Raw genomic sequence first — 72,089 nt, forward strand, 5'->3', positions numbered from 1 at the left:
AGTTAGATCCCATGCCAAGCCTTGCCCAAAGAGATAGGGACTATCCCTGAAGCCTTGGGGTAGGACTGTCCATGTCAGCTGATGATACCTTCCCATGTGAAGGCAAAGAGCTAATAAGAGTCAGGATGGAGGGACACTATAAAGAAGGCATCTTTAAGATCCAGGACCTTAAAGTGAGTGCTCAAAGGGGGGACATGAGAAAGAAGAGTGTCAGGGTTGGGAACCACCAGGTGGATGGGAATAACTGTCTCATTCATTAGGCGAAGATTCTGGACTAAGTGATAGGCTCCTGAGGGTTTGCATCCTGGCAATATGGGAGTGTTGCAGGGGGAGTCAGTAGGAAAGCGGGGTCCCTGGGCAAGGAAGCAGTCTATAATGGGTTTAAATTGCTCCCTATAGGTTTTGGAGATGGGAAAATGGGGACATAAAGGAAGTTTAGTTTGCAGTTTCAGCTAAATATGTACTGGCTTGTGGTGGGAGGCTATGACCGGCTTGAAGATGTCCCAGTCCTGGAGATCGACTAGATCAGGGGACGATGGCACAGTAGATACTGTCTGGTTATTAGAGAGGTAAAGATTAGAGGCAGAAGAAGGACATGGGTGGTAGTATTCTCTGGATGTGTTTTGGACCGTGGCTCTTAGTAATTTGAGAACATCTCTGCCTAGGAGAGGAATCGGACAGGATGGAATGACTAGAAAAGAGTTTGTGAATGGGTGTCCCTTCAGGGCACAGGTCAGCTGAGCAGTTCAGTTTGGGGAGGAGGGTTTGCCTTCAATCTCCATAACTGAGTCCTTGGAAGAAAACACAGGCCCAGAGTGGGCAGGCAAGACCGAATAGGTAGCCCCTGTGTCCACAAGGATGGTTGTGGACTTAACCACTACCTGAACTGTTATCCTGGGCTCCACCTAGCTGGTCATACTCCGATGTAGAGGCAACAAGGAAGGGCCAACCATGGGGCAGTCACTCTTCAAATGTTCTGTGTGCTTACAGATAGGGCATGGCCTGGAAGGAGGGTGTGGCTTTGGGCATTGGTGATTTCAGTGACCTTTGCATCCACATTTGAAGCAAGTACCTGGTGTAGAGGAATGATGGAACCTCCATGGAGCTCTTGCTTGAGCTGTAGGCCTCAGGGCTCTGGTAAGGCCTGGGTTTGAAGTGTTACCTTTTTCTGTAATTGAGCCTACCTAGCTAGTTCAGCTGACTCCTCCTGGACATTATAAACTTTAAAGGCCATTTACACCAGATATTGGATAGGGTTCTGAGGGCCCTCCTCAGCTTGTTTGAGCTTTTTTTCTGATATCATAGGCTGACTGAGTCTGCTAGATGTGGGCTCACTCATGGGGGTAAGGATGGAGGACAGAACAACTGAGATGTCATGCCAGATAAGATCATAAGTCTGGGAGAGGTATTGGCATTTTGAAATATAAGTAGAAATGTCAGCAGAGAAGGACCCAAGGTGCTCTTCAATCTGGGAAAGATCTTGAAGTGAGAATGGGACATGTACTTGGACAATCCCTTCAGCATGAGCCACTTCCCTGAAGGGACAAAGGTACTCTGGGTTATCTGGTAAGAGGGTCTGGTGGGAGTGGGTGTGGACACTGACAGGAGAAAAGAGGGGTGAGTGGGTGGAGGTAATCATGGCTTCAGGAGAGGAGAAAGGAGTGGGTGAGAGGGATGGAGGGGGAGGGGAAAGGTTGTGTCAGTAGAAGAGGTGGGCAGAGGAGCCTTGGCTGCAGGAGAAGAGGGAGTTGTATGGAGCGAGGGAGGAGGAGCTGTGGTGGCAGGAGGAGGGGTGGGAGGGGTAAGAGGGGTGGCAGGAGCAGATTGGTGTGTATTGGGAGGGGGAAGACAGGTAAGGTAGGGCTGAGAGCAGCTCGGGTGGTTCTGAGGATGTGGAAAGAGAGGTTGAAGAACAATGGGAAGGAGTTTGGGATTTTCCTAGCAAGGAAGACTGGATCAGGAGAACAGATAGAACAGAGAGGAGGACAGAGCAGAGAGTAGAGGGAAGGGGACAGGATCATATCTCAAAAAACCTGAATGTTTTTGCCCACTTTCCTGTCCAGCAAGAAAAATTGTCCAATTCAGTGAGGGTTTCAAATCAAAGTTCCTTCTGGCGGCCATTGTGACTCATTGTTTAAGTCTGGTTCTCTTTCTAACATTCTCTCTCTGGGTTCATGTTCTGCCTTAAACCCCTTCAATCTTTCAGCTGAATTCTCTCAGATTCCATTGATATTTTTAAAAGATTAATGTTTTGCATAGTTTGTCTGGCAAGTTCAAATATTTGGCATCAGTGCCAAGAAAGTTATAGAATGTAGGAGGTGTCAGGTTTCCTTGTATTGTGAAATTTCTTGTATTTGTGCTAAATTTGCCCTGCCGATGAGATGGATGTGTCTCTGCTATTTACTTCTTTATTTATATATTTTTAATCTAGGATGGAACACAGAGGAGCTTAAGCACTGAGCCAGCCACTTTTTTTCATTTTCATTTTGAGAGAAGCTATCACTAATTTGAATAGGGCATCACTATATTACAGAGGCTGGATTTGAAATTTCAATCCTCCTACCTCAGCCTCCCATCTTCTGGGATTAAAGGCAGGCACTGCCATGCCCAGTTGTGTCTCACATCTGTTTTGGATCCATTCTTATCATCTGCCTTCTCCTGGTGCAGTCGGCTAAGGATGGTTTGGTGTGTGATGTTGAGTTTCTTTAAGGGCTTCCTCCGATGTCATCAACCAAATATCTGGTGGCATTTTTTTCTATATTAAAGGGTAGGCTAATTGACAAGTCCCCTCTCTCCCCACCCCCCCCAAACAAGCAAACAGTGGTTTTATGTGAAATGAGATACCTCTCAGTTTTTGAGAGCTATTCCATTCCCTTAATGACTGGTTGTCTCAGTTGTTGGGGTTAGTATCAAGACTTCCTGGAAATCTTTATCATTTTCCCCATATTTTTACTGATGCAATATGGCTCAGTTCCCCTACCCCTACCGCTTGGTCCCTTTTCTCTACTCATCTTTCCCACATTCCTTTTCCTTTTTGTTCTTTATTTTTTGCATATCAGAGAAAACGTACATCCAATATTTGTGCATCTAAGTTCTTTGGGGATGTTGATGTGTAGGTTTATTTCCTTGATGTGTCCTTATCTGGTCTGGGTATGTGTGCAATGTTGGCTTTATAAATGTGGAATGTGTTCCATCCCTTTGTATTTCATGGAGTAATTTGAGGAGTTTGGGCATCACTTCTTCTTCAAAGATTTTTGGTGGACCTCAGCTGGGAGTCCATCCAGCCCTGAGTTTTTCTTTGTTAGAGACAGTAATGAAGAGCCTTCCATCTCATTACAAGTCATTAGTATGTTTGGGTTTTCTTTTGCTCTGGATTCAGTTTTGGGAGATCCTATTTATCTAGAAATGTATTCATTTCTTCTAGGTTTTCCAATGTATTGGAATACAAGTTTTCAAAATAGTCTCTAATGATCCGCTGGATTTCTGTGATATCTATGGTGATTTCACCTTTTTAATCTCTAATTTTATAAACTTGGCTTTTCTCTGCTTTTTTCTTGGTTATTTTAGCATGGGGGCTTTTCAATCTTGTTTACCTTTTTAAAGAAACAACTATTTCATTGGTCCTTAGTGTTGTTATGTTTGTCGTCAAGTTCATTAATGTTGGCTCCGATTTTATTTCCTTCCTTCCTTCAGTGTTTGCTCCTCCACCATAGCCTGGCTTTTACACCATTTCCCATTTACACAGTGCACGCTGTCGGCTTCCTCAGTAGAGGGCGCTGAAGTGACACCGCAGGAAGCAGAGGCCTCTTGTGGTTAAGCTACTGCACCATTGCTCTGTGATGCTGGTATGAGTCCATGTGAGGGCAGCGTGGATCAGGTGAGGAGATCCTCAGATCCTGAGGAAGGCTTTGGTCTCCAGGAAAATTTCCCAACACTTTCCAAGCTGATCTTAGGCGATGGTGCCCTCCTAGTGAATGGTCCAACTGTAGTGGGAGGCACTTGGCTCTGAGTTCAGAACTTGGCAGTCCCTGGCTCTACCCATGCCCACCTGAGTGGTAGCACACCAAACACACTGCCCTTACCAGGCACATATTCCCAAGGGTCCCCCATCCCTTTCTGTTCAGAGAACGCTGTGAGAGCCATGGCTACTGCTCCCTCAGGTAAGGAAGGTCAAGGTGGGCTGGGGAGTGGACAGCCCTGGATGCTCCTACCATGTGGTCACCCATGCCCACCGACTTGTCCCCTAGAGATGAAGACCTGGCATAAGGCAGAAGCTGCTGTAGAGTATTGAAGCTGCTGCTGACCTTGAGGAAGAAGGTAGGTGCAGGCCGCACATCTGGGAAGGCACAGCCAACTTGGGTGGGGGCCAATGGTTCTTAGAGGGGTGCTCCCTGGTGACAGGAGCTGCCACACTGTAGGCAGGCACACCCAGGATGAGCATCTACCTCTGGAGGCCTGGAGGGGTGACCCATGTGTTTAGGGTTCTAGGGCTGGAGGTATGGGGTACCTGTGGTGTCTTTAAGCTGTGTGCAGGGGTGGATGCAGTGTGAAGATCCTCCAGGTTGGGGGCATACCTTGACGTGTCTGGTTGGGACCCCCTGTTGTGCAGGAACAGTTGTGTGGGTCTCAGTGAGGGGGCCTTAAAGGAGAGACAAGCTCCTGGGGACAGGTAGGCCTGTTTGGGGAGGCCAAAGAGGGCCCAGCGTTCAGCAAAGGAGAGGTTCAGTTTGGGGACAAAAAGACTCCCTCCTGCACGCACACATTCGCAGTACCCAGGGCCACCACCACCAGGAGACAGAGGCCACTTCTTGGGGGTCTCAGGTCTGTGGACTGCTCCATTGGCAGGCAGCGTCCCATCATCTTAACCACCTTACACAGGAGAATGACAAACAGACTTCTGCTGCCCTGCTGCCCATTTACTGTCCCTTGGGCCACGGTGGAGATTAGTCCAGCCTCTGGATTTATAGCTAGTCACCTCTGAGGTCCCTGTAGAGGTAAGGAACATTTATAGTGGTGGGGCTGAGGATGGCATCTGCAGGTCTGGACTGAGTGTGCATGGGTATACACACGGCTCTGTGTGTGTGTGTGTGTGTGTGTGTGTGTGTGTGTGTGTGTGTGTGTGGTGTGCATATGTCCAAGTGCATTTCCAGATATTGCATGTGAATCGGTGTGAACTGTTTTTGTGAGTTTGTTTAGTGTAATGCATGAGTATATATGAATAAATAAGGCTATGATTTGTGTGTGTGTGTGTGAGAGAGAGAGAGAGAGAGATTTGCCCTTCTCTTGTCACCCCCCACCATTGCTCAGCTTGGCACCCCTTTGCAGCCATGTTTGCATCTTGTGAGCTGTCAGCTCGAGATCTTGCATGGTGTAGACATTTTGGGTCAGCCTGGTCTGTGTGTGTGTGTGTGTGTGTGTGTGTGTGTGTGTGTGTGTGTGTGCGTGTGTGTGTGTGTGTTAGGGGTAGCATCATGTGGTAGACGAACTGAGCACCACTGAGGCTCCCCTCCCCGTGCAGATGCAAATTGAGCACTTACTCACATGCTTTCATTGAGAGTACAATCCAGTCTGAGGACAGGTAGATAAATAGTAAGTTCCATGGCAGAAATAAAGGTCAGAAAGACAGGGAAAGGGCTCACCAGAGGTGGTGGTCAGCTTGGCCTCGCTGAGGGGATAATGATTGAGCAGAGCGTTGAAGGAAGGGAGGACATACACTTGTTCAGGAAGGGTGTTCCTGGCAGAATTATCAACACCTGCAAGATCTTGAGCTGGGAAGACAGAGTAGGAAGGTGGCCAATGAAACCAGAGCAGAGTGAAGGAGAGTGATGATGTGAACAGAGAAAGAACAGGGTCCACCTTGCAGAGTCTCGTGGCTGCTGAGGTGTTTGGCCCTTACCCTGGGTAAGATGGGAGCCCTGGGGGAGTTTGGACCAGAGGAGGAACATGGAAGTATCAGGGACCAGTAGGAAGGAAGCACGGTCACTAGGGTGTCAGGCCAAAGAGGAAACTTCGGCCTATTCTTTGCAGAATTTTGCCTCTGGGCTGGGAACCCCAGGCTCAGCCTCCACTTTTCAGCATTCAGAGTAGGGCTGGCAGAATCCTTGTTCATTGAATGGGCACAGAACTTCCAAGAAGGACATTTCTGGGTCCCTTGAGTCCTGTAGGATTGACTCAGTTGAGCCTGTGTGTAGGCTCATGGGGGCAGAACTTCTCATGAATAATGCAGTCCCACCCATATGATGTGTTTTGAGGCTGTTTCAGGACTCTGGCAGCACAGCTCCTGGGAGCTTTGGATAGTGTTGGGTGTCTGGTAGCCTTGATCTTCCTGGTTATCAATAGTGAGAGTGGCAAGAGGGGCCCGGCTTTCTTGTTTGCTTGTGTCTCCTGTGCCATGCTGTTGGGTCTCCCTGCAGAAGCCTCATGAGGTGCTGTAGTAGCTTGGGCGAGGATTTTGTCATGGGTTAACAAGTAGGAAAGGGCACTTTTGTCACCCCCCCCCAGGGGCCTGCAAAATTGCTAACGCTTCCGGCACCTGATGCAACAGGACATGGCCTGAGCCTTGTTCCCAGGCCTCTGTCCCTAACAACCATGTGATTCCTAAAAAGTCCCTGCTCACATCCCCCTGTTCCTGCTTTCTAAGCACAGGTGGTTCTAGAGCTGACCACCACCTCTGGTGAGCCCTAGGTTCTGGCCACCAGCTGGCACCACGCTCTGTGACCAGTCCTCCCTGGAATTTGCCAAGGCTGTACTTAAGATATAATAAAACAGCAGCTGATAAGGCTTGCTCCCCTCCAGGAAGCCCAGGATTCAGTTAAAGACATCCTGAGTAAATAAAGGCATAAAAACAAACAAAACAAAAAATTACCATATGATACCTAGCTGTTCAATAGACAATCTCATTTAACCACCCCCATGCTCTGTGGAGTGAACAACACACCTTCACTGGTGCATTAGAAAACTGGGACATGGACATGGCAGGTATCTTGCCTAAGGTCACAGAGATACTGAGTGGTTCACCCAGGGATCTGGCTGCAAACCGTGCTTTACATTGCTCTGCAGCTGCAACCAACAGCCCACAGGTGGTTGTGACCTATGCTGGGAGTGTGAGTTGGAGTTGGCAAAGGGCCAGAGTTTGGAATCAGACAGTCCTGGGTTCAAATTGTGGTCCTGCCCATTTAGTAGCACCTGACCCTCTGGAATGACAGTCTCTTTTTCCTTGTGCAGCAGTGTTGCTGACCTGTTCTCGTGGCACCATCTGTATGCAGGAAAGACTGCTTCGCTCACTCCAGTGGGAGCAAGATGGACTCAGCTGCAGGGAGTCAGTTTCTGCCCTCTGCTTACAGATGACTTTGCAGATGCTCTCAGAGCATGAGCTTGATCACCTGGATAAGCCCTTGGTAGGGGTGCTGCAGGCCCCAGAGCTGTGCTATATGTTGAATGCAAGGGGTATTTCTTGATGTCCAAAGGGACAAGCTCTTTGGGGGGAGCCTCCTGATCCTGCCATGGAGTTGTCCTGAGCCCTTGGGTGAGGGGTTTCAGAGTTGTAAATTCAGATGGGTCACTGTGTTTTTCTTTTAGTGATATGAGAAGATGGAAGATACATATTTTTATGCTTTTTCTGTTCCTGATATTTTAGGAGCTCAGATTGTGGGTGTTCTATGGAATGCAACAGTTGCTGCCATACTGAGGCCACATTGAAAAATCAGATAGCTGAGGCCCTAGGAGTCAGACACTCAGTGATACTGGGGTCTTTGAAAGCATTCCCTGTAGTTATTCTTCAGTCAATTATGCTTAATTAGTAGACTAGAATTATAGAATCTTCAGTTCATCAAACACCAATCCTAAGTGCTTTGCCTTGTCTCCTATAATCCCCAAGGCTGACTTCCTCTTGTGTAGGTGAAAGTAGCAACTCCTCTTTATTAGCAAGGAAGTTGAAGCTCTGAGGGTTTAAGGACTTGAGCCAAGGCCAGACAGCTATGAAGCAGCAAAGCGGTCCACATTTCAAATTGGATAAACCCTAACAATGTTAGCTAGATCAATAAGTAAACAAGCATAACTTTACAGGAGAAAGAAAGGCTGACAAGTGCGTTGCTTTGGTTCACATGTTTGGGAATTGTGGGCTGAACACAACAGATTCAGGCACAGCTTTATCCAGAGGTTGCAGTGTCATCATCAGGACACTGCCTCTCTCCATCTCCCGACACTGCCTTCTTTGCCCACCCTGTCTCTGGGGGTGGTGGCATGCTGCCAAGCAGCTTTAGAGACACAATCTTCTAGTTTGTCATTGGAGGAAAAGACAGTGTCCTAACGATGATAGTGAAAGTCATGGGCCAGCCTGGGTCACTGCTTCTATCTGCCCATCATGGTGGGATGGATTGATCTCAGTGGTCAAGCCTGGAGGGGCTGAATCATTGTGTGAGAGAAAGAAAGAGTCACCAAAAATATTTGAGGGTAAATGATGAGACAGGGAGATGAAAGCCAAGCAGGCAAGCCACAGATGTCCCCACTGAAGGGGTGAGAGCAGCTGCACATAGAGCACAGCCCCTTGCAGTAGAGGTGGCTGATTTTGCCCCTGTGACTGTCTTTGGTCTTAAGTGCTGCCTGCAGGCTTACTATTTGCCAGGTGTCCACTCCTGTTATAAGGAGTGGACACAAAATCCTCCCCCAAAATCCTGTTATAAGGGCTCCTGTTTCATGGGGAGCTCTTATAAATGATGGCTGGGCAAATCCCAATTTCCACCCTGTGTGATTTCCTGCAGAGGACTCAACTCTGGAGTTTACCTTGTAGAAAGAACATATGGTTGTGCATTGGATTCTGGGCACCAAAGGAACAGAGTAGTGGTTGGGGCCTCAGAGTCAAGCCCTGTGGGGATCCCTTTCCAACACAGCCAATCCAAACCCAGGTTGTCACTACTTTTCTGTACAGAGACCGGAGAGCAAGTGTGGGGAGCCCCTTCCCCACACATGTGCCTCACAGGTTGCCCTTCTGATCTGGTGCATGGACTTGCCTGGCTACTCTTTGGGAACCCATGATGCAGGGACCTTGAGAGGTTCCAGTTAAAAGAGAGGCCCTGTCCATCATGACTCCCTGTTTCACTCCACATTCCACAGCACCCTCTGCTCCATCATCAAAATGCAGCTGTACCTCTATCCAGAATATTTTTGAGGTCCCAAGACTTGGACAACCTGAAGTTTCTCAGGACCTTCCTATTGACCATTATGCCTGAATCAGAGGGGAACTTCCATGTGCTTCCCCAGCTGAAGAACACAGATCCTGTAAGTCTGAGCTCTCTGATGATGGGGTCTGGGGCGGATGACTGAAGGTGTGTGCAGAGGAATCCAAGCTGGTGACCCTGGGATCTGCCAAATGTTTCCAAGACACACAACTCTGACATCCTTCAGCTGGTGGAACCTAGTCTGGGAAGATGGCCAATTGTGGAGGAGGGCCAGGACTATTCTCAGAGGCAGGGTTCTAGTGTGAATTGGGAAAGGCCCAAGGAAAGTCAGTCATGTTGGGTGTTTTCTCCTGCAGCTCTAGCACCATATCAAGTGATATAATTGCCTCCAGCAGCTGTGGCCCAATTTACTTGCTTACATTTGGGGGAGCATATCATCACATTCCCTGTGAAGGAGGAGAAATAGCCCTCAAAATCAGAGGTTGGTCCGACACCAGCATTGACCACACAGGAAGATATGGAGCCACCAGTGGCCACTGAACCTTCAAGAAGAGGAGGAAGCTTAGCTGCCAATAAGCAAGTCAGTGGATATTGAACATTATCTTCCACTTGGTATATATGTATGGTACATATGGTGCTCCAAGCTGCCATCCCATCCTCTGAAAGAGAACCACCTTTCCTGGCAGCAATATAAATTCAGGGTCCAAAACAATACAGGCAGGAGGTCAAGAAACCATTAGAATGTATCCTAGAATGTATCCTAGAATGTATCCTCACTTCCCTAGTTCTAAACTTTTCAAAGGCATCTCCCACATGTGAGCTCCTGAGCATTACCCAGTGCCAGAACCCCCAGCACAGCTATCCTTTCCCTCCCCTCTGAGATTATCTATTTTATTTTACTTTTTAAATTTTTATTGTTGGTTGTTCAAAACATTACATAGTTCTTGATATATCATACTTCACATTTTGATTCAAGTGGGTTATGAACTCCCATTTTTACCCCATATACAGATTCCAGAATCACATTGGTTACACATCCATTGATTTACATATTGCCATACTAGTGTCTGTTGTATTCTGCTGCCTTTCCTATCCTCTACTATCCCCCCTCCCCTCCCCTCCCCTCTTCTTTCTCTACCCCCTCTACTGTAATTCATTTCTCCCCCTTGTGTTTTTTCCCCTTTCCCCTCACTTCCTCTTGTATGTAATGTTGTATAACCCTGAGGGTCTCCTTCCATTTCCATGCAATTTCCCTTCTCTCTCCCTTTCCCTCCCGCCTCTCATCCCTGTTCAATGTTAATCTTCTTCTCACGCTCTTCGTCCCTACTCTGTTCTTAGTTACTCTCCTTATATCAAAGAAGACATTTGGCATTTGTTTTTTAGGGATTGGCTAGCTTCACTTAGCATAATTGCTCTAATGCCATCCATTTCCCTGCAAATTCTATGATTTTGTCATTTTTTAATGCAGAGTAATACTCCATTGTGTATAAATGCCACATTGTTTTTTATCCATTCGTCTATTGAAGGGCATCTGGGTTGGTTCCACAGTCTTGCTATTGTGAATTGTGCTGCTATGAACATCGATGTAGCAGTGCCCCTGTAGTGTGCTCTTTTTAGGTTTTTAGGGAATAGACTGAGAAGGGGAATAGCTGGGTCAAATGGTGGTTCCATTCCAAGCTTTCCAAGGAATCTCCATACTGTTTTCCAAATTGGCCGCACCATCTATTTTATTTCTCTTCAGATCATATAAATCTTTCGCCTTTTCTATTTTATTTTTTGTGATGCTAATTCTTATGGCATTGTAAGTATTTTTAGTGGCATTCTTTTATGTTGACCTAAAAGTGCTTAATCCATTTCCCAGGCTGTGCCACCACCAGTACTGCGTAGCTGCTGATGGAGCCCATGTAGAGCTCATAGGTGCTGTGAGAGAGGATACAAACAGGCCATCCAGGAGGAGGTGAGATAGATGCCCCAGTTATGGAGCAGGAGGGACCGACTAATGAGTGTTGAAGATTTTAGGCCATTATAACTCATACTATGATCTATTTTAACTGTCATGTGGCACTACAAATCCCACTCATATAAGATAAAACCTTAATATGTACATTATTATTGCTCCACAGATCATGGCTCACCATCCTCTTATTCTTCAAGACACAATATTGAAGTTAGAACCGTTAATGACTCAGTAATGGTCTGTACTCTTTAAATAAAAGAAAGAGTCTTACGTTTTGCACTTCAAATAAAAAGCTGTGCATCTTACACTACTTTGTCACACTGAGAATGCAAAGGAAAAGTTCAAGAAGGAAAAGTGCTGCGACAAGGCATATGTAAATGACTAGAAGGCAAAAAATGCCTTATTCCTGATCTGGAAAAACTTTTTATAATCTGAAGAAAAGAAGAACACACCACGTTCTATGAAGATGAATCCAAATCCAGATAAGGCCATCACTTTAGATTGTTATACTGACAAGAGAAGTGAGAGAGCTGCAGAAGAAGTTTGAAGGTGCCAGAGTTTGGTCCATTATGTTTTTGGCAAGAGGCTCCTCTCCATAAAGTAAAAGTGCAAGGCAAAGAAACAAGTGCCAATGTAGAAGCTCTTGCAAGTCACCTAGAAAGTCTTTCTAAGCTATTCGATGAAGATGTGTTGTGCTTGGAGGTATTGGTGTCTGAAGTTCAGTTATGGCAGTGGTGGCAAAGGCAACTGAGGAGTCTGTAGGTGGCAACGTCAAGCCAGGCATCCAGAGAGTTGCATTCTCTTCCTCTGGCAGTGGCAGGAGTCTGGACCCAGTGCAGTGATGGTGGCTGCGGCATCACTGGTGGCACTGTGGGGACTCCAGTGGCTTCAGTGTGGAGCTCTGTTAGCGGTGATGGTGACAGCTTGGGACAGCAGGCCTCAGAGTCAGAGGGTGACTGGAGGCTGTGATGGCCTCTGCAGTGGATCCTCCAGGCAACTGGTATTGCTCCTTGTAGGGCCTGCCTGCCCACAAAGCAGGGCGCAGGAGCCGGTGCTACCCAGACACCTGCTGAGGACCTTATGCTGCCCATTCCAGCAATGCCTGGCATTGGCCTTGAGTCCACCAGGCTGCTCACCTAATCCTTGAGTTCACCCTACCCCTCCCTGAGTTTCACCCTCTGAGGGATGAGTAGGCCTGCTGCCAGCTGGGGCAGCCTTGGGAGAAGGCACCCGCCCTCCCCAGCTACATCTCCCCTGGGCTGTGGTAGCAGAGTGCAGAGGTGGGAGGTGGGGGGGCCTAGAAAATCCTCACTCGTCAAGTGCATCCCTGGGGTGGGACAAGGTGGAGGGCACAGTTGGCAGTGGGAGTCTAAGGGCAACGAGTTCTCTGTCTTGGTCTTCTGCCACTCCCAGCCACAGAAATGCACTTTTGGGGTGAAGATGTCCTAGGACCTCTGCTTTCTGCACCCACAGTCCACTCAGGAAGTGGCTGAGGATGGTGAGGTTCTCTCCCAAGACCGCCCCAACCTAGCAGACAACCTAGTTGCTCAGTAGAGAGGGTATATCAGGGGATGGGGTGAGCAGACACACAGTGGGCTCATGGACAGAGCTAGACATGGCAGCTGGGGGAAGCATAAGGTCCTGGGCAGCTGCCTGGGTACCACCGCCTCCCGCATTCTTCTTCCTGAGCAGGACAGTCGACCAGGGACAAGACCAGGGCCTGGAGCCTCCACCACAGATGACATCCCAGCTACTGGTTACCTTATCACTCTGACACCCACTATCCCATGCCCTTGCTGCCATGCCAGCCCGGAACTCTTCGCTGCAGCCAACCAGACTCCCCACATGGCCACTGGATGCCACTTTCACTGTCCTGCAGCTGGCCCCCACTTACTTCTGCAGGATGAAGATGCTCACTGCTGGACACTGCCTGTTCTTGCTGCCCCTGCTTCTGAACTCTTATGGTGCCACCACCATTGTGCAGCACTCAAATTTCCAAACTCCAGATGGACTCCAACAATGCCCACCAAAGCCCCAATGTCATTGTACTTTACACCACAACTGGTGCCCAACCCCTATACTGAGGCTGGACCCCTGATGCATCTGCATGTTGCTCCTGCACCTGCCACACTCTGGAGCTCCACCCTGCTGCCACCAGACTTTAACATGGATACTAGACAGTGACACTCAGTACTGGGGCCAACTTCACTGCAACTGCCAGAATTTGGTCCATTATGTTTTTGCCAAGAAGTCCCTCTGCATAAAATAAAAGTGCAAGGCAAAATAACAAGTGCTGATGTAGAAGCTCTTGCAAGTTATCTAGAAGGTCTTGGTAAGCTATTCGATGAAGATGTGTTGTGCTTGGAGGTATTGGTGTCTGAAGTTCAGTTATGGCAGTGGTGGCAAAGGCAACTGAGGAGTCTGTAGGTGGCAACGTCAACCCAGGCATCCAGAGAGCTGCATTCTCATCCTCTGGCAGTGTCAGGAGTCTGGTCCCAGTGCAGTGATGGTGGCTGCGACATCACTGGTGGCCCTGTGGGGACTCCAGTGGCTTCAGTGTGAAGCTCTGTTAGCGGTGATGGTGACAGCTTGGGACAGCAGGCCTCAGAGTCAGAGGGTGACTGGAGGCTGTGATGGCCTCTGCAGTGGCTCCTCCAGGCAACTGGTATTGCTCCTTGTAGGGCCTGCCTGCCCACAAAGCAGGGTGCAGGAGCCGGTGCTACCCAGACACCTGCTGAGAACCTTATGCTGCCCATTCCAGCAATGCCTGTCATTGGCCTTGAGTCCACCAGGCTGCTCACCTAATCTTTGAGTTCACCCTGCCACTCCCTGCATTGCAGCCTCTGAGGGATGAGTAGGCCTGCTGCCAGCTGGGGCAACCTTTGGAGTAAGCACCCACCCTCCCCAGGTACATCTCCTCTGTGCTGGGTAGCAGAGTGCAGAGGTGGGAGGTGGGGGGGCCTAGAAAATCCTCACCCTCCAAGTGCATTCCTTGGGCTGACAAGGGTATAGGGCACTGTGGCAGTTGGAGTCTAAGGGCAACGAGTTCTCTGTCTTGGTCTTCTGCCACTCCCAGCCCACAGAAATGCACTTTTGGGGTGAAGATGTCCAGGACCTCTGCTTTCTGCACCCACAGTCCACGCAGGAAGTGGCTGGGGATGGTGAGGTTTTCTCTCAAGGCCGCCTCAACCTAGCAGACAACCTAGTTCCTCAGTAGAGAGGCTATATCAGGCGATAGGGTGAGCAGACACACAGTTGCCTCATGGTTGAGCGAGACATGGCAGCTGTGGAAAGCATAAGGTCCTGGGTAGCTGCCGGGGTACGACTGCCTCCCGCATTCTTCTTCCTGAGCAGGCCAGCCGACCAGGGGCAAGACCAGGGCCTAGAGCCTCCACCACAGATGACATCCCAGCTTCTGGTTACCTTATCACTCTGACACCCACTATCCCATGCCCTTGATGCCATGCCAGCCCGGAACTCTTCGCTGCAGCCAACCAGACTCCCCACATGGCCACTTGATGCCACTTTCACTGTCCTGCAGCTGGACCTCAGTTACTTCTGCAGGATGAAGATGCTCCCTGCTGGACACTGCCTGTTGTTTCTGCCCCTGCTTCTGAACTCTTATGGTGCCACCACCATTGTGCAGCACTCAAACTTCCAAACTCCAGATGGACACCAACCATGCCCAATAAGGCCCCAATGTCATTGTACTTTACACCACACCTGCTGCCTGACCCCTATACTGAGGCTGGACCCTTGATGCATCTGCATGTTGCTCCTGCACCTACCAGAGTGTGGAGCTCTACCCTGCTGCCACCAGACTTTAACATGGATACTAGACAGTGACACTCAGTACTGGGGCCAACATCACTGCAACTGCCCGAGTTTGGTCCATTATGTTTTTTTCAAGAAGCCCCTCTACATAAAATAAAAGTGCAAGGCAAAAAAACAAGTGCTGATGTAGAAGCTCTTGCAAGTTATCTAGAAGGTCTTGCTAAGCTATTCGATGAAGATGAATTGGGCTTGTAGGTATTGGTGTCTGAAGTTCAATTGTGGCAGTGGTGGCAAAGGCAAGTGAGGAGTCTGTAGGTAACAACGTCAAGCCAGGCATCCAGAGAGTTGCATTCTCATCCTCTGGCAGTGGCAAAAGTCTGGTCCCAGTGCAGTTATGGTGGCTGCGACATCACTGGTGGCCCTGTGGGGACTCCAGTGGCTTCAGTGTGAAGCTCTGTTAGCGGTGATGCTGACAGCTTGGGACAGCAGGCCTCAGAGTCAGAGGGTGACTGGAGGCTGTGATGGCCTCTGCAGTGGCTCCTCCAGGCAACTGGTATTGCTCCTTGTAGGGCCTGCCTGCCCACAAAGCAGGGCGCAGGAGCTGGTGGTACCAAGACACCTGCTGAGGACCTTAAGCTGCCCATTCCAGCAATGCCTGTCATTGGCCTTGAGTCCACCAGGCTGCTCACCTAATCCTTGAGTTCACCCTGCCACTCCCTGCATTGCAGCCTCTGAGGGATGAGTAGGCCTGCTGCCAGCTGGGGCAACCTTTGGAGAAAGCGCCCACCCTCCCCAGGTACATCTCCTCTGTGCTGGGTAGCAGAGTGCAGAGGTGGGAGGTGGGGGGGCCTAGAAAATCCTCACCCTCCAAGTGCATTCCTTGGGCTGACAAGGGTATAGGGCACAGGTGGCAGTGGGAGTCTAAGGGCAACGAATTCTCTGTCTTGGTCTTCTGCCACTCCCAGCCACAGAAATGCACTTTTGGGGTGAAGATGTCCTAGGACCTCTGCTTTCTGCACCCACAGTCCACGCAGGAAGTGGCTGGGAATGGTGAGGTTCTCTCCCAAGACCGCCCCAACCTAGCAGACAACCTAGTTCCTCCGTAGAGAGGCTATATCAGGGGATGGCGTGAGCAGCCACACAGTGGCCTCATGGTTGAGCGAGACATGGCAGCTGGGGGAAGCATAAGGTCCTGGGCATCTGCCTGGGTACGACTGCCTCCCGCATTCTTCTTCCTGAGCAGGCCAGTCGACCAGGCGCAAGACCAGGGCCTGGAGCCTCCACCAGAGACGACATCCCAGCTACTGGTTACCTTATCACTCTGACACCCACTATCCCATGCCCTTGCTGCCATGCCAGCCCGGAACTCTTCGCTGCAGCCAACCAGACTCCCCACATGGCCACTGGATGCCACTTTCACTGTCCTGCAGCTGGCCCCCACTTACTTCTGCAGGATGAAGATGCTCACTGCTGGACACTGCCTGTTCTTGCTGCCCCTGCTTCTGAACTCTTATGGTGCCACCACCATTGTGCAGCACTCAAATTTCCAAACTCCAGATGGACTCCAACAATGCCCACCAAAGCCCCAATGTCATTGTACTTTACACCACAACTGGTGCCCAACCCCTATACTGAGGCTGGACCCCTGATGCATCTGCATGTTGCTCCTGCACCTGCCACACTCTGGAGCTCCACCCTGCTGCCACCAGACTTTAACATGGATACTAGACAGTGACACTCAGTACTGGGGCCAACTTCACTGCAACTGCCAGAATTTGGTCCATTATGTTTTTGCCAAGAAGACCCTCTCCATTAAGTAAAAGTGCAAGGCAAAAAAACAAGTGCTGATGTAGAAGCTCTTGCAAGTTATCTAGAAGGTCTTGGTAAGCTATTCGATGAAGATGTGTTGTGCTTGAAGGTATTATTGTCTAAATTTCAGTTATGGCAGTGGTGGCAAAGGCAACTGAGGAGTCTGTAGGTGGCAACGTCAAGCCAGGAATCCAGAGAGTTGCATTCTCATCCTCTGGCAGTGGCAGGAGTCTGGTCCCAGGGCAGTGATGGTGGCCGCACATCACTGGTGGCCCTGTGGGGACTCCAGTGGCTTCAGTGTGGAGCTCTTTTAGCAGTGATGGTGCAGCTTGGGACAGCAGGCCTCAGAGTCAGAGGGTGACTGGAGGCTGTGATGGCCTCTGCAGTGGCTCCTCCAGGCAACTGGTATTGCTCCTTGTAGGGCCTGCCTGCCCACAAAGCAGGGCGCAGGAGCCGGTGGTACCCAGACACCTGCTGAGGACCTTATGCTGCCCATTTCAGCAATGCCTGTCATTGGCCTTGAGTCCACCAGGCTGCTCACCTAATCTTTGAGTTCACCCTGCCACTCCCTGCATTGCAGCCTCTGAGGGATGAGTAGGCCTGCTGCCAGCTGGGGCAACCTTTGGAGAAAGCGCCCACCCTCCCCAGGTACATCTCCTCTGTGCTGGGTAGCAGAGTGCAGAGGTGGGAGGTGGGGGGGCCTAGAAAATCCTCACCCTCCAAGTGCATTCCTTGGGCTGACAAGGGTATAGGGCACAGGTGGCAGTGGGAGTCTAAGGGCAACGAGTTCTCTGTCTTGGTCTTCTGCCACTCCCAGCCACAGAAATGCACTTTTGGGGTGAAGATGTCCTAGGACCTCTGCTTTCTGCACCCACAGTCCACGCAGGAAGTGGCTGGGAATGGTGAGGTTCTCTCCCAAGACCGCCCCAACCTAGCAGACTACCTAGTTCCTCAGTAGAGAGGCTATATCAGGGGATGGCGTGAGCAGCCACACAGTGGCCTCATGGTTGAGCGAGACATGGCAGCTGGGGGAAGCATAAGGTCCTGGGCATCTGCCTGGGTACGACTGCCTCCCGCATTCTTCTTCCTGAGCAGGCCAGTCGGCCAGGCGCAAGACCACGGCCTGGAGCCTCCACCAGAGACGACATCCCAGCTACTGGTTACCTTATCACTCTGACACCCACTATTCCATGCCCTTGCTGCCATGCCAGCCTGGAACTCTTCGCTGCAGCCAAACAGACTCCCCACATGGCCACTGGATGCCACTTTCACTGTCCTGCAGCTGGCCCCCACTTACTTCTGCAGGATGAAGATGCTCACTGCTGGACACTGCCTGTTGTTGCTGCCCCTGCTTCTGAACTCTTATGGTGCCACCACCATTGTGCAGCACTCAAACTTCCAAACTCCAGATGGACACCAACCATGCCCAATAAGGCCCCAATGTCATTGTACTTTACACCACACCTGCTGCCCGACCCCTATACAGAGGCTGGACCCCTGATGCAGCTGTATGTTGCTTCCGCCCCTGCCAGACTCTGGAGCTCCACCCTGCTGCCACCAGACTTTAACGTGGATACTAGACAGTGACACTCAGTACTGGGGCCAACTTCATTGCAACTGCAGCCAAACCCTTGTCACTATGGCAGATGAAAACACTCATGGCTGGAAGCATCTGTTGTTACAACCACTGTTTCTGGATTCTTCCACGGTCACCGCCACCATGAGTAGGAAGCAAGGAACTCCCCTAAATCAGAGTTGCATGCTGACACCGCCACAGTCGCCCCCACCTCACACCAATACTCAACTCCTGACTTTCGACGCCTGATGCCCTATGCCCACAACAGCTGGATGCTGCTCTTGCCACCATATGCCACCATTTCATGATGGTGCCATTGCAGTGAATTGACCCCAACGATGCTTCTCTGCTCAAGATGTATAAGAGCTGGGAAACTGATCGTTCTCCATTACAGTCACCTCACCAAGTTCCACTGCATGCTGCCTGCCTTTTGTCACCCCAGGACCAGACACCAGTCCTCAGGACCCTAGAGGAGTTGTGGCTCTAACTCAGGGAACTCATCCAAATAAACAAGTGAGCACTCTCAATAAAGGCTGCAGTCCTCACAGCAGGCAGTGGGTGGGACTAGGTGGGTCCAGCTCACTGGTGAGAGGGTGGGGTTAGAGCCTGGGAGCTGCTGGCAAGGTCTAGACCTGATCCTGTAGGGCAAGATAGAGAGGGATCTTTGGCTGCTCTGGAAGTCTAGCCCTGGAAGAACCTTCTGGTTCTTTCTCCTGAACTTTCCATGGTGTCTCCTTCTCCTACTCCTCCACTCTTCCCTGAGGAGACTCTGTGTCCTGGACATAGGGTCATCTGGGCACAGGGTCTCTGGGCAGTGGAGTGAGGCCCCAGTACATTGCAGCAGGCTGGGGACAGCCAGACTGGCCATACCTGGACCTGTAGGAAAAATAGCCTATTGGGAAAATACCCTCCTAGATCTACCAAATTTAGCCTAACACTGGCTTCTTCCAAGAGATTATCAAGAAAGGAAAAACATAAGTAAGCAAGTTTGTCTGGCTAAGGGGTGGTTTGAGGAGAAGTAAAGACTTCAGATTGGGTAGAGCTGGATTTAAATCCCTCTTAACTGGGTGACCTTGACCAGGGTGCAGAACTAGGTACAACCTTGGGTTTGCATCTGGTAGAGTAAAGTTGGGTGAGGAGGATAAGCCAGGGGTAAAATTAAGCTGTTGAGCAGTACCTAAACTTTGGGAGCCAGGAAGGCATTTGACATGATTTCCATGCAGAAATATATTCTGAGATTAAAGTCAACCCACTTAGAGGTGCACCTTTGGAAGGCAACTGACCTGTGAGCAGGCGGTTGAATTTACTTCATTTTTTAGATGAAATAATAATATATGGAAGATCATAGGCCGATGTTGGGTCAGGCTTGTGAAATTATAGGCTGTTTTCAAATTTGTTAAATCTACATAGTTCAAGCCTCCTGGGATATCCCCCACCTCTTGTCACACCCCCACATAGAGCACTATCTACAATCCCTTACTCTAATTTTTAGAGTGTCACCAAATATGTCAACGCATGTATGTACATAGGCAGAGATATACATTATGTAATACTTTGTTCCTTTTAGCCTGCTTTGGGACCTCCTGAAAATAAAATCTCTTATTCTTACGTACATTCTTTTGCAGCTTTCCCTCCTTAATTGGTACCCCTTAAGCTGAGCATCAGGAAGAAGGAAACACCAGAGAAACTCAAAGATCCGAAGGACACCAACCCTGCTCAAGTCACTCTGGAAGCTGACTAGCCTGAATGTGCCCAAAGCTTGAGGAAACATCAGCCCTGCTTCAGCCACTCTGGGTTGGATGTACAAGGTGAAAGATACACTAACCAAAAGGAAAAATGGACTGTTTCACTCTTTAAGACAGCTCTCATACTGTCATTGCCACCCCTTACTTCTGCCATATACAGAGTCCTTTGTTTTTTCTTGACTCTAGGACTGATAACAATCAAACACATAGTTAATAATATCAGAAAACAAACGCATGTACCAGTTCAATCCTGAAAGGGCATTGCAGTTGAGATCCAAGCTCACTATTTGGAGGATGGTTTCCTTTTCTTGGTGGATTCAAAAGCTTAATTGACATAGCATGGATTGTGCTCTGAACTTGTGTATTGCTTCCATGTTTGTTTCCTCTTTTCATTAAAACTAGTGGTTCTACAATAGAAGCAGGTTTCCTTTTTAAAAAAGAGAAACAACAACTATGATATTACATTATATAAAGCTTTAAGCCAAGAAGATAATAATGCCCTTTGACTTAGAGGATTAAATAATGAGCATCAAAGGGGGTAATGCTGTAGTTTCCAAAAGACTCCCACCTTAATTGTAACACACAAGTCTCTCTCCTAATCAGGAAGAGATTATTTTAAGAAGTCAACAAAATTTCCAGAGCACTCATTGTGCTTTGAGCTCCTTTTTGTTGTAAAGGCCAGGTTTCTCTTTCTTGTAAGAGTTAGGCCTGCAGGGCTGGGGTTGTGGCTCAGTGATAGAGCACTTGCCTCGCACATGTGAGGCCCCTTGTTCAGTTCTCAGCACCACATAAAAATAAAGGTATTGTGCTCATCTACATCCTAAAAGAAAATAGTCTCCGACCAAGTTTTTTGATGTGCGAAAATTTCTGTTTTCTGTGTAAAACATTGTGAAACCTCTGTCCAACCTATGAATGTGGAACAAAGTTAAGTTATATTAAACATTGTGCTGTGTAACCACCCACTGCAATGTTAGAGAATTTCCAGACCTGGGGTCCAGAGCTTGTTTGGTGTTATCCCCTCTGGGTTGCTGCAGCTTAAATAAATCTGCTTCCTCCAAATTCCTCAGGTGTCGAGACTCATCTTTCCTGCATCAATGCCTGCTTGAAATGCTAGAATGTCCTAATTCTTGAAGGGCCTGAAGAGACAGTCTCTCAGACTCTGTCACAGTATGAATTCTAGGAATGAATTCACAGTATGAATTCATCACAATGAATCTAATTTCAGGTTTCATTATAGGGACTTCCTGGATGTAATATCAAAGTTGCGTGATAAAACTTGTATACGTCTATTGAGTTGCCATGATATACTCCATAAAGATATATAAATGACATATTTGAATAAAAATTTAATCTGGGGGAAAATATGCTTTGTGAGAAATCTAAAGCCATGCTTGCATTTTGCGTTATTTTAAATATTATGCTGTAATAATATTATATTTTATTATTACATTTTTAAATCTGAAAAAGACATCAGAATTTTGTACCATAATATTGTCAAAAAGGGAAAATTTTATTGATTAGAAATATGCTTTCCTGTTTTTAGAGCTAACAGTTGAATTAAAGTTTTGCACCAGACACCAAGTCCATCAGAACCTCAGTCTGGTGAAACCACATCTTGGTGCCTGCCCAGGCCAGTGCCCAAGAGCAGGTCCCAGAAGGAAATCAGGCTGGCTCTTCCCAGAGCCCTCTGGACAGAGGTTGGCCTCCTCCACTCTTTGTGTTATTTTTTCTCTGATTGCTTGGCTCCTCTCCATGCTCTTCAAGCTGTCCTCTCCCATCTTTGTTGTTCAGTGACATCACCTGTCATTCATGTTTTTATAGACCTCTGAGGAAGAGAAAATCCACATGGATTTCAGAATGGCTCAAGATGTAAATGACTGGTCATCATTGGACACCCTAAAAGGGGATGGTATTGATGGCACAGGGGTACAAATCTCATGACGGGCCAGAAAACTCATTTACAGAGCAGCCAAAGGTCTATGTAGATCCATAAAATGGCCACAAACAACCTGAAAATCTAGGTAGTAACTCATCTGGAGCAGTCATAACCTCTTTCGGCTGGAGAAATATCAGTGGCTTCTTTTGGAATTGAATTAGGTGCGAAAAATAGCTCCTATGCCATTTGGTTAGGAAAAATGGTAATGATGATGAAGGTGATAATGCAATAGCTTATATTCATAGACCACTTTGCATACATTATTTCATTGAATATTCACAAAGTCCTTTCACTGACTGTCCTAGTCAGTTCTAGCTGCTACAACAAAATACTCTAAGCTTAAGAAACATTTATTTCTCCCCATTTGGGAGGGTGGGAAGTTCATGGTCAAGGTACTGATAGATTGAATTCTTGGAAAGAGCCCTCTTTTTGCTCATAGCTGGCTGCCTCTCACTGTATTCTCAACTGGTGGAGAGCAAGTAAGCCCTGGTCTCTTTTTGAAATTCTGAGAAAACTAATCTCATCTTGGGAGACATGCCCCGCGCCTCCCCACCCCCACCCCCCACCGGCCTATGGAAATCTGATTACCTCCCAATGGCCCCACTTCTCTTGGCATTAGGGCTTCAACATGAATTTGGAGGAGACACAAACATTCAGTAGGAAATGCACTGTGGAGTGTTGGGCATATTCTGTATCTTCTCTGTGCTTCTGCTGCCTCATAAAAAAATAGGATGGTTCCTTGCTCTTCTCTCAATATGAACTTATCACAACAAAGGGTCGTCATACCTTGCCAGGCATTTTAATGGTGGTACCTGCCATGCTGTCTTGCAGGCATGTACCATAGCTGCCAGCCAGCAGTGCTTTTGGGGAAAACAATGGCATTTTCCACGAGACAATAAGGAAAATTAAACAATTAACATTTGACATCATTCTCTTCCAACTGCATTTTTCTGGGCTCAGTCTTCAGGGAAGGAGTAAAATGCTTATACACTGGACATTTTTTTCCTACTAAAATTGTCTTGGCTTTCCCTGGTTTGTTAAGACAAGGACTATAACCTACGAGATGGTGTAGCAGGGGTGAATTTTGTAGGCATCTGAAGACTTTGGAATTAGGTTAAGAGGGCCATGGAATGTCACCATTCAAACCAGAAGTTGAACATTTCAGAGACATGGTGAACCTAACATTGAGGAACCTCTAGAGGTTCAGGTGTAAGATGGGCAGATTGTGGAGAAACAAATATTTCCCTATAGCACTGTCACTGTATTCCTGATGGCCCTCTGTGGTAAAACAATAGTAGAAAAAAAAAAGTTGTCCGAACCCTTCAATTTTGCTAGACAGAAATATTGATATCTTTTTCTTTGTTGTTACCCCAATCCTTTAAAATGAAGATATATTCCAACTCAAAGGTTGTGACCTTGATTTTTAACCAGGCTTTTAATCGGAGCCATGTAATTTGGTCTTGAAGTGTTGAGTTTTAAGCTGGAAACCTTTTAGTGATCAATAAATTTAGAAGAAAGGACTGTATTCTTTTTCCATGTGGTCACCTTAGGCTAAGAGAAAGATGAAAGGCTAATGACAAAAACCATAGAGTTTAATTTCTGTTGCAGCAAAGAAGAAGACATTTAATGTAAATGAACTCAGAGTTGAAACTGCTAAGGCATTGACTTCATTCCTTCAGTTACATATATACTATTGTGCAGCCCTGTTTCTTAAGTATTGAAATTTAGAATTAGGTTGTCAGTGCTTTGATAAGGAGAGACAGTGAGGTGATGTAAAAAGAACAAATGGCTGATGCTGGAAACGGTCACCATGCAGTATTTCTGATGATTGCACGAGGGTGGGCCCCCAAGTCAGGCTGGCCGGCATTCAGGGTGGCCCTGCCCGTGGTGCATGTGTCTTAGGACATTGCTTCACCTCAGTCTTGTATCTCCACTTGTTGTGATGTGGATAAGAGTCCTACAGTGTGGAGAGACTAGATGAGATAATCAGCTTAGTTTCTCTTGGTGCATGGGCTTATAGTAATTGCTCTGCACATGGTGACTGTGACTAACAGCCACTCCTCTCTCAACCTTGAACAAGTCTCTTTGGTCCTCTGACCCTTGGCTTCTCTATTTGTAAATCAAGAAGAATGTCTGCACTACCTGCCTGCCTACCCCACAGTATTGTTGAATCAGTTGAAAACCTGTCTTGAAAGGACTTTTAAATATTAGTTAACAAACCAGTTGGTAAAGCAGAGTGGTACACGACATGACACAGGGGAAAAACATGATCAGGCCATGTGTAGGCAGGTGCTGGCCTTTGGGACTGAATAGGTTCAGGGAAAACCATTGTAGACATTCAAGGGAAGGAAAGAATATTATGGCCTGCCATCCAGCAGTGGGCCTTATAGAGCAGGGGTGCATTCTGCTGAGCCTTGGAGAAAAGAGAAGCGATGGCTGGAGGATGTGAATTCTCCTCCTCACTTTGACTGCTGCTGGTGATGTTCGCTGTCTCTTTGTCATTACAGGCTGAGCTTATTGAAAGCCTCACCCACATTCTGGAGATGCTCCAGGAAGCCAAGGGGAGTCTGCTCATGGACATCAAGCTTAATAATGCCTTGGGAGAAGAGGTGGAGGCTGTGATCAGTGAGCTCTGCAAGCCCAATGAGTTTGACAAGTACAAGATGTTCATAGGGGACCTGGACAAGGTGGTGAACCTGCCCCTCTCGGGGCACCTGGCCCGTGTAGAGAACGTCCTTAGCGGCCTTAGTGAAGATGCTAGTAATGAAGAAAGGGTACGTGGCCTGGCAACTCAGTTCAGCAAGTTTTCCCTCTGAGCACACAAACGTAAAAGCGGTGCTATTAGACGGGATCCCTTCTCTCAAGAAGATAAAATAGAACCAGGTGCACCAGCACACACCTGTAATCCCAGTGGCTTCGGAGGATGAGGCAGGAGGATTGCAGGTTCAAAGCCAGCCTCCGAACTTAGCAAAACCCTGTCTCAAAAAAATAAAAAGATCTGAGGATGTGGCTCAATAGTTAAGCACCCCTGGGTTCATAGTTAAGCACCCCTAGGTTCAATCCCTGGTTACCCCTGCCCCCCAACCCTGCCCAGAAAAAGATGATGATAAAATCGCTCTAGAGCTAGGAGGGAGTAGATGACCAAGGTAGAAGGTGGCATCTTCCATGCCAAGATGTGATGAGGCTGACACTTAAGGCTCAGAGACTGCTGAGCCTCAAGTGTAAAAACACCAATGCTGGGGTTTATTCCCTCCCCCACCTCCTCCTTCCTTTCTTTCTAGAACAAGATAAAAGCAAGATGATAGATATTGACATTTAATAAATAGAGACAACAAAACTGTTAGGCATTTTGAGGGTGTACTCAGGTGTCTCCACCATACCCAGGTCTGGAAGGAAGAGGACAGGTCACAGCAGTGTCGATCTCATTGGATAAATGCACCAGATGTTCTGTGTCACGCACTCTGAGCTTACGTGCTTTCTGTGTGGTCTCCCTGGATCCTTACCATACTATATCAGCATCGGTTTTTATTAAGAAACCAAATTTGACGCCTTGGGGTTGTTTTCTGGGAGGAGAAAAGATATTTATAAGATAAAACTTTTAACTTTGTACTTTTCCCCGCCAGGCATTATTATGTAAGATCTGACAGGCTGTTTAGGAGGATTTAGGGCAAATACACATGAGCCTCTGATAATCCTAAATAAGCTAATTGGTACTGAAGGATATTTAACTAATCTTATTTCTTAACTAATTTACATTTTAATTTTTCTCAATCACTTTGGTCTGAACAGCCTGAAAGAATAAATACTAATTTTTTAAAATTTAAAAACAACATTCATGTCAGTTTGTTAGATTTTTAAAAAGAAAAGAAAAGCACATTAAAGATTTTCATAGGTTGGGTGTGGTGGTGCATACCTGTAATCCCCTGGCTCAGGAGGCTGAAGCAGGAGGATCACAAGTTCAAAGCCAGCCTCAGCAATTTAGGAAGACCATAAGCAACTTAGGAAGACCCTGTCTCTAAAATATTTTAAAAGGGTTGGAGATGTGGCTCAGTGGTTAAGCACCCCTGGGTTCAAGCCTTGATACTTTGATACAAAAAAAAAAAAAAAAGATTTTTACAAAGCATATTTAGCTCTGATGAGGTATGCTACTGCTAGTTGTGGTGGCACACACCTGTAATTCCAGCTGCTCAGGAGGATTACAAGTTTGAGGCCAACCTCAACAATTTAGCAAAGTCCTGTCTCAAAATAAAAAGGGTTGGGGATGTAACTCAGTGGTGGAGCACCTCTGGGTTCAATCCTCAATACCAAAAGAAAGACAATAAAGTGTGTTACCCTACCTTTGCGCTTGTGCAAGAAAGTCTTTTAATATGAAATCAATATCCTTGATGGATTTCTCTCATTTTCTTTCTAGAGGCCTGAAAAAGAAACCTGAAAAAAAAATGAAAACTGATTTCTTTAGAGATGGGAAATACAATAGCCCAGTTGTCATTGTGGATTAGGAGAGATTCTCAAACTTTAAAAAATTTTCAAAGTACCACCATGAAATCTTGTTAAAACAAAACTTCTGGGCTCTGCCAGGTGCAATGGCACACACCTGTAATTCCAGCAGCGCAGCTCTGGAGGCTGAGACAGGAGGATTGCGAGTTCAAAGCCAGCCTCAGCAAAGGCAAGGCACTAAGCATCTCAGTGAGACTGAGTTTTGTATCTCCAAATAATATACAAAAAAATAGGGCTGGAGATGTGGCTCAGAATACCCCTGAGTTTAATCCTTGGTACCAAAAAAAAAAAAAAAAATCTTCTGGGCCACCCCCAAGTTTTTGATTCAGCAGGTGAAATTGAGGCTGCAAATTTGCATTTCTAACAAGTTTCCAGGTGCTGCTGCTGCTGCTGACCTAGCAGCCACACTTGAAAAACACTCTGGCACTCAAGGTACCTTGCTGATTGCCCTTAAAGCCCATGGCCAGAAAGTCAGGTCATTACCCCAGCCAGCTAATGTAACCCCTTTCAACCTGAAGCTACCAAACCACTGTACCAGGGAGAGAGCTATGTAATGTACAGCCTAGGGGTGAGAAGTTGATTTTCAAAACATTATTCTCCTAACAACAATTGAAATAAAAACCAAACAACTGAAGTAGAAACTTTATTTTGCCATCCTGTGAAGGTTGCCTTGCAGGGAGCTTGGCTCTTTTCTTCCTTCCCTGTGCCCTTTGCTGATCTGTCCGTTTTGCCCTGGCAGAGCTCTCTGAACGAGAAAAGGAAGATGCTGGCTGGGCAGCACGAGGATGCCCGGGAGCTCAAGGAGAACCTGGATCGGAGGGAGCGAGTGGTGCTGGACATCCTGGCCAATTACCTCTCGGAGGAGCAACTCCAGGATTACCAGCACTTCGTGAAAATGAAGTCGATACACCTCATCGAGCAGCGCAAGCTGGACGACAAGATAAAACTGGGCCAGGAGCAGGTCAAGTGTCTGCTGGAGAGTCTGCCCTCGGACTTCACTCCCAAGACCGGGGCCCTGGCTCTGCCCCCAGACCTCACCAGCAAAACGACTCCTGTTGGGGGATGTACTTTCAGTGGCATTTTTCCAACATTAACCTCTCCACTTTAACCTCTCCTAAAATACCCCACCAAAAGATCCTGGCTTCTCTCAACACTATTTAATCTGAAAAAAAAAAAAAAGTTTCAGTACAAACCACTGTATAAACTACATGGGTTATTGGGGCTTTCCTGGATAAGAGGAAGAAAGTTCTATTCAGGAAGAAGCCTGGTTTTTCCTTCTTGCCCTTCATGATTCATCTTTTGAGAGCTTGAATGCTGCTGGAAACTTACCCCTTTCTATTGTTACTTTGTAGTAGAAAGAAAGTTAGTGAAACTGTGAGGACTGGTTGGAGGGTGTTGATTGCTCATTTAGGTTTCAACCGGCTGAGGTGACATAGATTAGTGTGTCACCCTCAGGAATGTATCCACAGTGGCCTTTCGTGCTGGTGGGCAGGGTACCCTGACCGCAGGGTGCAAGTACCATTGATGAAGGGTCTGCGACACAAAGCCTTAAAAAGACACAGGTTGAGAAGAAACTTGCAAAACCTTGAACATTGTTATTTATATTTTTAAAAATGAAAAAGATCATTATGTTTGTGTGCTAACCACTTATTTGATTCTATTTTGTGGTGGATGTAGACGTTCACATCTGAGCTTTGTATTTTGTGAAATAATGAAGAATTCCAAAGATAGTCACATAGAGCGTGGAAACGGTTTTTTCTTACACTTTCGTCCTGCCTATCTGATTTTTAAAAATACAAGTAGACAATCTACACTGGCCTTAGGCTGAGGACTGGGGAATCCCAGTTTCCAATGCTGCCAGGTATCTACATTTCCTCTGTCTTAAACAGGTCACACACGCGTGTGCACACACACACATGAACACACACGCACAGCTTCCCCAGCAGGAAGGCTCCATGCAAAGTGGTTGTCACAGCATTCCCAGCATTTCCTGTCATTATCATTATGGGGGTGACAAAGCTAAGTGTTATTAATAAGGACAATACTCCAATAATAGGAACCAGAGGAAGAATTCCGAAATCCAAGCCAATGCAAAACTGATTCATGCTGCCCTCCTATACATTTTTTTTTTTAGATGGGGGTCTTGCTAAATTGCTCAAGTGGGCAGTCAACCTTCAATCCTCCTGCCTCAGCCTCCTGAGTAGCTGGGATTATAAATGCATTGATGCTTTCCTTTTAAAGTAAAGTTTTTTCTAAAATGTCCAACCTAGTCATTATACTTTTTATTAAAAAACTTCCTCCTTAACCTCTGAAGATTGATTCTGCACTATCATGTTTCAATAATGACACTTCAGAGGGGTTCTGTAGCCTCTGTTGGGTTTTGTTGTTTTTCTGGTTGTTCAAGTTGTAAGCTGTCGAACTGGAAGGATGAGAAGGAGGTGAGGGGCCAGGAGCAAGGCTCCTCAGAGCCACTGGGATGGCAAAAGCCTCATATACTTTGAGCAGGTGGTACATCTGAGCAGTGCTGTTGGTTGGTTGGTGTTCAGTCTGTGAGAAAAATTCTGAAATAAAAACTGTGCACCCAACTGGTGGCCACTTCTGTTCACTTGGACTTGCAAGTACCATACAAACCAGTCAGAAAATCCAGAGAGTAAAATTTGTAGGTTAAAAAAATGATGAGGCTGGAAGTGGTGCCACATGCCTATAATCCCAGCATCTCAGGAAGCAGAGACAGGAGGGTCATGAGTTCAAAGACAGCCTTAGCAATTTAGCGAGGCACTAAGCAACTCAGTGAGACCCTGTCTCTAAGTAAGATACAATATAGGGCTGGGGATGTAGCTCAGTGATTGAGTGCCCTTGAGTTCAATTCCCAGTACTAAACAAAACAAAACAAACAAATCAAAAAAAAAAAAAACAGAAATAATGAGGATACCAAATGCTCCTTTTTGTCTTACTATATTTTAATTATTTCATGATATTTTGTCTTCTGGTTAAGAATATCAATACTGTAGTTCTGGGGACAGGAGTTGTGGCTCAGTGATACAGCACTTGCCCAGCATGTGTGAGGCACTGGGTTCCCATTCTCAGCATAGTGCATAAATAAATAAACAAGGTTCATTGTCAAGGCTCATTAAAACTATATTAATGGTCTTTACTAACTTAGAAGCAATAGTCCAGAAGTTTCTTACAAGCAATCAACCAAAGCTATTGCTTCATACTTTGGAGTTTATATAATGTGTCACTCCTTTGACAGCGTCTTGTTTCCCAGGAATGTTTTCAAAAGCTTCTCTTATATCAGAGCTCCATCTCTTAGGAAATCAGTGGCAGCAGCCACACTAACAATCATTCTGAAATAAAAACTGTGCATCCAACTGACATCCATCAGACTTAGGCCAACCCAGGATCCTGAAATCAACTCCAGTTTGTAACTGTGTGTGTCTGGATCCTTGCAGTCAGACCAGATTGAAACCAATCAGTGAATGTCTACAGATGTTCTGTTCTTAATGAAATTCCTCAGAATAATTCTAGGGCTCCCAGCTCCCAGCAGCTTTAAGGTTATTCTTCAGGATGTGACTGGGGAACATTTTGCATGGTCAGTCTTTCTCCATGACTTTTCTAATCCATTCATGCAAAAGTAACCCCCTCTGCAGAGTGACAGGTATGCTGCTTGGCATTCCAGAAGCTTATGACCCTTCCAAAATTATATCTTTTCTTTTGTTACACTGCAATGGTGTTCCCTTGTTATATGAAGTGTGTGAGGTAGTAAGTGGGACTTCAAAATCTAATTCTTAGGTGGATGTGGTATTTATTAGAATGGGACTTGACTTCAGTACTTTGATGAAATCACTCATCCAACTTTCAGAGTTTACTTTTAAATACTTTGAGCTAGAAAAGAAGCCTATGCCTTTATCCTTTTTCTATTTTGCATTCTTCTCAAACTATTAAATAATCATTTACAGTAGAAGCCACCCATGTTCCTCCTAACAATATTCTAACATGTTGTCAGGGCTTCAGAACACAGGTGACAGCACTGTGAATGTTCATAGTCATGAATTTCAGAGAGACACTTTCCATTACATACCAGGTGGGTTAGTCTTGCAATACTCCAAATAAGGATGATCCACAAACCTGTGAAGCTCCAGGAAAGTACAGTGTCCTGCAACAAAAACAGATGGCCTCTACCTTCTGGGCCACTTGAGAGGTTCCTGGGCCTGTTGCTACATGTCCTCCTTTGACTCAGCCTTTTCTCCTGCTGTTTTCTTGTGGTGGCTGCTAACCCCAAAGAATGCAGGAAGGAGCCGTAGTGAAGAGTGTCCGAGTTTCTCTAAGAGACACTGCTGAAACCAAACGTATTTTCCTTTGCTCCAGGGGAACATTTTAGATTTTGTTTTGCACAGCTGGTTTCCAGACTGGAAGATTGGCAAGTTTCGGTCAACCCTTAAGAATCAGTGACTGCCTTTGAGCTGAGGAGTGAAGGCCTGAGGTCCTTTGAGGGACTCACAGGAGAAACAGCCTGGATTCTCCCACTTCCCTACTACTCCATTGTTAATATTTGATCTAAGATAACTAGAAGTTTTAAAAGTAAATACAGACCTTGAGCTTTACCTTTAGACATACATCTTATTCAAGCATCTTTTATGCCGACACTGGGCTTTTGTCTGGATACCCAAGAACATGTTGACATTTTATTTTTATATGGTTCCAAACTTATTCTCTTTAGTTTTATTATCCATGATATTGCAGGCTTTATTTTGTTACTTTGGAATTTTTTTTTCTCTTTTAGAACAAAATGAGTTTTATCCACATTACTGTTAGAAAGAAAGGGGAAAACTTCAACCAGAAACAACAATTCATCTCCTACAAGGTTTAACAATATGATCAGGAAAATGTGAAGTGGGACAAAGTATGTATTGTTGACTTAACTCTGGGATGAAGCGTGGGATAAAATGATGAAAGTCATTTTCATATCAGATAAGGACACATGAACAGTCTTCTAGTTTTAGACAAAATCTCACTTTTCTTATGAGAGCTCATTTGGACAGTTTAAATCCTGGTTTCTTGAAGTGTGGTCAAGTCTACTGCATCAGAATCCTTTGGAATGCTTGTTAAAAATACCACTTGCTGGGGCTGGGGTTGTGGCTCAACGGTAGAGCACTCACTTCGCATGCCCAAGACCCTGGGTTGGATCCCCAGCACCACATAAAAATAAATAAGTGAAATAAAGGTATTATGCCCAACTACAACTAGAAAATAAATATTTTTTTAAAAATACCACTTGCTGTGACGCATCCAAGTAGGCCGGGAATCTGCATTCTAGTAAGTTCCCTGGTCTATTCTGCTACACAGTCACATTTAAGAGCCACTGGTAGGATCATTCACACAATCTCTATTGCTTATGATCACAAGACTAGCATAGATTCATGTAATAATCCCAGAAGAGTTTTAATTTTTTCCCCACAATATTTTATTTTTATGTGGTGCTAAGGATCAAACCCAGTGCCTCACATGTACTAGGCAAATATTCTACCACAGAGCTACAAACCCAGCCCCAAATTTTAATTTTTAATAAAAAATAAAAATCTCAAATTCAAAGTCAGTGAAATTTACTCCATAATCCACAAAATTATAAGTTGATATTTTATCTAGTGTCTTTTTGTAGTCCCAAGGTAATGATAGGGATTTCTCCCTTGCTCACTCTTCCCTAAATCTGTTTTAAATTTCAAGAAGCTAAGCACTTGGGCTCAATTGCACTAATTATTTTTCCTTAGAAAGAATCAGCTTATCATACACTGTCAGTAATTTGAAATTCTGCCCTAACTGCAATAATCACCACTGTCCTTTTCAGTGGGGACTTAAGATTTCTGTCACTTTATCACAAATCCCATGCCACATATGAGTTAGAATCTCTCTTGGCTTTGATTGGACAATCTGGCTCATGAAAAAGAGTGTGTTAATTTCCTTTGAGAAGTGAAAGGAGCTCACCATTCAGTTTCAAAACCCTAAAATCAAAAATAGCAAAGAAAAAAGTTGCAAAGGAAGAAACAGGCTCACTTATTTCTACTTCATGTTATAAATTCTTGATGAGTGGAAAGGCAGCTGCATCTCTTACTAAAACATAAGTATTGGTATTGATTTACATAGTGGGCCTAACAGGGGAAATTTACATCATACAAGGAAATTCTATATGGCCACATTCTATATGACCACAGCCTATAAGGAAATTCTATATGGCACCCTACAGTATCCAAGGAAAGAAACTTGGAAAGAGGCCCCTCCCTAAACGGACTCAGACCTCCTTGGGAAACTGAGCTTGGCACACATAGAAGGGAAGGTGGCTGATTTGCCCAGGCTAGACATGGTATGCAGTTCCTGGGCAAGCCATCCTCTAAAGTACAGGCAAGTACCATCCATCCACAACTAACAGCCTGGCAATGCGCAGGGAGTTGGGGCCTTTGGAAAGGGTGGGAACCCTTTGGGATGCAAATGATCTGACGAGTGAAAGAGCCAGTGATGGCATTAAGCCTTTTGGACACTAAAGCAAGCTAGAAATCTTTCAGGGCTGGGGAGAAAGATATTACCAGGCTGAGTTATCACACATTCTGTGTGATACATGATTGGGACAGAATTCCACCAGGTGGCCTCATACCCTCACCACTGACCCACTAGGTATTAACCACAAACATCAAGGACATGATCTGCAGTTCACAATGGCTTAACGTAGGGTCTTTTGACTTTCCAATAGTACAAAGCATATCCATACAACCATTATTTTTCACTTTCAAAATTGTATTCAGTAAATTACATGACATAGTCAACACTATTATAAAACAGGAGTTGTAATAGATGATTTTGCCTGACTGTAAGGCTAATGTTCTGAGTGTGAAGGTAGACTAGGCTGAGCTGTGATGTGTTAAATGCATTTTCAACTTATGATAATATTTTTCAATTCACATTGGGTAAAATGGTACATAACCGCATTGTATGTAAGAGCCATCTGTTGTCCTTTTCTTTCTTCCTGCCCCTCTAGCGCCCTCTACTGAAAAACCTACAATGTGTTTACTGAAGGGTGAACTTGGAGCAGAGAGGCCATAGATTGATAACCAAAACAGATATGGTCTAGATTATTACCCTTGCTTTATATTCTAGAATCATATAGAACTTTATAGTTGTTGATTCTGTAAGAACCACTTCTCAGACAACAAATAACAATGGGTATCAAATGGACAACACATCTCTTCAAGGAGGGGTCAAAAGGAAAATGTTTAAGGCCAGGGTTGTGGCTTGGTCATAGAGTGCTTGCCTAGCATGTGTGAGTCACTGAGTTCAACCCTTAGCACCACATAAAAATTGATAATTAAAATTTAAGAAGGTATCATGTTCATCCACAACTAAAATAATATTAAGAAAAACAAAAGGAAAGTATTTCTAATTTGTTTTCTTTAGATGTGATACAGGCATCTATATTACCCAGAATACCCAAATCAATAGAATCAGAATGTGGCCTATTTATCATGACATATTAGTTTTGTGTCTATAAATATATTTCTTACTGCTAAGTTCTATCTTCATATCCTTCTCTGTATGTCTCTACATCTCTCTTGGTATGTTTCTGTGTGTTTTTGTCTATCTCGACTTCTACCTTTGTCATCTTCTTGTTCTTTTTCAATTATCTATGTGCAACTTACAAAGGAGAAAGTGAGAATGAGAAGAGGAAAAAAAAAACAGAGGGAAGACCTTAATCAAGTGAAGAAGATGCATTTTTTAATTGGAGAGAAAAATTAAGAATTTCACTCCGTTCAAGCTAAGAAAGGTACCTAAAAGAAGATTTTTGCAATATCATTTAAATATGTAAGAGTGAAAAAGGACTATTTCCCTTTTCTAATTAAAATGGGTAAGAATTGTCTTTGTTTTGTAGAATAACTGAGTTATAATAAAATGAAATAGCTCAACAAAGAGGGCTCATAGGCAATGGAATGACACTTTTAAAAAACTGTCTTCCATCCTGAAGATTAAAAGAGAGTGGCGGGGCTGCTCGCCCTGGACCAGGCTGGCAGGTCCAGTCTCGTGGGGTCCAGGCGGCAGAGAAGAATGTGGTGGCCTCAGCAGTGTGGCCTGGGCTGCGGATGTCAGAGGTGAAGAGATGGCCTGACCCGCAGGCACCTTGGAGAGTGGGAGGGCAACAAAGGAACCAAGTGTGACCTGGGGAGCAGGAGGCTGGTTTAAAAGAAAGACCCGCCAAGGTGGAAACATTGTTGGAGGAGGAGGTCATCAGGTTTGCCAAGAAGCCATTTTGCGAAGCTGTTGACTCAAGGCTTTTGATGATGAATTCATGTATCGAGACTAATTCTTCATGGACCTTTGCCTTTGGGAGACAGTGCCCTCAAACACTTCCGTGCAGCTGGGAATGCAGCCTTCTGCTTCACTTTGAAGGAAGCATTAAAGATTCATTTCCAGAAGACATGAGAAGAGAGAAGTGAGCCTCTGGTATCATGCAGGTTCCTTGCCTTGCCCGTGGGCTAGAAGAGAGAAGAGTTGCTTCATGAGATTTGATCCCCTTTTTCCTGAAGTTCCACACAGAGTAGGCAAGTCCTTGGATCCCCCTGCAAGAAGGTCTTCTGGCCTGAAGGTCAGATGTGTCCAGATGTTGACCTGAAGGATATCAGCTCCTAGAAGCCCTCATCTTGGCTGCAGTGTTTCCTCCCCTCAATGCAAAGCAAGAAAGTGCAGTTGGCCCTGCACCCATTCTTCTGCATCCATGGTCCCCACCAGCTGGAAATCCAAACTATCAGGAAAGGAGTTGTGTCTCTGGACAGATACTTCTCTCCTCATTGTTTCCTGGATCTTACAGTATTACAGGAAATAACACTGCCCTTTCATTGCATGAGGTGTCAGAAGTCATCTAGAGATAATGGAAGTGCTAAAGGAAGAAGATATGCAGCATTTTGACAAAAATACTCTGCCATTTTTGTAAGAGACTTGAGCATGTGTGGGCTGGTGTTTCGGGAGGATTTTGAACAAATCTCCCTTGGATTTCCTGTGATGTTTCTGGTTTCTGGGCTTGGGAGTGTTCAGGACTTGAGTGTGAGTCAGCCTCATGGGAATGTGGTAGGGGGGCAGTTGGAGCTGTTGTGCAGAACCTCAGTGATGGCTTGTAAGGCCATATTCAGCACTGTAAGCAGGAGCCGAGAAGGGAGCCCTCTCCCCATGTGGTTCATCTTAACTCTTGTCTTATCCAAAATCATGACTTGTGAAAGGCTGCAAAAATGGAGTCATGCCAAGAAGTTGGGAAGTTCTGGGGAGCATGGGGTGTTATTCTATTTTGTCTCTGCATTACGATGTGATACCGGGTGGGAACTTGAAGATGTGCTTAGGCCATGGATTCTCCTTCCCTGGGAAGGGGCTTCTCAAAGTAGCCCTTGTCCCTGTTTCACCAGGAGGACACAACAAGAACGTTCTCACAAGTTGGCCCCTGGTCTTGGTCTTCCAGCCTCCCAAATTTGAGAAATAAAATCTGTGCTATGAAAAAAAAAAGATTAAAAGAGAGAAAATATATATCCACCTACTTGAAAATATTTGTGAGCAAATTTATTAAAAGGTAAAAGATAGTCTAATATCCCTGCCACTGCAAGTAGGTAGAATAAAAATGAAATTAAGCTTAAAATGTAAAGAACAAACATTTTTCCAACCTAACTCAAAAGGTCAAATACAGCTTGATAATGGATAGTTTTATGTTATGATTTAAAACTCTGAGGAAACTGCCCAAATTTAGGAATAATTGCTTTAACCTAGGTTTAAAACCCTGAATAGATACTATATTTTCTCACACAGAATACAAGTTCTTTTCTTCCTCCACTTTTTCTTTTTAAAAATCGATTTTCTGACATTTTCTACAAATCTTACTGAAGTTTTCTTGCTTTTGAATAATGAATTATGAGGAGGAGCTAGGCACAATGGTACACATCTGTAATCTCAGTGGCTTGGGAGGCTGAGACAGGAGGATCTCAAGTTAAAAGCCAGCCTCAGCAAAAGCAAGGTGCTAAGAAACTCAGTGAGATCTTGTCTCTAAATAAAATACAAAATAGGGCTGGGGATGTGGCTCAGTGATCAAGTGTCCCTGAGTTCAATCCCTGGTATCCCCTTCCCCATTTTTTTTTTTTGAGAAGGATGTAACTGAAGATTTAAAAGGAAATCATAAAGACTTTTTGCAAATGTAACAAAGAACCAGGCATAGTGATGCGCATAATCCCAGCTACTTAGGAAGCTGAGGCAGGAGGATCAAGGCCAGCCTGGGTAACTTAAGTGAGATTCTGTCTCAAAAATTTTTTAAAAATTAAAATTAAATAAACCTCTAAAATAGTTGAGGATATAACTCAATGAATGAACACCCCTGGTTTAATTCAAAAGAAAGAGAAGGGAAGGGAGAAGAGAAAGAAAATATATTCAAAATAAATCATGGCACAAGGCTTCTTAAGCTTGTGGAAGGAAATAAAAACCCAGATCTAGGAAACTCAAAGGACCACAATAAACAGAATTCAAAGAGACCCACACTGGAGACACCTCATAATCTATGTCTAAAATAAAATTGTTTTAAAAGCAGTAGGGAAAAAGCAAATAGCTCCATAAAAGAGAACTCATGTAAGATTCAGAGGATTTTCTGTGGAAACCTTGCAGGTCAAAAAGGAGAGGGGTGATATATTCAAAATCCTGAAAGAAAAAAATTGCCAATAAGGAATACTATACCCAGCAACACCATCTTTCAAAAAAAGAAGCCATGGTAAAGACTTTCTCATGTAAACAAAAGATGAGTTGATTTATCACCACTAGACCTGCATTAAAGGAAATGATGGGGAGAGGGGAGGAGAAGAAGGAGGGAATGTGGTAGGGGGGCAGTTGGCATACGAAAGTGAGCGCTCCAACCCCGAGCCACAACCCCAGCCCCAGCAAGTGGTATTTTTAACAAGCATTTCAAGGGATTCTGATGCAGCAGTCTTGACCACACTTCAAGAAACCAGGATTTAAACTGTCCAAATGAGCTCTCATAAGAAAAGTGAGATTTTGCTTAAAACTAGAAGACTGTTCATGTGTCCTTATCTGATATGACAATGACTTTCATCATTTTATTCCACGCTTCATCCCAGAGTTAAGGCAACAGTACATACTTTGTCCCCAATACTACATCTTTTCTTATGAAGACACTGGGCTTTTTTCTGGATACCCAAAAACGTGTTGACATTTTGTTCTTATATGGTTCCAAACTTATTCTCTTTAGTTTTATTATCCATGATATTGCAGGCTTTATTTTGTTAGTTTGGATTTTTTTTCTCTTTTAGAACAAAATGAGTTTTATTCACCTTACTGTTAGAAAGAAAAGGGAAAACTTCAGCCAGAAACAACAACTCGTCTCCTGCAAGGTTTAACAACATGGTCAGGAGAATGTGAAGTGGCCACTCTACACATACTGGGAGAAGAAGAAGAATGGAGAAAACTATGTTATATGTATTTATGAATATGTCAAAATGAACCCCACTATTATGTACAACTATAAATGCACTAAAGAAATAAGAAAAGAAGGGCCAAAGGAGTTTCTTGAGCAGAAAAAGGAAGAAATTAATTCATAATATGAAATTATGTGCAAGTATAAATCTCACTGAACAAAGTAAAACAATCTGAAATGATCTGACACTGTAACTGTATCTCTAGAACAAAGGCTAAAAGTTAAAACTATTAAAACAACTAAAGCCAGGCCAACACAGTAACACAACCTGTAATCCGAGCTACTCAACAGGCTGGACCAGCCTCAGCAACTTAGTGAGAACTGTCTCAAATTTTAAAATAAAATAAAAAGGCCTTGGAGTATAACTCAGTGGTAGAGCACTTGCTTAGTATGTGGAAGGCTTTATGTTCAATTCAAAGAAAGAAAGAAAAAACAAGAAAGCAAGAAAGAAAGAAAGAAAGAAAGAGGGAGAGAGAGAGAAAAATACTAAAGCTACAATAATTTGTTAAGGATACAAATTATTTTAAAAACAAAATTTTGACTTTACAAACATAAAACATGGAAGAGGGAGAGTAAAAATGTGGAGGTTTTGTATGCAAAGCTGTTACTAGTTTGAAATAGCCATCTATAAGCATAGATGTTTTATATGAGCCTCAGGGTAACCACAAAGCAAAAGTCTTTAATAGATACACAAAGAAAAAAAGAAAGAAAACATTCAAACATATTGCAAAAGAAAGCCATCAAGCCATAAAGAAAAGAACAAAAGACATAGAAAACAACCAGAAAATAATTAACAAAATGACATTAGTAAATACCCATCTATCAATAATTACTTTGTAAATGGGTTAGATTCTCCAAATAGAAGGTATAGGGAGGGCTGGGGTTGTGGCTCAGTGGTAGAGCACTTGCCTAGCATGTGTGAGGCACTGGGTTTGATTCTCAGCACTGCATAAAAAAATAAAGGTATTGTGTCCATTTGCAGCTAAAAATATTTTTTTTAAAAAAAAGGTATAGGAGTGACTGAATGGATTTAAAAAATAAGACCCAACTAGGTGATGCCTACAAAAGATGCTTCACCTTAAAGGACTCATAGACTAAAAGTGAAGAAATTGAGAAAGATATGCAAAGGGAACCAAAACAGAACAGGGGCCATACTTATTTCAGACAAAATACACATCAAGTCCAAAACTGTAAAAATAAAAAATAAAAAAAAGACAAAGAAGATCATTATATAGTGATAAATGGATCAATTCAGCAAGAGAATAGTACAAGTATAAATACAGATGCACCCAACATCATAGCACCTAAATACATAAAGCAAACATTATGAGAACTGAAGAGAGAAATAGACTATAACGCAGTAATATGAGGGTGTTTCAAGAGCCAACTTCCAGTCAGATGTGGTTACACACAGCTGTATTGCCAACTACTTGGGAGAACGAGGCAGGAGGATTCCAACTTTGAGGCCAGCCTGGGTAACTTAGTGAGACCTGTCCCAAATTTAGAAAGGACTTGGTGAGAAGGAAAAGTGGAAGGAGACAGGGAAGGGGAGGAAGGGAAAGAAGAGGAGGAAGAAGAACAGAAGGAAGAAGAGAAAGAGAAAAGAAGAGGAGGGGGAAGAGGAAGAGGAGGCAAAGGAATAAGAAAGAAAAAAGATCCCACTACCAACATTGGACAGATCATCCATAAAATAAGGATAGACAGCAAAGAAACATGGAACTTGAACTACACCTTAGACCTAACAGACACATACAGAACATTCTGCCCCACAGCAACAGACGACACGTTCTTCTCCAGTGCACACACTATTCCCCAGGATAGTCATATGTTAGGTCACAAAATAAGCCAGAACAGATTTCAGAAGACTGACATAATATCAAGTATCATTTCTAACCACAAGGATATGAAACTAGAGATCAGTAACAGGAGGAATTATGGAAAATCAACAAATATGTGTAAATTAAGCCATATTCTACTGAACAACCATTGAGCAAAAGAAGAAATTAAAGGGAAAATTTTTAAAATATTCAGAGACAAAAATTAAATATAAACACAGCCTACTAAAGCTTATGAGTACCAGTAACAAAAGCAGTTCTAAAAGAGAATTCGTAGCCATGAACCCTACATAGACAAATAAGACCTCAAATAAACACTCACCTCAAAGAACTAAGCCCAAAGTTAGCAGAATGAAGAACAAAAACCAAGCAAATATAAATGAAATAGAAACTAGAAGAGAAATAGAAAAGATCAACAAATATATGAGTTGATTTTTTTTTTGAAAAGCTTAACAAAGATGTTTTCTGATGGCAGAGAAACACAAAGGATCATAAGAGACTACTATGAACAAATAAATGACAATAAATTGAACAACCTGGAGCAAATGGATAAATTCCTAAGCCATAATCTACCAACACTAAATCACCAAGAAATTATAATTGGAACAGACCAGCAACAAGTAATGAGATTTAATCAGTAATTCAAAGTCTTCCATTGAAGAAAAGCACAGAACCCAGTAGCTGCACAGCTAAATCTTATCAGTCACTTCAAGAACTAATACCAATCTTCCTCAAATTCCTCCAAAAACTCAAAGAGGAAGGAGTATTTCCAAATTCACTTTATAAGGCCCAAGCAAAGACACAAGAATTAGGTGCGGTGGACTTGCCTATAATCCCAATGGCTCAGGAGGCTGAGGCAGGAGAATTGCAAATTCAAAGCTAGCCTCAACAGTGAGGTCCTAATCAACTTAGCAACACCCTATCTCAAAATAAAATATAAAAAAATAAAAAGGACTGGAAATGTGGCTTAATGGTTAAGCACCCCTAGGTTCAATCCATAGTAGAAAAACAAACAAAAAAAATGGAAAAAAATATAACAGAAGAAATAACCTATAGGCCAATGTTCATGATGAAGACAAATAAAAAAATACTCAAAATACTAGTAAAACATATTCAATGGTACATTAAAAGGATCATTCACCATGATCACCATGTCCCTGGATGGGTTCGATATGTGTACCATATTAATAGAATGAAGGACAAAAACCATATGATCATCTGAATAGATGTAGAAAAAGCATTTGACAAAATTCAACATTGGTTCGTGATAAAAACTCTCAACAAATTAGGCATAAAGGAATGTTTCTCACCAAAAAGGCCACACAAGTTCACAGCTAACATCTTACCTGACAATGAAAAGTTGAAGGCTCTTCCTCTAAAATCACAAACAAAACAAAGATTTCCTTGGTTTAGGAAAAAAAAAAAAAACCACCATGATTTCCACTCTACATAATATTGGAAATCCTAGCCAGAGCAATTAGGCAAGAGAAAGAAAGAAAAGTCACTCAAATACTAAAGGATAAATGATATGGTCTCTGATGATAACATGATCTTATATACAGAAAACCATATAGATGCCACCAATAAACTCTTAGAACTGATAGACTTCTGTAATGTTACAGGACAGAACATCAGCTTACAAAAATCAGTGGTATTTCTCTATACTAACATAGATTTAATGAAATCCTATCAAAATTTCAATGTCTTTAAAAACAGAAATCTAAATCTAAATATGTATGAAACCACAAAACACTCCAAAACCTAAAGCAATATTAACCAAAAGAAACTAAGCTAGAGGCTGGGGTTGTGGCTCAGTGTATAGTACCTGCTTGGCACACAGAAGCACTGGGTTTGATCCTCAGCATCATATAAAAATAAATCAGTCAAATAGAGATTTTCTATACATCTACAACTAAAAAGTATTTTTTAAAAAAAAGCTAAGCTAGAGGCACCACACTACTGGATTTCAAAATATGTTACAAAACTATAGTTATCAAAACTGCCTGGTAATTGCATAAAAACAGAAATATTGACCAATGGAATAGAATAGAAAGCCCAGAAATAAACCCACACATCTATAGTCAATTGATTTTCTACAAAGGAGCCAAGAATATACTATGAGAGTAGACAGTCCCTTCAATAAATGATGTCAGAAAAACTAGATATTCATGTACAAAGAATAAAAAATGAAGCTTTATTTCACCACTTTTGCCAGAAGCAGCTTGAAATTAATTAGAGAGTTAAACATAAGACCTTAAAACCATAAAAATTTTTAGAAAAAAATGGGAAATTTTCAGGACATTGATCAAAGCAGTGATTTCTTGGGTATGACCCCCAAAACACAGGCAGTGAAGGTAAAAATAGACAAACGGACGGTCTCCAACTAGAACACTCTGCACAGTCAATGAAACGATAAAGACAACACGAGCTTTGGAGAAACCGTAATCACATTATCAAAAGGAGCTAATATTCAAAATATTCAAGGAACTCAAACTAGTCAGTAACAGAATAAATAATTTCATTTAAAAATAGGCAATGGACTTGAATAGACATTTTTCAAAAGATAACATACAAATAGCCAACAAATATGTGGAAAAATACTCAACATCTTTCCCATGTTCATGGCAACATTATTCATATAGACAAGACATCAAAATAACTCAAACTCTGTCAGTGGATGAACACATTTTTTTAACATGGTATATATACACACAGTGGAATACTACTCAGCCTTAAAAGCAACAGGAAACTGTCACCTGAAAGCACATGGATGAACCTGGGGGACATTATGTTAAGTGAAATAAGCCAGACACAAAGAGACAAATACTATATGATCTCACTTATATGTGGAATCTAAAAAAGTTGATCTCAAAGGAGAATAGAATAGTGGTTACTAACAGCTAGGGGGCAGGGATGACTAAGGACCTGGAGATGCTGATCAACTAGCAATGAGTCTCAGAAGAAATAATTTCTGGTGTTTTACTGTTCAGCACCATGATTATAATTAATGACCATGTACTGCATATTTCAAAGTGGCTGAAAGAGAAGATTTTTAAACATTCTTACCACAGAGAAATAATAAGTATTTGAGGCAATGAATGTGTTAGTCTAATTTGCTCATCCTGTAATGTATTAAAAGAACTGAAATCAGCATGTCAGAAATGTACCCCATAATATACATTGTACCAATAAATACATACAAGTATCTCATTGATTAAAAGTAGAACTTTTTTCAACAACAACAACAACAAAATCCAACGGAAAGCTACCTAATCATGTGCTTAGTCTCAGCTCAGAAGGTCGGTTTGAGTGTGACTGATGCGTGTCCAGAGGTGGATGAAGAGTAGAACGCATCGGGAAGGGGTGCAGTAGGAAGTGCGTGGATCCTTCAGTACTCTGGATAGTTAAACTTGTGCATCCGCAAGGCTAACTGAGAAGATAAAATGTCTGCTAACAAAAATAGAAGTAGATCGCTCTTCAGATCAGTATGATCAGAAATCAGTGGGAGGTATCTAACAAAAGGCCTTTTATCTCTAATGCATAAATATATTTTTTTCCTTATGCATAACCAAGTTCATAACCGAGATCCTATAGAAAAAGACAAATTAACAAGACAGAAGCTTACCAATTGGTTAATATAAGTTTTAGATGCCTTCAGAAATGCAGACCCAAAGAAAGCGGGGAGCTGATGTTCTGACGGTAGTTTGATGCAGAGAGGACAGCCACGAAGATGGGTGACTAAAAGCGTTCTGAACTAATGGTGATAAACTGGGGCAAGTTCACAAGGCCTGTTCGTTCAGATTCTTCTCTGTGTCTTTGTGTCTCCTGGCTTTCCTCTGGGTGGGGGGAGGACCTGTCTGGAATGAGGGTCTTATGATCCAACTGAGGAAAAGGCAGAGAACTCTCCTACAGCCTGCTTTAGAGAAGCTTTTGCTGTTTTCTCCAGTGCCAAGCTGGATTATTTCAGGGAAGTGTCCTGAATCCTGTCTTATGTTACAAATAAATATATTAAATTTGCATTTTACATTATATAAAAATACAAGTGAAAAGAAAACAATTTTAAAATCTTAGACAAAGAATTAAATAGACATTTCACAAAGGGATATAGGACTAGCCAATAAGCACAAGTAAAATTGAGCAACATCTTTAAATTATCAGGGAAATGCCAATTTAAAACACATGGGATTCCATTTAATTCATTACAGTGACTAAAGTCTAGTGTTGATATGTGGAGGAAATGGGTTCCTCCTGGTGAGCATGTAAGCTCTTTGAATAACTGTTTGGTAATTGGTTACATAATTAAACATTTATTTACCCCATAATTTACAATTGGACTTTTAAGTGTTTCTTTAGAGAAATAAAAACACAGATCATCCCCAACAATGGTTACACTCAATGATCTTTCACCGTTAAGGTGTTGTGAAAGCAGTATGCATTTGGTATAAACCACACTTCAGTTTGATCTTTTCCCAGGGTAGCAATACTCTTTCATAACATTGGGTGGTGGCAATGAGCCTCAGCACCCGGTCAGCCATGTAATCACATGGTCACCATATATAAAATAGGCTTTCTGTTAGACAATTCTGCCCATCCACAGGCTAATGTAAGTTCTGAGCACATTTAAGGTAGATTGTGCCATGCTCTGGTGTTCAGTTAACTTAGATGTACTAAATGCATATTTGACTTGTGATACTTTCAACTTTACAATGGGTTTTTCAGGACATGACCCCATTGTAAGTCAAGGGACATCTATATATGTCCATTTAAAAACTTGTATAAGAATCTTCATGGCAGTTTGAATCACAATAGTCGAATAATTTAAATCAACCCCAAATTCATCAATAAGTAAATAGATTAATCAAAATTGCTGCATATTAATGCAATGGAATACTAGTCATCGATTTTAAAAAGAAAGAACTATTGATACATATAAAATCATGGTTGAAATGCAAAACCATTGTGTTAGGCAAAAGAAGTCACACACAAAAGAATAACATACTGTTTAATTCTATTTGAAGTTCTAGAATAGGTAAAACTAATCCATAATGATAGACATGAGAAACTGGCAGCAGGGATGGAGGGAAGCTAATTGAATGAAATGAGCAAAGGGAAATTTTTGGAATTATAGAAATATCCAGTATCCTGTTTTGAGTGGTGATTCTACGTGATGAGGTTCAAATGACCCTACATCAAAATTTAGCATTTTGAGCTAATTGAGAAACTGCCAGTGTAGGAAGATCTTTTTGACCTTCCCCACATTTTTCCTCTGAAGCAGATCATAAAGATTATAATATTAAAACATATTTAAACTTTATTGCATTAGGAGCTCAAATGGAGCAAAGTGAGTATATTCATGTCAACAAAATAAAAAATTAAAAAAGTGGATCAAGGACCTAGGAATTAAACCAGAGACTCTGCTCTAATAGACGAAAAAGTAGGCCTTAATCTTTATCATGTGGGATTAGGCCCCAACTTCCTTAATAAGACTCCTATAGCACAAGATGAGTGTAGATTCAAACTAAAAAGTTTCTTCTCAGCAAAAGAAACAATCTGTGAGGTGAATAAAGAGCCTACATCTTGGGAGCAAATTTTTACCCCTCACACATCAGATAGAGCACTAATTTCCAGGATATATAAAGAACTCAAAAAGCTAAGCACCAAAAAAGACAAATAACCCAAGCAACAAATGGGTCAAGGACCTGAACAGACACTTCTCAGAAGAGGATTTACAATCAATCAACATATGTATGAAAAAATGCTCATCATCTCTAGCAATTAGAGAAATGCAAATCAAAACTACTCTAAGATATCATCTCACTCCAGTCAGAATGGCAGCTATTATGAAGACAAACAACAATAAGAGTTGGCAAGGATGTGGGGAAAAAGGTATACTCATACACTGCTGGTGGGACTGCAAATTGATAGAGCCAATATGGAAAACAGTATGAGATTCCTTGGAAAACTGGGAATGGAACCACCATTTGACCCAGCTATCCCTCTCCTTGGTCTAAATTCAAAGGACTTAAAAACAGCATACTACAAGGACACAGCCACATCAATGTTTATAGCAGCACAATTCCCAATGGCTAAACTGTGGAACGAACCTAGATACCCTTAACAGATGAATGGATTTAAAAAATGTGGCATATATACACAATGGAATTTTACTCTGCAATAAAAGAGAATAAATGGATGGCGTTGGAGAACATAATGCTAAGTGAAGTTAGCCAATCCCAAAAAAAACAAATGCTGAATGTTTTCTCTGATATAAGGAGGCTGATTCATAGTGGGGTAGGGAGGGGGAGCATGAGAGGAATAGACGAACTCTACATAGGGCAGAGGGGTAGGAGGGGAAGTAGGAGCAGGCAGTTAGCAAGGATGGTGGAATGTGATGGACATCATTATCCAAAGTACATGTTTGAAGACATGAATTGGTGTGAACACACTTTATATACAACCAGAGATACGAAAAATTATGATGTTTATGTGTAATAAGAATTGTAATGCATTCCACTGTCATTTTTTTTAAAGAGAGAGTGAGAGACAGAGGAGAGAGAGAGAGAGAGAGAGAGAGAGAGAGAGAGAGAGAGAGAGAGAGAGAGAGAGAATTTTTTTTAATATTTATTTTCGGCGGGCACATCTTTGTTTGTATGTGGTGCTGAGGATCGAACCCGGGCCGCACACATGCCAGGCGAGCGCGCTACCGCTTGAGCCACATCCCCAGCCCCTTCATTTATTTTTAAAAAGTCAATTTAAAAAATAAAAAAGAAAAAAAGAAAGATACCATTATTCTACCAGAGGAAATGAGCATCTTTATCTCTGAAGACTCATGGACACGGTGAAGAATCTGAATAAACAGGCTAAACTCCCCACCAGTCTAGGGCACAGAGGATTTGAACAAAATTAACCACCTTGACCTAACTAGTATTTGCTGAACATTACACTCCACAACTGAAGAATACATTTTTTAAAATATTTTTTTTAGTTGGGCACAATATCTTTATTTACTTATTTTTATGTGGTGCTGAGAATCAAACCTAATACCTCACATTTATGAGGCAAGAGCTCTGCCACTGAGCTACAGCCAAAAGAATACACTTCTTTTCAATTATGAATGGTATATGCACCAAGACAGATCATATACATGGCCATAAAACAGCTTAAAATGAAAACAATTAAAACACGCAGATTGTTCTTTTAAAACAGAATTAGAAATTAATAACAATAGGAAACTTAAAAAAGCATCAAATATTTGGAAATTAAATGATTCACTTCTATATTATAACTGAATCAAAGAAGAAATCATATAATTATAAAATATTTTAAACTAAATAATAATGAAACTCAATACATTAAAAGTCATCAAATGGGAAAGAAATCAAATTTCAAAAGAAGTCAGTGGGAGGTATCTAACAAAAGGATTTCTATCTATAATGCATAAACATCTTTCCCTTATGCATTGCCAGGTTCAGAAATGGGATTGATTAAAGGAAAGAAATAGAAAATTGTATAGCTTCATGTGTTTTTTACTAGAAAAGAATGGTCTAAAATCAATATCTTAGCTTCCACTTCAAAAAGTTGGAGAAAGAACAACATAGACATCTCAAAAGTAAGGAGAAGGAAATAATAAAGAGCAGAAATCAACCAAAGAGGAAAAGATGTTTAACATCTATCCATAGATGTTAAAAAGATAATAAGAAATATTATGAACAACTTTATGACAAAAACTCAACAGTGTCAGCGAAATGGACATTCCTTGAGAATTTCTATTTATCTAAGCATCTGCAGCTACACTTACTGGTGATATTGAATGTTCCCCCTAAAATTAGGATCCAGGCAAGGTTATCCTCTGCAACCACCTCTACTTTACTGGAGGCCTTAGCCTTTGCCACAAGGCAAAAAGAGGGAATCAAAGGCAAAGGAAGAAGTAGAACTTTGCAGAGTTTACAAAGGAAGAAACTGTCTCTATTTGCATTCACCATCACTGTTTACCAAAAACAAACAAACAAACAAAAACCTTAATCCATAAACAACTGTTAGAACTAATAAGTGAATTTAACAAGGTTTAAGGACAAAAAGTAAAGGTACAAAAACAATCATGTTTTTATATATTGGCAGCTTATAATTAAAATTTTATAATTGTGTTAAACTCAAAATATTTAGGAAAAAATGTAGCCAAACACATGAAAACCTCTATACTGATAACTATAAGACATTGTTGAGAGAAATTATAGAAGTTTAAATAATGGAAATATGTCAATTCTCCCAAAAAATTCACAAAGAAAACATTTATTTAGTTGAGTCAGCTTGTTTAATTCAAAGAACTGAGGATACTAAAGCATTTTTGAAAAAAAAACAAATTTGGAGTATTTATATTATCTGACTTTAAGAATTACTATAAAAATCGATTAATCAAGAAAGTGTGATCCTGGCTTAGGATTGACATAGAAGATTTTTTGAACAGAATGGAGCCCAAAAATATACTAGCACTTATAAGGTCCATTTATTTTCAAAGAGGAGACCAAATAATTACATGGGGAGAAAAGCCTTTTCAACAAATAATATTGTAATAACTGGATGTTCATGTGGAAAAAAGGTGAATCTGGCCCTTTTTGACATCATTCACGAAAGTAATTTTAAATGAGTCATAGATCTAGATATGAAAGTTGTAATCATATGGCTTTAGTGGAAACTTGAAAGGATATATTTGTGACAAATTTTTATAAAACCAGTCACAGAAAGCAATGAACATATATTAATTTTCATCAAAATTAGAAAACTTCTGCTCATCACAAGCTATCATTAAGATAATGAATAGGCAAGCCACAGATTGTGAGAAAATATTCACAAATTATATTTTTGACAAAGAACAAGAACTTCTACAACATAACAATAAAGACAAACAACCAACTTTTTAAATGGCAAAAGATTTAAGCAAAAATGTCACAAAAGATATACAAATAGCCAGTCATCGCATGGAAAAGTACTCACTATGATTAATCATCCAAGAAATGCAAATTAGAACACAATGAGTCATAACTTCACTCCTACCAGAAGGGCTAAAATTAAAAAGATGGACAATTCTAAATGTTGGTAAGGATGTGGAGAAACGAGAACGCCAATATTATGTTGACAGGCAGTTTTTTATATAACTAAACATATACTTACCCTTATAACCCAGGAAGTTACATACCCATAAAACATGAAAACATGCGTCCACAAAAAAACTTCATAAGGATATTTGGAGCACTTTACTCATTATACTCCGAAAATGGAAACAGCCCAGGGATCCATCAATGGATTCCTATAATGGAATATCATAAAAGATATGAACTACTGATATAAACAATGTAAATGGACCTCAAAATTGTTGTGTTGAGTGAAAGGAGCCATCCACCAAAGAGCATACATGTTGTATGGTTTCATTTACAAATCAAATCTATGGTGGAAAAAATAAAACTAATTGTCTCTGGATGGAGTGGGGCCGATGGAGAGGGAAGGAGCACAATGTGGGGAGTGATTCTGTCGGGGGACACTGATGTTCTCTGTCTTGATAGAGGTTTGAGTTGCATGGGTTTGTGTGTTTATTAAAATTTAGTGAATGGCTGGGGATGTAGCTCAGTAGTAGAGCACTTGTCTATCATGTGTGAGGCCCTGGGTTCAATTCCTAGCACCAAATATAACACATACACACATATCAAAAAAAAAATCAGTGAATATAACATTTGTATATTTCACCACATGCAAATATTCCATCAAAAAGAAAACTATAAACAAATATCTCACTAATGATATGTATCCTGAAGTATTGGGGAGAAATAAAGCATTTGAATTGCCTAAAAATTTAGGTGAACTAATAAATGAATGATGAATGGATATCATGAGAAAGTAAGAGTAATAAAATGTTAAGAGTAAAATCTAAGTGGCACATAGAGAGAGGATCATTGTAAAATTCTCTCAATGTCCTATGTGTGTGTGTGTTTGTAAAATTTTAATAACAAAATATTTGGGGGAAGCAGTGAATATACAGAATATATATACATGAATATATATATATATATGAATATACAGAATATACAGCAGTGAATATATAGATTTGTGAATTTTATTGTGTTTAAATTTCACATCAACAGAAAAATGACAGACATCCTGAGGAATTTAGGGAGTCTCTGCAATTTTGAAATGAATCAAAAATTAGAAGGGATTGATGGATGGTAGAAGGATAGATAAATGGATATTTTGATTAAGAACAAGAACAACAAAATGTTAATGGTAGAATAAAGGTAATGGACATATTTTTACTGCAAAATTCTTTTATTTTTGTTGCAAATTTTTCAAAATAAACTATTGAGAGAAAATAATCTCTGAGGATAAAGGGCTTCTATAACTAAATGAAAGAAGAAAACATATTCAGAACAGTTAACACCTGTCCAATCTCAGTGGCTGTTACTTGCTGACTGAGGTAGTCCCTTCCCTCCCATCACACATTTTTCTGTGAGTTAAATTCCATCCTTTGAGAGTCATTCCTTTAACTTCAACTTTGACCCTGGCTGAAATTCAGATACCTTGATAATTCCTATTGTCTCCTTTAGCCTCTTCTCCTGAACTCATCCAATGCTCAGTGTTATTCTCTTCTCTGTCATTACAAGGCATTCACTGCTAATAATGCACCTGGCTACAAAATTGAGCACTGACTTCCTTCTTGTTTTTTTAAAATATATATTTAATATATTTTAATAACATATTTAATATATATATTTTTTAGTTGTAGGTGGACACAATACCTTTATTTTATTTGTTTATTATTTTGTGTGGTGCCAGGGATAGAACCCAGTGCCTCATGCATACTAGGGAAGTGCTCTACCACTGAGCCACCACCCTGGCCCCCTTCTTGTTGTTTTGATTTGTTTTTGCAGGAGCAGGAATTGAAACCCAGGATTCCCACATGGGCTAAGCAAGTGCTCTACTAAGCTACACCTCCAGCCCTTTTTTAAAAATTGGTTTTGAGATAGGGTCTTGCTAAGTTGGCCTCAAACTTGGCAATCCTCCCACCTCAGCTTCTGGAATAACTAGTATTACAGGTGTGCACTACTGCATCTGGTTCAACTGACGTCTCAAAGCCCTGTTCACCCATCCCCAGCTGATTCACAGGAGTTTCTGGGAAAGAAACCGCTGCCGCGTCAAAACTAGTATTTGCAAAACCATAACCATCTTTCTTCCTCAACCCATTTCCCTTTCTGTCTCTGTTTCTGTTATTATCACTATCATTCTTTGCTGGACAGAGATTTTACCTCATTCTTTCATTCAGTAAATAGTTACTGGCATCTGATAGAAATTGTTGAACAAAATGAAGACGATCCCTCTTCTCTTGAGGCTAATAGTGCATTTAGATGTAGTTTTTCCTCCTCTTTTTTCACCTAAATTGGATTGTTCCCAGGCCCTCGCCCCTTCCCCTGCACCAACTCTCCAGGGGTTTAGGCAGCACTGTGGCTTTGGGGGGGGGGGGAGAACACCAGGGGTTATCCATTAACTGTCATCCAGGTTACTGTAAACTGGGACATTATCATCACTAAGTTTGCATGGCCCCTTCAGGCCCCAGGCTCGGTACTTGTGTGCTCTGCTTAGGGCCCTTAAATCCTTGAGGTCGCCTCGGCTCCCCTCTCCTCTATGCCCATGCTTGCCTGGGACAGCTCTGGTTCATGCTTGTTATCACAGTGTACTTATCAATAGTGTCCCATTCCCTGCCAACTGTGTCCTGGTTTGGCCAGTAAACTCTGTGCCCCCCTCCCTGCCCTAAACCACACACAGCCATTTCTAATCTGCGCACTCTTACTTATTCACACAAACCAGTAGGTCAACAGAGGCTCCTCTGTTTCCAGAAACTCTCTAATCTGGGAGTTAAAAAGCACCACTCTTGTCCTCTGCTCTTCAAGGAGGATTGTCTGAGAAATTTTCCTTTTCCTATGAGTTTGGACTTTAAGACATAAAAGCCAAAAATGTTAGAGTCTCCCTCTGGTTTACCCACTTAGCCACATCCCTTGCCTTGGATGGAGGAAGGAAAAGAACATGGAGGGAGATCTGACTTACAATCTCAAAACATTATCCCAGATTTAGAACCCAGTTATTTGAATATGTGTTTTATCTCTTCTAATGACTAAATGTACATTAAGGTCCAAGATCGTTTATTCCCTTTTTAAAAAACTGATACTCCTCCCTCCTCTTTTCCATTTGAGAATCGAGTCTTTAGGAGTAGGCTCACTTGATGCTTGTTGAAGATGTAAGTATTATTAATCATTTGCATCTTAGAAAATAACCATAACTCATTTCCACTAAGTACAGGTCTAGACAAAGGAAGAAAGCAGCCATGTATCAGAGATTTCAAAGATCTAGCTGGGGCTATGCAGAACTCCCCAGTCAAAATACACGCAGCTTTTGCCCGTCTGGTATGGGGCCCCACCTCTTTGTTCTCAAACTGAATATGATTCTGTTCATGATATCACACCTAATAGGTCTAGAGACACCTGTTCCAGACCTGAGTGCTAGGCATCAGGGCCAACACCTGGTAAACGCAGTAAATATGAAACATGAGTGGGGCTTTGAGGATGTTCTGCTCTCAACTTCCAGAGAAGCATAAGTGTGAAAATTAGAGCAAAGATCTCCCCATATCCCCAAGAACCCTCCTGGGGGCCCTAATCATTCTGCAACTCCTGAGTCAAATGCTCCCCAAACTCTGAAGGCTTCAGATGCTCCCCCTATAAGTCCATCTCTGCCTCGTTCAAAATAACTCATCTATTTACAACACCATGATGAAAACACACATAGGCTTATAGCCAGACAGCCTACATTCATTTCAAACCCAGACTCTGCTCCATCATCCCAGGTTGTAGTTCGATGATCTGTAAAACGGGGCTAGTATCTCATATGCTTACTTCTAAGTACAGATGGTCCCTGACTTGCAATTTTTTGACTTTAGGATGATATGAAAGCAATGCATATTCAGCAGGACTTCTACTTTGAACTTTGGCGTCTTCTGGAGCTAGCAATATGAAGTACAGTACTCTCAGATGCCATTGGCAACTTCCATGTAGCCCCACAACCATGAGGGTAAACAACAGGTACTCTACAGCATGTGGCTTGCTAAGCTATGATGTTCCAGAAACACACTCCTTCCTTCCTTCCCTCCTTCCTTCCTTCCTTCCTTCCTTCCTTCCTCCTCCCCCCCCCCAGAGTTTCTTGCTATGTTACCCAGGCTGATCGGAACTCTTAGGCTCTCAAGCCATCTTCCTGCCTCGACCTCCCAAGTAGCTAGAACTACAGGTGTGTACCACTACATCCAGCTAGTAAAAGCATTGTGAGTTAATATTTTCAACCTAACAATGGTTTTATCAAGATGTAAGCCCATCCTAAGCCAAGGAGTATGTGTACATATTCAGTTACATTGGCCAAGACTTATTCTAGCATAAAACTTGCTGTTTGCCCTGGCCCTCTTCTGGGTGCTCACCCCTTTCCAAAAAATAATAAACATTAAATAAATAATTTGTAACAACACTAGCAAACTCTTCTGTACTCTGTGGCCCTCAGAACTGTTTAGATAAGTCTGAATTAGCAGTCTCCACTCTGTTTTGTAACTCTTCACAAAGTATCTGTTTCTAGGTCCTCAGCCCCTGGGCACAGAGCTGTGCTCTGTGTTACTTACCTTGTGGCTCAGGCTGCTCACTCCCATGCTCGTGCCTGGTACTGGGCATGTCCTGCCAGGTCCTCTGACTGTCTTCATTGACAGCAGGAGAGAAGACTGTGTTGGGGCACCAACAAGTTAAGGGATATACTGGCCTGGGACCTAGTCACAGCAGTCAGACTCCTTCTCAGTAGTGCCTCAGTCTCCCCTTAAGTCCCCTCCCACAGGCTGCCATCAAGCAACTGCCCTGGCCTTGACTCCTTCCCTTTGCTTCTGCCTCGCACCTGACTCAGGAATCCAAACATGAAAAAGCAAGCCACAAAGTCTCAGCCTTGCTTTCCTCTTTAACTTGTCTCCATTTTCTGCCCTCACAGCCGTTCTCTGAAATCCCAGGCCACAGTCTTCCCCTGCCCCCCAACAGTCCTGCCCAGCTTCCCCCAGGCCGTTTACAGTAGCTCAAAAGGGAAAGTCACTTTCAATTACATGTTTTCACAAGAAGCATCTGCTGCATGCTCTTCTCTGAGGGGAGAAAGAATTAGGAACTCAGCGCCTCTGGGCACCCAGTTGCTGGAAGGATGGAGCATCTTTGGACTGAGAGGCATAGAAAAGGAGCCCTGGTGAGCATGGCCACCATCTTTGTGGGGTACCCCAAATAACACTGACCACTGTGGAGATCACTCTGAAACAGAAAAGGAGTGTTCCTTCTGGAGACCAAACGTGCCCCTACAAGACAGATTCTGCCATCTTGTTCTTGGCTGCTTCTGAAGGAGACCACTTTAGTAGAACTGCAGAAGAACTTCCTTTCAATTCGTGGAGGAGGATACCCCATACCAAAGAAGGGCTCCTCAGCTTTTCTCAGAAGGTGATAGAGACTTGTGCCACTTCCTTATGAAGTTTGCACTCTCTCTCTTTCTCTCTCTCTCTCTCTCTCATGCTTGTGATTGCACTATATATATGATTGCATTATATATATGATTGCATTATATGTATATGATTGCAATGTATATATTGCACCAGGGATTGAACCCAGGGGTTCAACCACTGAGCCACATCCCAGTCCTTTCTATTTATTTATTATCATATTATATTTAATTTATTTATTTATTTATTTTTGGTCCTGGGGATTGAACTCATAGTTGCTAACCATTGAGCAACATCCCCAGTCCCTTTGTAAGAAACATCATATTTTGAGACAGGATCTCACTAAGTGGCTTAAGGGTCTCACTAAGTTTCTAAGGCTGGCCTTGAACTTGTGATTCTCCTGCCTCAGCCTCCCAATCCAGTGGGATCACAGGTGTGTGCCACCACGCCCAGCTTGGACATATTTCTATGATGAAGGTATATCATAACAGCTAGAAAACTTTTATGGTATGTTTCAAAGGTCTAATAAATCAAGTAAAGACCTCTGTAAAGTGACCTGCATGAACTAACATAAGAGCTGTGTGTATAAGTTCCTCTGGAGATAAGGCCTGAAGGCCCTGCATAAGGCCCTTGAGGTACATGAAGCCAGAACCACAGGGCCCTCTGCTCCTCTCCACCGCTGAGTTTGGCCCAGAGCCTACAAAGGCACAGAATGGGAGAGGAAGAGGCCTTCAAGGAGACCTGGAGGGAGCAGGTGAGGAGAGAAACTAAGCCTGTTCCAGAGGAGTGAGATCTAAAGGGAAGTGTAGTTGAGAACAAGGTTCATGATGGTTCCCAGTTCAGATACCCCACTGTCCTGATGCCTCATTGCCTGTCTGTAATCTGAGGAATGTTGAAAGAGGCTCTAAAGAAAACAAAGACAGAAATGGCGTTCTAAGGGAGAAGGAATGCATTACTAAATGTCCCCTGAAGACGGTTCCTCACCTCCCTCCCTCTGTCCCTTCTTGCCTCCTGCTTCTCCTCCTGCCTCCCTTCTTTCCTCTCTGAGTTGGAACCAAAATACTTTTAAGAGGCAGTTGGCAAAGAACATCATTCAGCCCAAACCGCTGGAGTCTCATTTTTCCTGTGTTTGGTATGTATTAAAATCTTGGAATCCCATGCCTCATCCATATTTCCATGTGGCTTCCTTTCATGCATAAACATCAAAAGGATTCAGCTTGTTACATAAACTTGACTACAAAAGGCCACCGTTCTGTTTCCACCCAATATAGGGGAGGGAGGCAAACATTTATATATTACAGCCCTAAGCAACTTAAAATCAATCAAATTAATTAGGTGGTGCAAGTCAGAGATCATTTCAAAAGGTGATTCATACACTTATCTGTGGAAAAATTCATTTGAATTTTGGATTCCTGCATTTCTGAGATATTATCACTGTTCATGCTCTCCACACTTGCTACTAGTTAAGAAAAAAGGCGTGGCCTATCTCTCTTTTAGTTCATCTTCACACTATCTTCTGCACACCCTCTGGGATGGATCATGCATGGAGGAAATCGTGTTGACTGCACATTGTTGAGCTCCTCACCTTCAGCAGTGTGAGCCACTTCTTGGGCCACATTTGCCTGTCGTGCAACCTGTCTGCATGGATAAGCTGTTCAGTGGCTTCTCCACTGGCTGTCTTCCCAGACCCTAGTTCTTTTTCTCTATCCAACAGTCCCTGGCCACAGGCTCGCCTGCGTGGGGAAGGATGTCCTCAGGCGCTTGTGTACTTCTTCTCCTCCCGCCCAGAGGGGACCTCAGAAAGGGTAGGCAGTCGGGAGCAGTCATTCCAAGCATCCTGCTGAACCAGCACTTTTCACAAAGGGCACCCTTTCTCCAGGACACCACCAACTCTGTAGTGCCTTGTGCTTCTTGGAAGGAAGAAGGAACTTCGTCAGCAATCTTCCTCCTGGCCTTGCCAAGGGGCTGCTCTCTTTCCCTTGGTGGGTCAGCACAAGCCTAGCAGGAAACCCTGAATTCTTCTCATTGTTCTCTCCCCGTGGAGAAGCAGAGCAGAAGCCCTTTCCCAGGGTCTCACTGTCTGAGGAGGCCTGGGGTAAGGGGTGAAGAGGGATGGCAAGACTTTTCCTTTAAGAAACAGCAATCTAGGCTCTTCCTAGGTCATGGGTCCTGTGGTAAATACCTTCTCCAGAGAAGGTATCCTGGTGACAGGATAAAAGGAAAGTGAGAAACCAGGAGATGGCAAGTGAGAAATAGAAGACGGAGACCAGGCAGAGATACACAGGAGAGTTTATTTGTCAGAGTTGACAAATAAAGGCCCTCTCTCCATCAATGGACAGAGGCAAAACAGGCTTGGGGTTCAGGACTTTTACGGGACAGGCTCAGGGATTAGAGCCAAGCAGGTCCTAATGGCGCATGAAGTGTGGGGTTGGTATGAGGGAGTGGTGATGCGCTCTTGGGTGGGAAAGCGAAATTTTTCTTAAAATGGTGGCTGTCATTTATGATGGCCGTCCAGATGTTAAGCAAGGACCTGACACCTGGGATTTGCTTTCCAGTTTTTAAAAATGGAACTACCCATATGCTGGTGTTTTGTGCCTTGGATTCCTTCCTTTAAAAAAAAAAAAAGAAAAGAAAAAGAAAAAAAGCATTTGGCTCTTTCTGTAGGCCCCCAGAGAATGTGTGTCTCCCCTTTCTCACGTGGCCAGCCTCAATGTGTCCACCCCATCTCTCTTATTTTTTTTCCTTCTTACTTCCTGGGCTGCTTCTCTAACTATCTTATCAATGGCTTCTCCATCTTTTGTCTATTTTTGCTCTTCTTGAACCCAAGTGCAACCTTGGCAGTGTCCCCATGAGCTTCAGACAGGAGCCACCAGTGAAGAAAACCTGGGACGCACCTGGGGAGAGCAGCTTTGTGTGGAGCCCGACCTGGGCCTGGATCTTCTGGAGGCTGAGGTTCCTGGAGTACTTTTTTAAGAATTGAAAAAGGCCCCAAAAGTCACATAAGTTGTAGAATATTTAAATGTTTATATTAAACTATTCCTTAACACACATGAAACAAAATAATGAGACTGTTTACTAGAAATGTCAACTAAAGCCTAGAAATGAGCCAGGTGTGGTGGCATATGCCTATAATCCCAGCAGCTTGCGAGGCTGAGACAGGAGGATTGTGAATTCAAAGCCAGCCTCAGAAAAAGCAAGGTCCTAAACAACTCAGTGAGACCCTGTCTCTAAATAAAATACAAAATAGGGCTAGGGATGTGGCTCAGTGGTCAAGTACCCCTGAGTTCGCGCCCCCTACCCCCTGCCAAAAAAAGCCTAGAAATGAGGCTCCTGGTGAATGTGGTGCCCCAATCGAAACTTCTGCTCTCCATTTCCACTCTAAGAACCTGCATAGCGCTCTTCTTATCTTGCTCTCAACCAGCGAGTGGCAGAATATTCAATGTCCCTGCTGCGGGTCCCCACCATGCTTGGGCAGTGGGAGATTCCACTGAGCTTCTCTAACACTATGTTCCTGTCTTCAGGTGGCTGCTGATGTCAAGAGGCTGGTTGTTAATATTATCATTTTAAAATGGTGACTGGTTTTCCAACACCACACCAAGGGTGTTTTTAAATGAATTGCTTTTTAGCTCTCTGTTTTAAAATTAATAAAAGTGTTTTAGAATTAGCATCATATGGAAAAATAGAGACTGTGGAAGCTGGGTGTTAAGGACTCAAGGAGTCATTGTGCTACACTCTCTACTTTTGTGTATGTTTGAGTTTTCTGTGATAAAAATAAAATAGAAACAACCTATTCTTGAATCTATATTTACTCTGAATAGCAGCATTAGAATAAAATGTTCTGAATTTCCCTTTGTAAATTGAGAAAACAGTCTTTTACTCCTTCCTATTTCCTGGGTTTTTTTTTTTAAGTTTTGTCTTGTTTTGTGAGTGTGTAAGGTTGGTTTAGTAGAATCTAAGATAAATATGCTGTTTATCATTGGATTATTATTTTACATTAAAAATATTGTTTTAACTCAGTAGGTTTCCTTGGGTAGCACTTGTTAAGACTTATTAAGGACCCCACGAAAGCCATAGCAAGTGAGATGTGAAAAAAAGAATAACGGACTTACTGGCAACTGCTAACAGCAGCGTCCAGTCTGAGAAGTGTCAATAGGACAGGCTTCTCAGAGAAGCTGGCTTTGATCTGAACCTAGAGAAAAAAAAAAAAAAAAAGACTTCAATGGACTGGAGGAGGGAGAGTTACTCCACAAAGGAATGAGCTCAGATCCAGCATAGGTGAAGTCTGCTGAGCAGTCTGTTTCTGTAGTGTGTGTATTTGGGGTCAGGGGTGGCAGGATGGGGGTGGCTGGGAGGACCAACCCATGACGAGGCTATAGAGGAAGTTTGGCAAAGGCCAAACTATGAGGAAACTTGTAAACCATGTGCTCTGGTCTGAATGGGCTATACCTCCCAAATTCATATGTTGAAATGCAATCCCCAATGTGACAGTATTAGGATACAGGGCCTGTGGAAATGGGATTAGTGTCCATATCAAAGAGGCTGAAGGGAACGTGTTGGTGTCTTCCACCATCTGAGGATCTAACAACAAGATGCCATCTATGAGACAAAAAAATTAGCCTTCACAAGACAGCAAGTCTGCTGGCCCCTTCCCAGACTCCAGAACTGTAACTAGTAAATGAATATTGTTTAAAAATTACATGGTCTAAGATATTTTTGTTATAGCAGCACAACAGACAAAGATACCATATTAAGAAGTGGAAACTGGGTGCAGAGGTGCAGGCTTATAATCCCAGCAACTCAGGAGGATTGCAAATCAGCGATACAGCGATAAAGGGGCCACAGGAAAGATGCACCCTTTCAGGGCATGCCCCCTGTAACCCACCTCCTCCAGCCATACCCCATATGCCTACAGTTACCACCCTGTTAGTCCACTAAAACCAAGATGGACTGGGTACAACTGTCATAATCTAATCATTTTATCTCTGAATATTCTTGCATTAATACAGGAGTTTTGGGGGACACCTCATATCCAAACCATAACATTATACATTATATTGTACAAATAAAAAATTAAACGGGATGGGAACATAGCCCTGTGGTAGAGAACCCCCAGGTTCTATCTCCAGTACAACGAAAAAGAAGAAGGAGAAAGAGAAATTGGGTCATTAATGACCTTTTGGGTCAGTAAATCTGGGGCAAGGCCAGGAATCTGGATTTAATGAATTCTTTAGGTGATTTTTATGTAGGAAGTTCAGAGATCTTTCTGTAGTACTGGTCAGAGGACATCCAATATGTGCTTCGAAGACAAACAGACCTAAGTTTGAGTCTCCACTGTGCCTTATACTAGCTGTGTGACTTTGGGCAGGTTATGCAAAGTAATATAATATGTCTAAGTTTAGTTATCTTACATAAAATTCAAGGAATTTGGAAAAAGTGATGGAAGATATATTATAAAATTTCAGACAAAGTGTTAGATGAAAAGTACCAAAAACCCATAAAACTTGAACTTAATTCTCAACACATGAAGTGGGTTGATAAGACTTACTAGGAATACTAGGTATGGTTGTGTATATTGTGCACTGCATTACCATGTCACATCTAAAAGGGTGCCATTCACATTTTAGACATCATAGATTTGCATATTACAATAATATTTTGGCAGATAGTCAAGTGTCTTGTTTTAATAAAATGAGTATACTACAATTTTTAACACATGAAAAGAAATATGTCTTGAGGGAGGGAGGGAGATTGCTATAATTAATGGTCCTGGTGTCTATGCCCTGGAAGAGTCCTCCCCTTGTCAACTCTGATGGATTCAGCCATTTGGGATATCAGCAAATGTGACACAAACAGTCTACAGAACCCCCAATTCTCAAAGCTAAGGTCTCTGTGATTTTCTTGAGACTTTCTCTCATCATCAAAAGACGACTGCTGATGATCCAAACAGCTATAAGCATCATATCTGCATTCAAAGTAGAGAGAAAAGGAGCAGAGTAGGCCATGCCAACTAGAGCTGCACGTATTAGAAAAGCAAAACTTTTTCCAGCAACATCCCAGCAGATTTTTATGCATATCTCCCTAATCTGAGTCATATGGCCATTGTTAGATGCCAGGGAGCCTGGAAAATGGAATATTTAGCTTTTGGGGGCTTTGTCGGAAGATACAGCAAGAGAATGTAAGTCTGGGCAAGGATCTGGGTTAGCTAAATAGTAGCCTTTGCTATCGAACCTTCAATCATGGATCCCATTCTCCTATTAATACCACAAAGGCACATAACGTGGGGACTATAAGCTGGTAACCATTTCCCAAGCCTTATTTTATAATTCACAGGGCAGAGATAATCCCCAAGGCATAGATCTATTCAACAAATATGTAGTAAAGATCTTCAAGTAAGGTACTGAGCTGAGCTCTGCAATGTCATCCTGAGTCGCAGGAATAGACCTGCTGCCCTAGAGGACCAGGGGTGCAGCCTCACTGTAGACCTAGGGGGGAGGGGAAGGAAGATTACCAATGACCTTCCATTTCATTTTTACTTCCATTTTCATGTAGTTCTTTTAACTTCCATTTCCATTCCCATTCTCTTCTTGTATCCATTAGCTTTAAAAAAAAAAAACTTATTTTTTAGAAGTAGTTGAATACAATACCCTTATTTATTTATTTATTTTTATGTGGTGCTGAGGATCAAACCCAGGGCCTTGCATGTGCTAAATGAGCACTCTACTACTGAGCCACAACCCCAGCCCTATCCATTAGATTTCGCTGCAATGACTATCCACCCCAAAACTTGGTGGCTTAGAACTGCAATACATTGTAGGTCAATGGATGGTTTTCTTTCTTTCTTTCTTTCTTTTTTTCTTTCTCTTTCTTTCTTTCTTTCTTTCTTTCTGTGCTGGGAATTGAACTCAGGGACACTTGACCTCTGAGCCACATCCCCAGCCCTATTTTAACTAGAGACAGGGTCTCACTGAGTTGCTTTGTGCCTCCCCGTTGCTGAGGCTGCCTTTGAACTCAAGATCCTCCTGCCTCAGCCTCCTGAGCTGCTGGGATTACAGGCAAGTGCCACCATGTCCAGCCAATGGATGGTTTTCTGATCTCCCCAGGCCTGGATGGTCACAGTGAGGCTTGCTCATTTGTTGCAATGAGCTGGCAGGTCAGCTGAGGGCTGTGGGTTGAGGATGGTCTCACTCACACCTTGGACTGGCTGTCATCTGGGGCAATGGGGCATCAGGGTCACTTGTCCCTCATTATCCTGTAGGCTTGCTCAGACATATAAGCAAGGTGGTAGTTAGGGTTCCCAAGAATAGCAAAAGTGGGTGAACCTCAATGTGTAAGTACTTTTCAAGTCTCTGCATCACATTTGCTCCCTATTTCATCAATGAAAGCAAGTCACAAGGCCAGGCCAGAATCCAGAGATGGAGAAAGAGTCCATCTCAAGACAGCAGGAGCAGAAGGGTCATGCTGGAAGAGAAAGAGCAGGAAAGGTAAGAATCTGTGATCATTTTGCAAGGTGCCATACTCCTTTTCTTCTGTTATGTTGTATATGTTAGTCAGGTTTTCAATGCTGTGACCAAAATACCTGACAAAAACAACTTAAAGAGGACAAGTTTATTTGTGGCCCAAGGTTTCAGAAGTTTGGTTCATGGTAAACCAGATCCATGGCCCTGGGCCCAAGGTGAGGCAGAGCATTGTGGTGGAAGGGTGTGGGGCAGAGAGGAGCTACTCAGCTGGTGGCAGGCAGGAAGCAGAGCAAGAAGGGGGAAGGGGCCACAGGGAAGATCACCTTTCAGGGAAAGCCCCCAGTAACCCACCTCCTTCAGCCATGCCCCATCTGCCCACAGTCACCACCCAGGTAGTCCTCTAAAACCCAGGATGGACTGGTTACACCTGTCCTCATCTAATCATTTTACCTCTGAAGATTCCTGCATTAGCAGAGGAGCTTTTGGGGGACAACTTATACCCAAACTCTAACATTATATGTCAGAAATTTGTTAAGTTGGTTAATGATCTTTGGCCAGGGTACAATTCACTTCTATCAAACACGCATCACGGTGCCTCTACAAAGAGATTTCAACACTTCTTTTCAATTAAAAGTAGCTGTTCCTCACTGGGGCTGGGGTGGGGGAGCCTTTATTATTCATCATCAGCTCCTAATCCAGTGACTGTCAAACTTTATGGACTAAAATCCATTAGTAAAAATTTATTTTACATCATCTAGAATACACACACATACCTGTAAACCATAAAACCATGCCTAATTTGCAGGTAAATGGATGGAACTAGAGAATATCTTTGTTGGGAGCCACTCTGGACAGGAGCTATGGATGTGGCGAGCCAGCCATGGGCTATGAGCATTGAGCACACAAAGTGGACTGGACTGACATTGCCTCTCTGGGCTGGTGATGTACGTGTCCTTTTTTCTCACTCTGCCTATGATCCCCAAAAGCACATGAGATGGGCATGGCCTCCCTAGATGTCAGTCAGCCTGCTGACAGCAAGACATCACGAAGCTAAACTCAAGCCCCTCCAACCTGACCCCTTGCCTCATTTGAATGGCTTTCTTCCCAATAAAAGTTCAGTACATGCTTCTTGCTCTCTTTCTTGCCTGCCTTGCTTCCCTTGGGAGAGCTGTGGCTGAGGAGCAGTCACTGAACCCAAAGAAAAGATACTTTCTGTGTCTCTGTCTTTATTTAGTCCCCAAATTCACTTGTAGTGACCCTGACCAGTTTAATTGTGTGTCGTGACATATCATACTAAGTGAAATAAGCCAATCCCCCAAACCAAAAGCCGAATGTTTTTTCTCTGATAAGGGCATGCCATTATATGTGTGTATACATGTATAATATACATGTATAATTACGCCACTGGAGTGGCTCTGCACATGTACAGCCAGAGGAATGAGGAGTTGTGCTCCATTTGTGTACAACATGTCAAAATGCATTCTACTGTAAAAGAAAAAATTAAAAAATAAAACTCAGTGTCTATTCTTATTATATGTTGCATTCTAATAGTCTCTATCATATTTAAATTCATTTTTAAAAAAAAATTATGGACTGAAGATGTAGCTCAGTGGTAGAGAGCTTGCCTCTCAAGCATGAAGCCCTGGGTTCAATCCCATTACTGGGGGGGGGGGTGTTATGGCTGTGTTAGTTGGCTTTTCATCATTGTGACTCATCGTTGTGAAATCATATCAGAATGCCTGATATAATTTGACTTAAGAGGATTGAAACCAGTTACAGTGGGGCCTGCCTGTAATCCTAGTGACTTGAGGCAGGAGGATCACAAGTTAGAAGGCAGCCTGGGTAAGACCCTATCTCATAATAAAAAATAAAAATATTCTGACTTGCAGATTTAGAAGTTCTAGTTGGTAGTTCATTTCCCTGTTGCTTTGGGGCCTGTGGTAGGACAGCACATCATGGTGGGAAAATGTGGTTGTTATGGTTTGGGTGTGAGTTGTCCCCCAAAAGTCCACATGTGAGACAATGCAAGAGAGTTCAGAGGAGAAATGACTGGGTTGTGAGAGTCTTAACCCAATCAGTGCTTTGATCCCCTGATAGGGATTACCTGAGTGGTAACTGAAGTGGTGGGGTGTGGCTGGAGGAGGTGGGAATTGGGGCACGGCTTTGGGGTATATATTTGTATCTGACAAGTGGAGTCTCTCTCTCTCTCTACTTCCTGACCATCATGTGAGCTGCTTCCCTCTGCCACACTCTTCTTCCATGATGTTCTGCCCCACTCAAACCCCAAGGAATGGGGCCAGCCTTCTATGAACTAAGACCTCTGAAACCGTAAACCTGCCAATAAACCTTTCGTCCTCTACAATTGTTCTGGTTGGGTCCTTTTAGTCACAACAGTGAAAAAGCTGACTAAAAAAGTGGTGAAGGAAGCTGTCCACTTCATAGTGTCCAGGAAGCAGAGAGAAGGGGTCAGGATCTCAATAACTCCCACTGACCTTCCTTCCTTTCCCTGGACCTCACCACTACCTCCCAATAGCACCGTGGGCTGGTGACACAGCCTTTAACACATGGGCCTTGGGGAACATTGAAGATCCAAAATACAACAATGACCCACTCAGTTAATTCACCCCCTGCTAATGGGTCAGAACCCAGAGTTTGAAAAGCACTATCATAAGCTAAGGTCAGGAACACAATTTTTTTTCCAAATTTTATTTTGTTTTTGTTTAGTTTTATTTGCAGTGCTAGGCATGAGACCTGGGCCTTATGCACACTAAGCATGCATTCGACCACTGAGTTATATCTTCAGATCTTTTTGCCATTGTTGTTTTTAATTCACACATAATAATTGTACAAATTTATAAGGCACAGTGTTTTTTTAATTTTTATTTTTACATGTAAGCATTGTGTAATGATCAAGTCATGGTATTTAGCATATCTATCACCTCAAATATTTATCATTTCTTTTTGGTGAGAACATCCAGAATCCTCTCTTCTAGCTGTTCGGAAATATACACCACAATATTGTTAACTACACTCGCCCTACTGTGCTATAGAACACCAGAGCTTATCTTTCCTCTCTGACTATAACTTTGAACCTGTTCACCAATTTCTCTTCCTGTATACCTTCCTCTGCTACCTTCCCCAGTGTCTGGTAATCACTGTTCTAGTCTGTATTTCTATGCAATCAGAATTTTTTGGATTCCACAAATGAGTGAAGTCAAATGGCCCTTGTCTTTTGTGTCTGACTTACTGCACTTAATAGGATTCCTCCTAGGTTCATCTGTGTTGTTGCAAATAACAGGATTTCATTATTTTTATGGGTGAATTGTATTCCATCATGTATATGCACCACATTTTCTTCATTCATTCACCCTCAACATCACTTTTCTAAGCAAAAGGGAGCCTGAGTTTGGAGCTTTCGAGGCCTAAAGATCAGCATGACCGGAGCCTAGTGGGAGGGAAGTGAGATGGGAAATGTAGGCAGGCGCCTGCCAGGAAGGTCTGCAGGCTGCAGTAGAGTTTGTGACTTATTCTAGCAGAAGCTTCTGATGATTTGAGGCAGGGAAATGATATGATATGATCTATTTTCCAAAAATAGTTGCTCCTCCTGACCTAATGCAAAGTCCAAGAATGATTATAGAATGACTTAATTTTCTCTAAATTTAAAATGAGCCTGGAATGACTTGAAGACCCTCCACAGATGATTCTCATTCTATCCCACATTCATTCCATCAAACTCATTTCCTGATTCCTCTCCCTACACCAGGGCTCCTACCCTCTGCTGAACTCCTCTGGAGACCAGAATCCCGCAGAAGTACCAAGTTCTAAAATTCTTCTATCAAGCCCAGTACCTTTGTTATCCTTCTAGCACTAAAAATCCACATATTTGCTGGGCACAGGGACCTCCTTGGCCAGAGTCATGCATACTCAGATTTTTTTTTCTTTTTTTTCTGATTTGCAACATTGACACTTGGAAGGACATTTCTGAGCTGGCAGCTGGCTCCTGGCAGCATGAAAGCAGGTCTCCTCTCCCAGTGGGGTTCTCCTCTGGGTTGGGCTGTCTGCAACGCCTGCTGTTGGGAGCTTCCACACATGGTCTCAATCCTGGACACAGACTGAGAAGCAAGCTGGGAGGGGGACTGTGTAACAGGAGGCGGCAGATTTCCCAGGGCCTGGGCCTCCTTCTTGGCCTGTCCCCAGAAGACGACTTCCAGCTGCTTTTCTTTCCTGAGCCTTCCTCCTCTTCTCTCTCCCCTTTATTTGTCCGTTCCCCTCTCCCTCCTCCTCTGGCCAACCCCCAAGCCAGGCAAGACTTCAGGTGGAAAATGTCCCTGTCCAAAAAGAGAAATCAGGCCAGGGAACAGAATGCTGATGAGTGGAGAGGGAGCATCCCTTTTTCTGGAGAGTCTGCAATCACTGCCTCTTGTCTGGGGTGTAATGGACTAAGGAGTCCTCTGACAAGTTAACCCCTCACCTCCCTGTTCCCAGCCTCTCTTTCCCACACTGATGAAAGTGGACAGCATCCAACAGATCTTTTTTATTTACTTTGTGGTTTCCAAAATAGACACTCTGAAAGCCTAGGGGGGAAATACTCTTAGAAAAGGAATAGAGGAGAGAGAGGGGGAAGAGGGAAGAGAGAGAATGCATTGAAAATCAGTCCCAACAGCAGTGGGCAGGGACTCCACATTCACTTCAAACCCTTTGACAACCCTGTTTCTGCCCCTTATTCCCTGCATGGATTAAGGTTGGCTATTTTAATCTCTCCGAAGCTGTAACCTCTGTTGTAAAATGAGGATTTTGCTGTACCTGTTTCTCAAGGCTGAGTACTAAAGAACTCTTAATGCAATCAATCATCTATGATAAGTACCTGGTAAATAGTAGCTTAACAACAATTAATATTCACACGAAGAGCATTGGAAATAGAAGCTAGCAGGTACCTTTCGAGGAAGGAAAAACAGAAAGTAGTCGTTTTCAAAGATTTTCAGAAATGCAAGCTATTAGTTTAATGCTGTCCATCTTTGTGAATCAGAGAGTTTCCCAGGGGCTCTCCTCTCTTTCATCAGTCAGGATCTTTACGGGATGTGAAGTAGGAAAGATGAATAGATGTTTATTCACATTTCAAAGACAAAGGCCCAGGTGGAATAAGGTAATGAATGTAAAAGTACTTAGCATACAGTACAGTGCACTGAAGTGTGCACCTGATTGTTTCTGGGTTTTTGTTATTCCACAAGCTGATTAGCAATGGGACGGTCCTACCTAAGCAAGGTCCTAACTCATCAATGTTCTCTGCCTCTCACAGAAAGAAGGGAAAGGAGGCTGTGAAGAGAGACTGCCCCAAGTTTAGGCAGGCAGCAGGAGGCAAGCCTCAGGTATGTGCCTAATGATTTATGTGGATACATTCTCAAGCCTTAGAGGGCTGTGAGAGGCAGGGGACAGGCTGAAAAGGCCAATCCAGCATCCCCAAAGCAATGTCGGAAAATTGCAGCTGTAGGGATAGGATAATAGATTTGAAATGGGAGGTGAACTTAAATTTAAAAAGCAAATAAGCAATGGGAATATCTCCCCAGTCACAATCCTTTTGAAGAAAGTTCAAGCTTAAAAACAAAGAGACTGTTCCCAATATAATGAGGGGGTTGTGTTTTATAATCCCCCACAGCTAACGAGTTTGATTCTTTTTTTCAAGGACTGGAAATGATGGCTTGGATTCCAATCAAGAAGACCACATAACTGGTTTTGGATTCCAGCGATTCTGCAAATAAGAACTGAGAGAAGCAAACCGAGTGTGGGTTACTTGCTGAAAATAAACATAAATCAGACTCTTACAGGAAGATGCCAGAATTATGCAAGTCCCACATCTGGTCTTATATTCTCCTTGGAAGGCTTCTGAGCAAAGTTCTTATTATTATTTTTTAATCTCAATTGATTTTCCTAGTGAATCCTTCGGATTCTTGTTTAAATAAACACAAAAATGGATATTTCTTTTAGGGTTGCTGGCTTCTTGGTTATATTGCAAGCACTTAGAGAAAGCATTCATTATCTCCTCTAACCAACCCCTCCATCCTCCTACCTTCCACTCTCATCCCATATAACCAGGTCACCCAACCCAGCAACCTGGGGGTCCTCCTTAGGTGCTCTTTTTCCTCAAGCTACTTGTTGGAATAAACACTAATCCGTGCCTAGGGAAGCTTGCAGTGAGATAGGGAGGACTCCACAAAAAATGGTAAGAAAGGAGGTGGAGAGGGGGAGCTGGCCATTTCCCTGATATCCAGTATTTAGGTGAGAAGGAAAGCAGAATGACCCTGTAAAGTAAAAGAATGTATTCATAAAACATTGAGAGATCCACACACGATGAGCATGCAACCTAACCTATGTATTCCCCTGCTTTTACAAGCAGTGTGGCCCTCCATAGTCCCCGATACTGCTGAGGAGTGCGTGAGTTATAAAATGTCCCAAATCTTGAGTCCCCCCAGTTCTTTCTTTGAGATCAGTAAACAGTGTGCTGGAGGTGTTTGCAGCCCTGGGGTTGAACACAGTGATGTTCCCACGAGTCACTAAGATCTATCACATCTGTATCCTAAACCTTTCTCAAGTGCCACCAGTTTTCTCCATCTCTTCTTGTCCAGGACATCATCTTTGCTCACCCAGATTGCTAAGTAATAGCCATAAAAGCCCCACACCCACTGCTGACGCCCACATTGCCAGCCCCCTGCCCCTCCCAGGCCTCTGTCACTTGTACAGCAACTCAGGGCTTTCTGATCATCATCAGCAGGCCACTCCACCAGTCTTCTCCCACTCCTGCTAGTTCACAAGCCCAACACCGAGGGTCCTGAGGGAGAAGGGAATGCTGAGGGCTGCCCAAGAAACTGGCGCTGAGGAGGTTGATGGAGGTTGCATCAGAGACCCAAGGGGCCACGGCGCAGGTGAGGCCACTGTGCTCATGTGCTCCACTCCACAGCCTCCTAGGCTCTTACCTTGCTGCATCGTGTGTGTGTGTGTGTGTGTGTGTGTGTGTGTGTGTGTATGTGTGTGTATGTGTGTGTGTCAAAATAAATATAAAATGTGCCACATGAGTCTATTTACTTGTAAAGCCAGGCATGGTGGTATACACCTGGAGTCCCAGCTACTCAGCAGGTGGAGTGAGGCAGGAGAATCACTTAAGTACAGGAGTTTGGGATCAGCCTGGGCAATATAGTGAGATCCTGCCTCTTAATAAAACAAAAATAAATCCTTCATGGCTTTAGGTATACTTACATTGCATAACCATCACCACGATCCATCTCCAGAACGTTTCCATCTTCCCAAACTGAAATTCTGCACCCAAGAAACAATACACTCCTATTCTTCACTCCACTCATCTCCTGGGAAACACTCTCTACTTTCTTTCTCTATGCATCTGACTGCTCTTGGTACCTCACTGAGAGAATCGTGTAGTGTTTGTCCTTTGGGGTTTGGATTATTTCAGTTAGCATAATGTCTCCAAGATGCATCTTTGTTGTAGCCCATATCAGAATTTCTTTTCTTTTTTAAGGCTAACATTCTATTGTATGTATATACCACATTTTGTTTATCCATTCATCCTTCAATGAAGGGTTTTTTTGGGGTGAGTGGGGCGGGGAGGTACCAGAGATTGAACTCAGAGGCACTTGACCACTGAGACACATCCTCAGCCCTATTTTGTACTTTATTTAGAAACAGGGTTTTACTGAGTTGCTTAGGACCTCACCCTTGTTGAGGCTGGCTTTCAACTCACGATTCTCCTGCCTCAGCCTCCCAAGCTGCTGGGATTACAGCTGCTGGGCCACTGTGCCCAGTTTGGCGTAACTGCATTTTAACATCCTGCCTTCCCAACCAAATTGTGAACTCTTAGACAAGGATTAGGTTTTGACACAAATATTTGTTGAATACATGATCATTAACCCCAGTAAAAAGAATCTTGTATGAGACTAAAAGCTAAGATGATAAAGGACAGGGAGAATAGGAGGGACTCTGGGCTCTCATAAGGTTTAAATCATCCTAAATTTACAAAGCTTCAATTAAGATCTTAAACAGGTAAAAGTCTCCATAGGGAGGCTTTGTCATTTATCACTTGTGGTTAAGCTCACAAGCTTGGGAGCCAGACTACCTGGATTCATATCCTAGCTCTACCCTTTCCTGGTTGTAAGCCCTCCAGCATGTTTCTTAAATCTCTTTCTGGAAAATGGGGATAGTAAAGGTGTGACTATGAGTTTTAAAGGAGTTGACATGCAAAAAGAATTTTTTTTTTGGAAGAGTATTTAGCATATAGTATGCACTCAATAAAAGCTAACTTTATCAAAATTAGAGAAAGAATAGAGTATGAGCTAACTTTGGAATATCTGAACAAAGTATCAGTGTGGTAGAGGCAGGTTGTCACACAGTACATTTGGTTGGGAAAGTAATTTGACATTTTTAAAGCACCTACTTTGGAGCCTGGTTATTATTATTTATTACTATTATAGATCATTTCCATTTCAGAGTTATGGAAAATGTAATGACACAGAGATGTTCAATCACTTGCCCAAGATAGTACGTTTACTGAGAGGCTGAGCCTAGTTTCAAATCTAATTTCAAAGGAAAATATTAGAGTGGTAAAACATCCCATTTGCATGGAGAAGAAACCTGGAGTCAGGTGGTAGAGACTTTCAAGAGGATGATTCAAAGACTCCTAAGCATGGGGAATGGAGAGCTGGTAATCCCAGGACTAGATTTTTTCATATCACCCAACAAAACTTTCTTAGGGACACTGGCATCCCTGATCCTTAAGTACCCTGGGACAGACATTGGGACCATGCACCATTAAGGCACAGAGATAGTTGTTACCACTATATTAATTCTCTTCACCTTTCTCCTCAGTAATAAAACTGTGGGTTTTATCTGGGCATGACCAACTAGAATAAAGACCTCATATTCCAACCTCCTTTGGCACCTGATGTCTCCAGGATTATGTTCTAGTCAATGAGGCATTGAAGTGTGGTGTGGCAACTTCTAGGAAACCTTGTCAAAAGGCAAGTGATGTGTGCCTCCTTCTTTTTCTCTTCAATGTCTCCTCCTGAAATGTGTCTGTATGGTCCCAGCTGCCATCTTGGAAGCTTGAAGACCACAACCTGGAAATGGTAGAGCAGAGAATTGAAGAAATTAGGCTGTGGAGCTCTTCCTGCTCTAAATCACGCACATCGGGAGTTCTTTATGAAGGAGAGAAATAAACTTTATCTTGCCTAAAGGCTCTATTAATTTATATGTTTCTCTCACATTTTCTGTTAACCAAATCAATACTTATGCCTCCTAGTTAATAGAATCCCACTCCTGGTATGTGTACACTTGAGCCTTCCTATACTCTGGCCCAGGTTGAAGAGACTGGAGTCCTGGCTCTGAAGATCCATCCCTTGCTCTACCACCCAAAAGCGAAAAAGACAGCCCCAGTTTCCAAAAGTGGTTCTTAGCTCTGTGCATCTTGTTCAGCATCTTCTTTTTAGACAAAGACTGGTAACCATGGAAGCTTCAAATGTATTATTAGTCTGTCTACTAAGCAGAAAAATAAAACATTATTTTCCAGCTGTTGTGACTATCAGAAAAAAGGAAGCCCACTAAATAAACCCAATCATTGTAGCTCTGTTGATTGAATAGTGATTGAAATAAAATGTTATTCATAAAACTGAAAAAAGTTGATAAATTAGTATAATTCTTTTAACTTAAATATTATACCTCATTTCTTCCTTGGAAAATAAATGTAATTTGTTTGAAGAGCCAATTGTTATGGCTAACCCTGCAATTATTTATTTGTTCATTGATTCATTCAAAATACAGTCATTCATTCAACAACACTCATTAGTTTTACAAATTAAAAAGACAATACTTGCAAATAGAATTTATTTGTCCATCATGCAAGACACTGGAGGGAAAAAATCAGAAACCTTGCCCCTGGCAGACCAGGCAATGTACACACTTGCTAAGAAGAGAAAAATAACATCTAGGGAGGAACTAAACCGTATAATCAAATCTGGGCTGAGACTTTCTTGCTAAAGGCTGTTCAAATACACAGCACATGCTTACATATATAAATATATGAAGGTTCTACTATGATGAAGCAGCTGCCCAAGGGGAGGTAAATGGGAAACTCGATGGTTTGGACTCACAGATCAGACACTCTCAAACTCACCTCAAGTGTGCCTGTCTAACTGGCTGGAGATTCTCATTTGAAACTTCTCATTCCTCAACCATCTCCCTTCCATGAAACCTGAACCCATTTCAAAACCCAGCAAAAGAACAAGTGTCTTACTACATA

This window comes from Ictidomys tridecemlineatus, chromosome 9, assembly GCF_052094955.1.
Source record: "Ictidomys tridecemlineatus isolate mIctTri1 chromosome 9, mIctTri1.hap1, whole genome shotgun sequence".
Taxonomy (NCBI): Eukaryota; Metazoa; Chordata; class Mammalia; order Rodentia; family Sciuridae; genus Ictidomys; species Ictidomys tridecemlineatus.